General features: G+C 56.8%; 11 protein-coding genes across 11 annotated transcripts; all 11 read right to left on the bottom strand.

Annotated features, from left to right (window-relative positions):
• Positions 1 to 3533: 3533 nt before the first annotated feature.
• On the bottom strand, positions 3534 to 4358 carry LMXM_34_2440 (conserved hypothetical protein; the record flags this gene model as incomplete). The annotated part of the gene is made up of 1 exon (XM_003879192.1): positions 3534 to 4358. One exon carries the CDS (start codon positions 4356 to 4358, stop codon positions 3534 to 3536), a length of 825 nt encoding a protein of 274 aa, XP_003879241.1.
• Positions 4359 to 6647: 2289 nt separating this feature from the next.
• LMXM_34_2430 (conserved hypothetical protein) lies at positions 6648 to 8189 on the bottom strand (the record flags this gene model as incomplete). The annotated part of the gene is made up of 1 exon (XM_003879191.1): positions 6648 to 8189. The coding sequence occupies one exon, from the start codon at positions 8187 to 8189 to the stop codon at positions 6648 to 6650; it is 1542 nt and encodes a 513-aa protein (XP_003879240.1).
• A 10644-nt stretch (positions 8190 to 18833) lies between these two features.
• On the bottom strand, positions 18834 to 20090 carry LMXM_34_2420 (putative phosphoinositide-binding protein; the record flags this gene model as incomplete). The annotated part of the gene is made up of 1 exon (XM_003879190.1): positions 18834 to 20090. One exon carries the CDS (start codon positions 20088 to 20090, stop codon positions 18834 to 18836), a length of 1257 nt encoding a protein of 418 aa, XP_003879239.1.
• Positions 20091 to 23271: 3181 nt separating this feature from the next.
• On the bottom strand, positions 23272 to 26040 carry LMXM_34_2410 (putative ubiquitin hydrolase, putative,cysteine peptidase,Clan CA, family C19; the record flags this gene model as incomplete). Its single annotated transcript, XM_003879189.1, has 1 exon — positions 23272 to 26040. One exon carries the CDS (start codon positions 26038 to 26040, stop codon positions 23272 to 23274), a length of 2769 nt encoding a protein of 922 aa, XP_003879238.1.
• Positions 26041 to 28567: 2527 nt separating this feature from the next.
• Positions 28568 to 33937, bottom strand: LMXM_34_2400 (conserved hypothetical protein; the record flags this gene model as incomplete). Its single annotated transcript, XM_003879188.1, has 1 exon — positions 28568 to 33937. The coding sequence occupies one exon, from the start codon at positions 33935 to 33937 to the stop codon at positions 28568 to 28570; it is 5370 nt and encodes a 1789-aa protein (XP_003879237.1).
• A 1342-nt stretch (positions 33938 to 35279) lies between these two features.
• Positions 35280 to 35738, bottom strand: LMXM_34_2390 (conserved hypothetical protein; the record flags this gene model as incomplete). Its single annotated transcript, XM_003879187.1, has 1 exon — positions 35280 to 35738. The coding sequence occupies one exon, from the start codon at positions 35736 to 35738 to the stop codon at positions 35280 to 35282; it is 459 nt and encodes a 152-aa protein (XP_003879236.1).
• Positions 35739 to 42472: 6734 nt separating this feature from the next.
• On the bottom strand, positions 42473 to 46639 carry LMXM_34_2380 (hypothetical protein, unknown function; the record flags this gene model as incomplete). Its single annotated transcript, XM_003879186.1, has 1 exon — positions 42473 to 46639. The coding sequence occupies one exon, from the start codon at positions 46637 to 46639 to the stop codon at positions 42473 to 42475; it is 4167 nt and encodes a 1388-aa protein (XP_003879235.1).
• A 2233-nt stretch (positions 46640 to 48872) lies between these two features.
• LMXM_34_2370 (conserved hypothetical protein) lies at positions 48873 to 51341 on the bottom strand (the record flags this gene model as incomplete). The annotated part of the gene is made up of 1 exon (XM_003879185.1): positions 48873 to 51341. The coding sequence occupies one exon, from the start codon at positions 51339 to 51341 to the stop codon at positions 48873 to 48875; it is 2469 nt and encodes an 822-aa protein (XP_003879234.1).
• A 1179-nt stretch (positions 51342 to 52520) lies between these two features.
• LMXM_34_2360 (conserved hypothetical protein) lies at positions 52521 to 53120 on the bottom strand (the record flags this gene model as incomplete). The annotated part of the gene is made up of 1 exon (XM_003879184.1): positions 52521 to 53120. The coding sequence occupies one exon, from the start codon at positions 53118 to 53120 to the stop codon at positions 52521 to 52523; it is 600 nt and encodes a 199-aa protein (XP_003879233.1).
• A 1827-nt stretch (positions 53121 to 54947) lies between these two features.
• Positions 54948 to 56402, bottom strand: LMXM_34_2350 (putative aminopeptidase P; the record flags this gene model as incomplete). Its single annotated transcript, XM_003879183.1, has 1 exon — positions 54948 to 56402. The coding sequence occupies one exon, from the start codon at positions 56400 to 56402 to the stop codon at positions 54948 to 54950; it is 1455 nt and encodes a 484-aa protein (XP_003879232.1).
• A 1181-nt stretch (positions 56403 to 57583) lies between these two features.
• On the bottom strand, positions 57584 to 59617 carry LMXM_34_2340 (putative ribonuclease; the record flags this gene model as incomplete). The annotated part of the gene is made up of 1 exon (XM_003879182.1): positions 57584 to 59617. One exon carries the CDS (start codon positions 59615 to 59617, stop codon positions 57584 to 57586), a length of 2034 nt encoding a protein of 677 aa, XP_003879231.1.
• Between the last annotated feature and the right edge of the window lie 1331 nt (positions 59618 to 60948).

Genomic DNA, 60948 nt, shown 5'->3' with positions numbered 1-60948 from the left:
TATTTATATAACCTCGCTGTTACGTCACCAACGCTTTCGGAGAAAAGAAAAAGGAGATGAGAAATGGGGCCAACCACGAAGGCAGCACAAACGGGAAACACACACACACACACACACAAGAAAGTGAAGGGGAAAAAAGGGAAAGGAAAAGGCGCTCCCCCACGCGTCCACAAGACAGAGACGGAAGAGAGAAGAGGCTGATGGAGAGATTCTGGGTGCAGAGAAAAGCGAAACAAAAAACGAAAAAGTGTTGAGCAGGTGGGCTGTGAAGAAAACGAAAAAGAAAAAAATATATATATATAGAGAGAGAGGACTCTGTTGTGGAAAGACAAGGCAGATTACGAAAGATAGGCTACGAGAGATGGTGGAAAGGGCTCCAAGACGCACAGCCCCATATGCGTACGTGGACAGAAAAAGTGGCTGTATTTGCGTGCTTTAGTGGACTGAGCTAACTGTGTTTTCTGTTGTTTTTGTTGTTTTGAGGGAGGAGGGGTGCGCAGTCAAGTCTTCAGGGTTGCTAGGATGCGCGGGCAACGAATAATTCTTTTTCTTGTTTATTTCCGCCGTGCTCTGAGCTTGCACGAGGCACCGGTTTGAGACGAATGATACGTGCGTGCGCGTGCGCGCGTGTGTGTGTGTGTGCGTGCGGGTGCGAACACTTCCGCTCTTTCGCCAGCGTGAGAGAGAGGAGGAGAGAGAAGAGGAGTGAGCGCGTTGCACCGAGGCCAGTCAGCGACTCAGCACATTCGTCTCCAGCGATCCGACTGCCGGGCTGGTGTGTGGAATTATGCCGCTTACACCGAGGGCCATAGCGGCAGGAACAGAGCGCGTCGATACGCGTATAGGCCCGTGCCTGTGCACAGGCAACATTTCGGGGCCACCCGTCCTTCCAGCGTCCTGTCGTGCACGGGTGAAAACATCAAGGAGCTCACATGGGCGAGACCTACTCTGGAGGCGCAGACAGTGCAAAGAACGAGAAAGACGGGGCTGCAAGGTCACTGGGGGCCTTTCTCAAACAAAAGGGAGACCAGAAGCAACGCTGGCGCACCCGGAGCAAAGATATCGCCTCCACTCGGCACCGTACCCTCAATCGCCCTCCACCCCCACCCTCGATCGCGTCGCACCGTCATGCCCAGAGAACAGCGCACAAAGGCAGCTAGAAACAGCAAAGAGCAGAACGCATCCTCTTTTCTTTTGGTCCGCGGCGACTCGCACACACTCGCCTGCCGGCGTAGGAAGGGGGTGAGGAAGAAGCGAGAGCGAGAGCTAGTCGTCAGTAGTGATAATTATCCAAGGCGCGTCTTGTGCCAAAGTGTATGTGAGAAAGGTGCGCGTTCCTTTTTCGTCATGCTTCCTTTCTTCGTTGTCTTTTGTGTGCCTGCATGAGCGCGGGCTGCTTCCTGTCGCTAACTTAGCTGTGTGTGTGTGTGTCAGCTAATTGTGCGATGACGGTGGGTTCAAGACGAGGGTGTCAGTCCACCGCGAACGGCGTGTCTTCCGTATCCTGCTGCCTTTCCGTCACCATTCGTTATCGTCTACCCGCCTGTTTTGAGTCGTCTCACAAGAGACGTGCGTCCTTCATTGCTATTATGTGTGTTGGTGTGTCAGGGGTGTAAGCGTGTGAGGGCCGAAGCAGGAGTTGTGCATCAAAGAGCAAAACAGAAAAGATGCGCAGTTGAAAGTAACGTAGGTGGAACAGGATTAGCAGTATTAGCGTGGTTAGTGCACAGAATCTCTCGATTACATTGCCTCATATCCGTCCTGCGTTCACCCCCCCCTTCTCACAATGCACACACACACATATATATATGCGCATGCACGTGCCATCAACTCTGCGCCTCGTGTAAGACTCGTCTGCGCCGGTTGAGGTGCGAAACAAAGCATACATCCCAGAGAGCTGTCAACGAAGAAAACGGCAAGCAAAGAGCATCGTTAGTGAGCGAGTGTGGACGTTGAATGGAGTCATGTGCCGTACGCATCCCTATTCACTGGATAGTGCCACACTGCATGTGCGGTCAATGCTTCCCGGTCCATTGTACGATGGCTTTCTTTGGTGTTTTTGTTTTCAGTTTCGGTGATATTCTGCCCTTGCCCTACATGCTCTCTCGCTTCCAAAGGCGTCGCCTTGTGTTGCTCGCACATAAGCCCATTCGTGCAGCAGTGTCTTTTCAGAAGGTCGCCGCGGCGCTAGACACATAATGCTATTTTTTTGAGGGGGAGGCTTTCAGGAAGGCGTGAAATAGTCGCCAAAGAGCGGGGGCACACGTGCACCAAGACACTCACGCCAATACTGCGTCGGAAGAGCGAGAAACATCAACAACGAGAAGGGTCCGACGGCACGAGAAAGAAAACAAGGGAAACAGACAGAAAAGCTCTGTCGCCGTCTGATAAATCGAAACCACAGAAAGAGGGAGTAGCACGGGGGAAGGGAGAACAAGATGTGTGCGTAGGGGCCCCGTGCACGTATATAGAGGCTTAGAGAAGCGCGGGTTCACCATTGGCGTGTTGTTTTTTCCCGTATTCTATACGGTGAGAATGTGACGGTGATGGAGCTATCAGAGTGCCGATGATGCGTACTACGACGACAACCTTCAGCAGACGACGCGAAAACAAGAGTGTGGGGCTGAAACAGTCGGGGGAGGGGGGAACAACTGGAGGAAAGGACCATGTTCCTGCGACGACTTTGTGACGACACGGATGAGGTGACTCAGATATATTGAAGTTTGCACGGAAGGGCTAAGAGAATGTCCGGGTGAGGGAGGCGAAGTGGGAGGCCCAGCCGGTGTTTGCTTTCTTCTTCGACTACGTCGGTCATCTTCCACGGACTCCGGTGTTCTCTCCCTCTCCGTTAGTGGCTGCATCTCTGGCGGATGAAAGAGACCAGTACGACGCTCTCCATGTGCCCCTTGTCACCCGCCTGAGCAGGAAACCCACACTACTACAGCAGTGAACGCGTGTTGTCTCTCTCTCACGCAACCACGCTGCCCTCCCGCTCGCCACAGACTCCCCTCTCCCCCCTCTCCTTGGTTGCGCGATTCACACCCAAGCGGCGGCGGCAGGCGTAGACTGACGAGCAGAGAGGAGCAGTTCTCAGCAAAGAAGAATGGCAAGGAAATTTGAGGAGACAGGTGATTACGTAAGGGATACTGGACGTGGATGACGTGGACGGCGCGGTGGTGAGTGGTGAGTGGGGGGAGGGGGAGGGGGGGGGGGTAGTTTTATTCGTTTTGTCGAAAAGCGAACCAAGGGGGCAAGCCAAAGCAATCATCGCTAGCACGACGGCGAATGGAACCCGAACGCACAAAATACAAGAGAGAGTGCAACCGCAAGGAGGAGCTGCTTCACTGCAGATGAGGACGATGCGCATGAACGGCGCAGCAGGAAGGCAAAACGACAAGCGTGGCAGCCGCATGCGCAACTACGCACGGCGGAGACCGTCGGAGGAGGCGTGACCGGTAGCATCCAGGCTCACAACGCACGCATACCAACCAGCGATCAACAACCCCCCACCACCACCACCACCACCTTCTCATCTACATAACGTTCACCCTGAGCGTACCAAGTCCCTGGATGCCGGCCTCCATCACATCACCGCGACGGACAGCACCGACACCGGATGGGGTACCGGTGAAGAGCAAATCGCCAGGCTGCAGTGTGACGTACTTCGTCAGTTGCGCAATCAGTTCCGCGATGGACGACACCATGCAGTCGAGGTCACTTCGCTGGCGCTCATTCTGGTTCACTTGGAGGAAAATACTTCCACAGCTCACCACATTCGTCTCGTCCTTATCGGGTGTCATGAACATCTCCGGGTGCGCCTCCTTCAGGTCCTCCGAAAGGACGAGGGGGGCGACGACGGCGGAGCCGTCGGCGCCCTTGGAAAGATCCCAGGGCTTGCCGTTTCTCTTGGCCACCAGCTGCAGATCTCTGCGTGTCATGTCCAGCCCCACGCCATAGGCGTAGATGATGTCGTGCACTTCCTCGACCTTCATGTTCGCATAGTGGGCGTCGCCGGCCCCCTGCGCGGATTCCGCGAGCGTTGTCTTTTTGCTAGTCGGGTAGCCCAGTGCGACTACCAGCTCCACCTCGTGATGGTAGCACTCCGTGACCGGTGGGTAGCGTATGTTAACGGTTGCGTTGGGGGTTGTGTGATTGCCAAGGTCCGTTGCAATGCTGTCTGTCGGCTTCAAGAAAAAGAACGGCTCCATGCGGTTAATGGCGCCGCCCATCTCCCGTGCGTGGCTGTCATAGTTATGCCCGACGCAGTAGATGCGGCGAACTGGAAAGTTGAGCGGTTTAGCACCTCTTGTCACCACCGGCACCACCGTTTGACGAAGCGTAAAGGCCAACGACGACATCGGTCGACGAGCAACAGAAAAAAAGGTGAGCGGACAGGGTAAGCAGTAACCGAGGACACGAAGCAAGGCCAACCTTCTCAGTCACGCGAAACACGCGAGAACGAAAAGAGCGAGAAGGAAGCAAGCTTCACAACTTCCGCGTGTGAGCGAAGGTAGGGGTGAGACGAGCGTCCAATGAAAACACTAGTGGCCTTCCCCCGGCTAGTAGAGTGAGAGATAGTATCCAAGAGGATGCAGTGACGTGAGTGTCCTTCCAGCTGATTGAATGCGGCTTCCGTGCTTCCCTAGAATTAAGCGTACGGCTGGTGGCGCTCTGTGTCGTCTGTGGAGAGGGGCTTTTTGTGTGCGTGGAGTTACCCGAAGGAAGGCAGGAGTGGCTCATGAAAGACTCGACAGAGAAGAGGACCCTCCGCCTCCACCGAGACAATGCACATGTGCGTACGGAGTTGTAGCCATGTCAGGGATGCGGTGCAGCGAGCCGTCCACGCGAGCAGTTATTGGAAGCACGAGGGACGCCAAAGCGCGTCACCCGTGTTTATGAAACAATGGTGGCACCGACATAGAACAAGGAAAGATGATAGAGAGGGGAGAGGGGTAAATAGCGATGGTACGGGAACCGGCAGAGGGAGTTCCGTTACAGGTTGTAACGATTGCAGCGCTCTGTGACAATGCCGCATCGACAATAAGGAGTGACAGAACTCACATCGATAGTTGGCCCTTCACAGTCTGCGGGCCGATGCAAGAAGCGCCGCGCATGGCGGCTGCTACTGCTACCGTCGGTGAGGCGTTAGAGCGCAACGATGGGCGTCCTGGGACTACCGGGATAGTGGTGGGAAGGCACAGGAATGACGCTCAGCAGTGCCACAGGCAAGGCAGCAAAGGAAAAGCTAGATACCAGTGTGAAGCGCTGCCGGTGCTAGTGCCCATCGCCTCCACCTCCACATCTTCCCCCCCCCGCCGAATGCAACATGCCACGGCACAGACTTCCATTGTCACCCAGAGCCGTCCATTGGTTTCCTAGCTATGGTGGCCGTTGCCTCTTGTGCAGTTGACGTCCAGAGAAAGAAACATCGAAAAAAAGGATACTGTTCATCGAATGGCGACAGCTTCGCCTACGACATGCGTCGTGACGTACGTCCACGTCGGCTCACAATTGTCCCGCTTCCCATTTTCTTTTCCTTTCCGTCGTCTCCCTTGTCCCCTCTCCCCTCCCCACTCGCAGAAGAGTGAGAGGGTGTCTGGGAAAAAGATGTCACAAAAAAAAGAACGAAAAAGCGACACAGATGGCCCACAAAGGCGGCAAACGGCACACGCATCGAACACACGGGGGAGGGGGGGGGGACAGGAGTCCGAGGCGATGCGTGGAGAGCAAAGAGAGAGAGGGGAGGGGGGGGGCGAGCTAAAAAAAAAAGACAAGAAGAAACGCCGCGCACATATACAGGGGAAGAGAAAGGGAGGGAGGCACGCAAAGGAAAGGAAACGGAAGCTAAGAAAGAGTAAAAGAACGATGGCATGGAGCAAACAACATCACCGACATCCGAGGCAAAACACCAGCACTGACGTATACGACACACACGAAGCAGGCGTAAACACACAGACACACGCGCTGCAGCCCCCTCCCCCAACGACGAAACAAAAAAAGGCATCGAGCACCAACGCATCCTAGGCGACTCGTGCAAGGTCCCGCATTGTTCCTTCAACCTGCCATACATCAAAAAGAAAACAGCAACCGCAAGCCCCGCAACACTCCAAACCCTCCTCCTAACACCCCTCAGCAGCTACGAGACCACCAACACGGAAAGAAAAACAAAGAGGACAAAGGAGGGGTGGGTAAGGGGGGGCAGGCTGAACGAGTGAGGTGGGGGAGGGGGGAGGTGGCGGCGAGGAGGGCGCGAACACAGACAGATGGGGGATGGTGAAGAGGAGAGGTCTCAATAAAGCAATGGAAGAAACCTACACACGAAAGAAAAATTCAAAAGGGCAAATAAAAGAAAAAGATTCGCCCCCCCCCCGGAGCCATGCAGACAAGGCGAGAAAAAGAAAAGGGAGAAATGCACACACGCGTCGTCTCGCGCCGGGAGAGGGCGGCGGTCAACTAGAGCATCTCACTCCAACGCTCGACGACACACAGACACCGAGAGAAAGAGAGAGGAAAAAAATAGATAATGAAAGTGCAGAGGCGCACACAGAGTGCGCGCGCTTACATCTCATATGCAGTTCGGCCCTTCATCATCGTCGTACTCGCGCACCTCACGTGGTTAGCATATGGACATGCCTTTTCTTCAATACCTACTCTATTTCGTCCGTACCGTCAATGAGCGGAAACAACCATTTCTTGCTCTTCAGCAGCAGCGTCCGCTCCTCGACGGAAAGGCTCAGTGATGGTCGTGGAACATAGACATGTGGCCAAGCACACTGCCCAGGAGAGCCCTCGCCGTTTTTGCCCAGAAGCATTTCAGCATCACCGGCCGTACGAGGGTACACGGTAATGGGAGGCGATGCTGGTGGTTGAGGGTTGGTGACGGTCACGAGCGGCGTCTTGGGCTCGAGGTTCAAGGAGACGTTAGCGTCGCTACAGTGTGCCACTGTCGCCGCCAATGGTGTGCCCGCCATCTCTTGTTCAGACTCCACAGTGGGCGTGAGGGCACTAGATGTGATCAAGCTCGAGCCACGGAAGACGCGAGAGTCGTTGCCGGTCGTGTTGCTTCGAGCGCTGTCCACCTCGTCGGCAAGCATCAGATCGTCGATATCGTCCTCGAGTGCGTTGGTGCCGGGGCTATGTTGAAAATTGAGCAATGACGAACCCGGTAGCGACAACGTTGAAGGGGCCGTCACAACAGCCGCCGCGGCGAGAGGAGGTGTCTTACGAGGGACAAGGACTGGCTGCCATGGCTCACAGTACCTCTCTGACCTGCTTTTTCTCAGTGACTTCGACGGTTTAGCGGCCGGCAAGTGCTGCAGCTGTGGGTTAGGGACGCAGATCCGGCTAAGAGCCGCGCCGTCCATCTCCTCCTCCACCAACCTCTTCTCTACCATGTCGGGCCCGTCACTGAGCGCGTCCGTGACTGGCAGTGCCGCTTTTATCGGGTTAGTGACAGGCATATATAAGGCTGCGTTGGGCACAGGGGATGGCGCAGCCGTGCTTTCATGCGCAGACGGTGGCGCAAAATACTCCGCCTCGCTCATGTACGACCCCACTGTGGTACAGAGGGCTTCGCTAGAGGGCTGGGTAGGCGGGAAGCAGCCTCTGTCAAACGGATCGTCAGCGATGCTCCGGTCGGCGTGATGTGCCATTCCCGTGTCGAAGATAGCGGTGGCAACGTGCGGAAGTGCGGCGTGCGCACAGAGAGTGTCGTCGAAGGCGCCTGCGCCGAACACACACTCACTCGATGCTGAGCCGTGACGCGATAACTCGGCCGTATTTGCCGGTGGCGGAGGCGTGTGCGACGAGGACTCACCGCTCACATCGGACGCTGTCGAGCGAGTCATGGCAGCGAGACCGCTGCAGGGCTCCTGACTGTCACTGGCATTGTTCTCACAATCACCGGTAAGCAGTTGGTCTTCGGGGTCAAAGGAGCTGTTGAAGTGGATCAGGTGTGTCAGCATGTCGCCTCTAATGTAGAGGGGAGCCCGGCATTCGTCCGCCGCGGCGCCGCGGAGCGCGGGATACTCGACTTCCGCGTGCGCTTCACCGCCGCGGTCGATCTCGCACGAGCAGCGCCGATCGCACGTACTGCTTTCACAACTGCTCACACCTCTGTGAACGCCAGGGTCATCGCCGCTGTCGGAGGAGTCGGTGATAGCGGTAGCGAGGCACAGCACTTCCTGCATGTGCGACATTGAAGCGGAAGCGCGTGGCGAGGCCGACGCCGTGCGATCAGCCTTCCGTGATCGATTCAACGAATATTTTCGACTGTCAGTCGTCCTCTCGTCAGCGTCCACTGCAATCGACTTCGTGCGCCCTCGCTCGCCAGTCGAGCCTGTTGCCTGCGTCGACATGTAAAAGAGCCCGACTGGTGCCTGCGGCCTCACTCCCCACAAGCGCGCTCCCGGCAGGATCCGGCTGTCAGCGTGAAAGGAAGTACCAAGAGCGCGGCCGCTTTCTGCCGCACGGTACCCTGCCCCCTCATTGTCCGGAACGTCCTGCGAGTCGAGCCGGTGGCCTGAGAGGAGCCCATGGCGAGACACCACTGCATCTCCATGTCTCACTGCACTGTCGTTTTCCACGTCGGACGCATCATTGGCAAAGCGCCGCCACCTGTTCAGCCAACGCATGCAGCAGCGCCACCACCGCGTGAGACACCACGAGCATATTGCCAGAAGAAGAAGCCCGACACAAGCACTGAGCGTGGCATACGTGAGGAAGCAGCGACCATGTGCACGGTCACCACACAGATCCTGCCACCACGAGTGGGCAGGCCCTGTAGCGTCACTGCTACCCGCTGCAGAGCTGCTGGCCGACAGCGGTGTGCTTTTCGAGACTGAAGCGATAGAATCTGGGTAGTCCTGCTGGGGAGAAGACAAAGTGTTGCCGTTTGCGCCCTCGTGAGCGCGGCTCTCCACAGACACCGTATCCACTAGAATTGGTACGCCGCTCAGTAGCACCGCCGCTACAAAGGAAGACACGACAAGCATGCTTTTTCTTTGTTTTTTTTCGTTTTTCCGCCTGTCCCCTCGTGCGTGACGTGGGCCACGTTCGGATGCGGAGGGCAGAAAACACCCAATCGCTACAGAAAAAGAAACGGAAGCGAGAAGCGCAACAGGTAGACCTACAGAAACGCGTTGATGCCTCTCACTAGGTACGCGACCTGTAGGACCCCCCCCTCCTGTCTCCTGTGATCCACGCGCGTCTCTATATGTGTGCTCGAACTGCCCTTTAAGTGCAATGAGCAGCGCTGGTTGTTGACCTCGTGCTTCTGCGCACGACGGAGCACAGAACCCACCAGTCAACACCAGCTGATACAGAACAGGAAAGAAAACGGGCCAGAAACGTGACTAAGAGAGGGAAGCGAAAGACCAACTGCAAAATTCTGGGCACCTCGTCCGCCGCGCCAGAACACAAAGTCAACGTAGCTGCGGCACACGATGAATGAAAAAGACGAGGCAATAATAAAAGAGCCAGAGCGTCGGCGGCACACGAGCAAGCAAGCAACAAGACCACAAAAAAAAGCACCCTCTCTTCCGAACACCGCGCGTTGGGAGGACCGACCCTGCAAACGAGGCAACACCACGTGAGGGATTTAACACAACGAGAGAGGAAGCAATAAGGGATATCAAGACAAGCTCCGCTTCACGCACGCTCTGTAGACCGAGGGCCCTGGTTCCTTCTTCCGTTGCCTCGTTTGTGCCCCCTCCGTTGTAAATAGCACCTTCGCCGACGCACCAAAATCAGATGAGCGTGTTTGTTGGACTTTCTGCGGACACACCTGCGCGCTGCTTTGTCGCTGAGGCTTTCCGTCGCTCGTTCTCCTCCTCGACCTACTGGAGGATGCCTGTCTCACTCAACACAGAACTCTAGAAGAATAACAGAAGGAGCGAAGACGAGCCAACAAACACGAAGAAATTAACGAAGAGGACGAAACACCCACGCGCACCGGCACGACACGAACGACTTTGAAGATGGCGAAGGCAGTAAAAAAAAAACTCGAGTACAGGTACAATGCGGGAGAGTCTCAAGCACGGAGAGGAGACATGCGCACAAGCACTCGCACACAGACTAGGAAGATAGGGAGGGAGGAGAACCACAGTTACAGCGTTCTTATGCCGTGTCGATCGACTGCAATTTCAGAACGGCACGCCAGTTGAAACAACGCGGAGAATTCGTAATAAATAATAATAATAAATAATAATAAAAGGAGAGACCGAGAAATAAAAAAAGCGAGTCGTGAATACGAAATCGAGTCCTCCAAAATGACCAGTGCACGTTTGTCTGCCGGAAATTTCGATCCTGTGCGTTTACCTTAGTTTGTGTGTGTCTCTCTCTCTGCTGCAGTCGCTGCTGCTCTGACGCCGCGGCAGCTGTTATTATGTGTTCTTCCTTGTGTGGGGGTGGGGGTCTCTGTCCAGATAACGCCGACTACGCTTCGGGGAGAACAGAGCAAGCGAAGGCTTACACGCACACAACGATGTACACAAGCTAAATTTCTTTAAGTACTGGAAGTAAGGATAACAGAAAGGGGGTGCGTAAGAAGATACCTGAGAAGACGAAACAAAACCAAAAAAATAGAAAGAGGTTGCGAAGGGGGCGGAGGATGCTTGAGCTGAGACGAAGCGGTGAATAATAATAATAAAAGACAGGACAATCTGAAACAAACGAGGAGAGATGTCGATACTTCACGGAGCAGCCTAAAAAAAAGTGCGAGGAGGAGAAAGGAGAGCACAACAGACGGGAGACGTAGAGCTGCGCCACGAAGAAGAAAAAAGAACGTTTCTTTAAGAACAAAAACAAAGCATTCACCACGCAAAAAAAAAATGAAGGTGAACAGCGATGAAGAAAAAGATGCAGTCGCCAAGTGGGCGTCGTAGTCGTGGTAGGGATCAGCGATCAAGCAAAGAGAGGATAAAATCACGTGAAACCGTACCGCCAAACGCACAACAAACAACGAAAAAAAGGGGAAAACAACAACAAGATAGAGAGAAAAAGAGGTGAGCAAAGGAAACGGTGCCAAATATATAAAACAAAAGTGGTACGGTGCACACACACACACACCGGTTGGGTACGCCGATGCGGAGAGGTAAAACAAACAAAACAATTTCTGTGGGGCACACACGTAATGGTAACAAGTCGGAGGCAGCCGTCGAATATGCTGAAAAAAGGAAAAGGAAAGAAAAAAACAAGTAAACGATCGAAAAAGAGAGAACGACGAAGATAAAGAGGAGGGGAGGGGGGTTGCGTGATGTGCGTATGGTGCACACGGAAACAGCTCGCAGTAAACGACGAAATCGAGCACCGTGGTATGCTTTTTTTTCTTTGCAGGGCGTGGTTTTCTTTTTCTGCCTTTTTTTCTCGTAAAGATGCGTCGGTAAACTCCACTGCTACTCGTCCTCTCGATCTCTCCGCCCGAACGCACGCGCGCGTGTGTCCGTGCGTTTCTTTTCCTTTCTTCTTGTCCGTTTGTATTGAAAGGGCACGGCACCACGCCGAGGCAAGGGGGCAGAGAGGCGGCAACCAAAAAAAAAGAACACAAGGAGAACGGGAAAAGCGAAGCGCTCGTCACGTTTCCAGTAAGCGGAGGTACAAACGGAGAAGAGGCGGAACACAAAGAAAAAGGTAAACGCATACAAAAGACTCAGAGCACAAGAACACCACAAAGAGCACGCACACACATACACACGCCGAGGAGGCGGCCGTAAAAAAAAGAGTGCAAGATAAAGGGAGAACGGAGAGGAGGCAAAGTGGAGAGGGACAACACGGAGGGAAACAGACGAGAAGAAGCGGAGGCGGGAAGTTGACTCTCTGAGTTTTCCACCCACAAGCGCCGGTCCTCACTTGTGTTTTTTTTGTTCTCCTCCCTCTACGTCTCTCTGCTTTGCCGGTGCTGGCTTGAGGGTATGCTTCGTTTTTCTGTCACGCCTCTCACCTTCGAATGCGCCTTGCTCACCAATGCACACCAGATGGCCCTGCTTCACTCCGCAAGAAGACTAGAATCAGAGGGAAGTGGAAAACCGCGCAAAAGAAGCTGCACTTACCCTCTCGTTGTTCCTTCCCTTCGGACGTGCTATCTTCAATCAACTCTGAAGGACAACGTAGAGCTGACGCGAAGCAGCCTGTAAAGAGAGAAGGTCAAGGGGGCTTTGACAAGAAAACGCAAACGGCGATGGTGGCGACGCACGCATACACCACCTGATAGCACGTGTCGAGAAGACGACAACGACTACTTGACGACAACGCACAGGACGGAGGTGACGGCCACCGTCTGCCGCTCACACTAAAACTTCGGTTTCTCTCCGCAGTTTTTTTTTTGTTTTGTTGGAAGAGTCTCTTCACGATGTGGAACACACCCACACACACTGGAGACGGCAAAGACACGGGAAGAGGAGGGTGACGCGTAAAGCAGGAGACACAAAGTGGTTGCAATGAAGCAGACGTCTCGACTATCTGTCAATCAGCCCAACCAACGAAAGAGGAGCCGAGAAAAAAAAAAGACTGGAGAGAGAGAGGGATGCACGATGTGCTCGTATCTGTATTTTGTACACCTCTCGACACAAGAAAGTGTACAAAATAGGTAGAACGAGCGAGAGACGCACACACCCCACCCGCTCACGCATCCATAAAAAAAGGAAGAAAAGAACCAACAACAACACGAACAAAAACCGTTTCCTGCTACCTGTGTGTGTATGTGTGCGTGTGTGTGTATCCAGTAGGCCTTGTCGAAAAGAAAAAAACAGGTGGGCACTGCTTGCCACGAACAACAACACCGGAAAAAATAAAAAAACAAAAAGATACGCGAAGAAAAAACACCGGAAAAAAAGGAAAACGAGCAAACAAAAAAAAAAAAACAACGAAGAGAGATAGAGAGGGGGATGAAGAGGAGAAAGACAGAACAACAACCGACAAAAAAAGGGAAGGCGGTGTGGGGAGGGGCACACAGACACACACACCACACACGCGCCTTTCACAAGCAAAGAAAAAAAAAACAGAACAATATCGGCACGGTCGAAACAAAAAAAAAATGGGGGAGGAATGCGGTAATCGAGAACACGAACAATCAGATCAGAATCGAGAGGAGGAAAAGATGTATAGACACATACAAACGAAGCAGAGCCAGCACAGGCGGCAGTGAGAAGAGCGCCGAAACAAACAAAAAAAAACGAAAAGAAAACGGGTGAACCAGACCGAGCAGAACACCCCCTCAGAAAACGTGTACACGATGGGCCACAGACACGAAACACAGGGCTGAAAAAGACTGCGCCTGGCGACTACCCACCCACGCATACACAGAGAAAGAGACCGAGAAAGCGTCCAAGGGTGACAACAATAAAAGAGGGACACAAGAACAAAAAAAAGATCCGACGGCCAAGGGAGACACGCGACAAGGTGAAGAGTGAAGATAGATGGGAAAACGATGTGGAAGGGGCGCTGAAAAGAAACTGAACAAACCCATAAGAAGCGTCGTCAGGGGGGGGGGGCAATGAACAAACACCGTCTCCTCAAGGGAAAGAAAAAGGGGCAGTGAAGGCGGGGATGTGCGGTTGGGAGGGGGAGAGGTGCACACAGAACAGGAAAAACAAAAACAGAGCGAAGGAAGGTAAAAGAGAAAAAATTTACAAAAAAAGATAGTTCTTCCGCACACGCGCAGAGACAGCGACAAATAACGAAAGACAAGGGGAGAGAGGGGGAGAAAAGGTATACAGTGACTGTGCGTTCGAGTGAGTCACACTTCTTGCGCTGACTCCTTCACACAAGCCGACAGGGAGGGGAGGGGAACAGGAAAAGTAACCACAGCAATATGTTTGCACGCTGCAAAGGAATGCCTTTAGCTTGCTCCTGTTCCTTGCTTGAAATACCAATCGCGAACACGTAGAAGTGGGGAGGCAACGCAACACGTAAAAAAAAGCAGTCACGTGCACAAACGGGTACAGAATATAATATATATATATATTATATGAAGGACTCAATATGTAAAGTACAAGTCCTACTGAATCTTCTACGAAAAAAAATGATCACAAAAATGAACACAGACACGGAGGCAGAAAAAAAAATAGGAAGAGAAACAAAACGAAGGAGAGCGCACAGCGAGCAAGAGCAGAGTTGGTCAAAGTCCGCGCACACGTACAAAAAGAGAGAAAAGACAAGGTGCTGACACAATAAAATAGAACAAAAAATATGTGAGCAATGCAAAGGAAAAACAGAAGGGCGATACGAGAGATACAACGGCCGCGGAAACAACCGTCACAAACAACAACAACAATCGAAAAAAATTACGGAGAGAATTGCGGACGAAAGAGCTGACTTTGGTGCTTCGCGGCCGATCGACCCGTTTGAACCGGTGGGCCGATTCCTTATTGTTTTCCGATGTGTGACGCGATGTATGAGCAAACTTGCCAAAGGCACGTCTTGTGTGGCAGAACCGCATGCGACTTCGACGGACAAAGAAGATGCCAACAGATCGGGTAAAAAAGTACCCACTCAATGACGTGCAAGGATAACGTTGTGAAAGAAATATGTAGAGAGAGACTCCTCCCAATTCAACCAAGCTCTGTATATGTCTGTGCCGCGATGTTCTTTTCGCTCTTCCTCTCTTGCGTAATCCTGTTCAAAAAGGCTTCGATGGGTCGGCCCCACGCGCTGCACGCGCCAAGGCACGAAAAAAAGAGAGGGAGAGAGAACCAAACGAAAAGTAATCAGCTGCGACACAAAGAAGGCACACACGCCGTAGAGAACGCGAGACACGGGGCACACACAGGCAAGAAAAATGTATATATCGATAACAAAAACAAAAGCCACGACCAGGCACAGGCACACAGGCTCAAAAGGAGGTAAAACGACGGAAAAGAGCAGCAGGTCGAGACGAGCGGGAAAAAAGGGAAACTACATTAATCCGTGAATGGGGCGCGTCTGTGCTATACGCTGTCGTGTGATGCTGTGCTTACCTGACAGGAGGGGGAGGGGGGTTGTAATGACAGGAAATTCGTTGAAAACCAAAGGGAGCACGTATAACCGAGCGGGTATCACTGAATGCACAACCGCACAGACACTCTCAAACAGAACGACGAAACATGAAAACACACACAGACACACACGCCAGAGCAAGAAACACAAGACGTACAAGACGGCAAGAACCAAGAAGCAAAAAAAAGGGACGAAGAGGAAGATTGGTATGCTGCCTTCCGCTTTCGGTTTCAGAGGAGGACAATACAAAAAAGAGGAGTACGGAGGCAGAACGAAAGAGGAACAGAAAATTGTTTTGCAACAACCACAACAACGGGAAAAAAAGGATGGCGCACCTTTCGCTACTTCTTCAGCGGAGCAATTCTAATGGGGAAAAGAGAGAGGGAGTGGGAGTGGGAGGGACGAAGCGACTTCGTGCGGTGCGCGTGGACACTATGTCTGTGCGCACCAATGTGTACTCGGCGTCTTCGTATTACGACTCTCCCGACACAAGGAAAGCACACCACAGCCTTCGTCTCTTTCTCCCAAGCTCGCCGAAAGAAGAGCAGGGCAACAAAGATTAAAACGAGAACAGATAGATGGTTGGTTTTGCAGTAAAGCACTTCGTCTGGCTCACGCGAAGGAAGGGATGGAGGTGGGGGAGGGGGGCTTGTATAGGCAGCACTGTTCCCTGTTTTCGTGACTGTTGTCTGTTTTCTTTTTTTTGCCCAGCGCCCTTCTCGCCCTCTACCTCTCTCTTGCCTTTTTCTCTGAACGCTTCGTCTTCTTGTTTTTTGGTTGTCTGCGGCTCTATCGGCCTCACAAGTGAACGGGTGACTTCTCTTTGGTCGTTTGCCGTCGAGTGGGGTTTATTCCGACCGGGTCTGGTGTGGCTGCTCAATATCGGCACGCGCAGATAAGAGCGCAAGACGAAGCCAGAGAGGCGGTGTGCGGGTGTGTGCTTACCAGGCAGGAGGCACCTGCGCGTTTGTTGGCGAGAGCGACGGGGACGAAATAGGGAGCGGCGGGTCGAGGACGAGAGGGAGCGCGCGTATGCGTATATATATATATATATATATATATGTGTGTGTGTGTGTGTCCGTATGACGATGTGAGACGCAAAATGCCGTGCAGGGAAAAGAGAGGGGACAGGGCAGAAATGCACAGGAGAGAAAGAGGGAGAAAACGGAAGGCCGGTACAAAGTATACAAAAGGAAAAGGGACGGAATGGACAGGCGCACGAGAATCGACGGAGCGGCAGGATCGAGACAGGGAAAGGATCGGGTGCGCCGCACTCGCTTCCTCTCTTCCAATTCATGGGCCTATTATTTCCCTTTCATCTTTGCCCCGCTTGAGGTTTCACCGAATCAGCGACCCGGTAGCTCTCAAGGCAACCAAGGAAACAAGCAAAAAGGCAGCGAGCCTCGCATACGAATGTATGCCAGGCAACACACGTGAAATGCTCACAAAATAGGTGAGCCGTGGTGTGTTCAGGGTGCCAACATTGGTCCGCGCTACGCGTTGTCCGGCGCGTGAGAAGTAAAATGAGGAGTTCGCTGGCTCCCGCACGACAATGCAGCGCAACGCCATCCAAATCCGCGTTGGCAGTCATTTTCTTTTTTTTCATTCCGAAATGAAAAAAAAAGTCGATACGAAGAGAAATTTGAACGTGAAAGCGGGTGGACGAACGCTACTTATGATGGTGAAGGAGGAGGGCAGCCCGGTGCGCGTTCACCTGTCGTTAGCGTGTGGCATGCTCGGGGGGGGGGGGGCAAGTGCATGAGCACACATACCAAGAGAAAGGGGATGAGAACAAAACGGCGTGGCAAAGGAGCAAAAAAAACGCTGAACCTTCCATGTCTTGCATTCATAGAGGGGAGTGGGCCTGCCGAGTGCAGGAAAGCTACACGTGATGACGAGGTCTGTGTGAAAGGATGTAGTGAGAGTCCCGCGTGGGCACGGCCTCATGCACTACACAAGTGAGTGCCTTCAAAGGGGGAGCGTGTATTGCGTCATACAATGCCGCGAGTTCCGTAGAGAGCCTACAAGAAGGCGTCGTAGAGGATATGGCAAGGTACAGAAAGCACTGCTTGGACCTCGATAGGGTGTGTCTGTGCGTGCACGTGCGGCGCTACTACGCTGATCCGTCTTTGATTCAGACCTCGCGCATGAACTCGGCGGTGCCTCAAAGAGGCAGGGGGCAGAGGCAGAGAGAGGCCATGCGCCGCACTGTCCACCCCGCCAACGATAAAAAAGGGAGACGAGAGACGATGAGTGCGCCAGCGTGTAGAGAAGGAAAGGGGTCCAGCTCGCCAAGTAACCTTTTTTTGACATGGGAAGTGCTCCTCATCTCCTCCAGTTGCATATCCGAAACCTTTGGACCTCCTGTCGTTCCTTTGAGATGATACGACAGATTCTGCACACAGAGGCAAGTGTCTAGGCGGAGTAAGCTGGCCGCAGAACACACGTATGCCCTCACGCACGTGATGCAGGCGACTGCGCGGATCACCTCAATAGCGTCGCGACACGTTTTTTTTTTCGTGTGGCGGGAGGGGTGGGGGAAGGGGCAGCTTGTTTTTTTGTTCGCTTTATCGTTGTCTTTTTTTTTCGTCTTGTCACTTCTTCGTTTCTTGTGCCGTCGGTGGGTGCCCCGTTTTCTCTCTCCGGATATCAGAGAGCGTCAGAGGGGCACGCACCACACATACACAACATGAGCACGAGCACGAACGTCACCGAGGGTAACCGCGCACGAGACAGACAACCACGCGAGCCCACAAGAGCAACAACACCCAGCAGCACCACACACACACACACGTGTGACGACGCAACACCACAAGACAGTCAAACGTATCGCAGACGCAGGGGCAAGGGAGAGCAAAGGCAGGCACCATAAGAAGAAAGAGGCAGGCGCGCGCCGCTAGAGTGCCGCCACATCTTCGGCAGATGCAATCACATCGAGCAGGGATCCGGGAAGGCGCGAGATGGAGAGGGGAAGGCAAAAAAAAAGCGGGAAAAACAAGCGCAAACAGACACGAGAAAAAAAAGAAAACACACATGTACGCAAGACGAAGACACGAGAGGAAGCACCGAACGGTGCTACAGGACAGGTGTGGGGGCGATCTTACCGCTGATCAGAATTCAAAACGAGAATCGGCAACGCGGAGAGCTTTCAGGCAGGGAAAAGAAATAGAAGCAGCACCATAGCAAGGAGAGAGAAAGTCCATGTCAACCCCGAACCCCTCCACCTCTTACCATCACGCATCCATGCCCACCCCAGCCTCACCACCAATATCCTCATTCGGGTAACACTACACTCACTCGCATGCCTGGCAACCATGCGCGGCGACTTTTTTTCCCATTGCTGTCGTCGTCGCAAGAGAGCAAGAGGCAGCGACCAAGAGTGCGGCAGAGGACGAAAGAAGAAACAATACAAGCACGGTGGGGAGGGGCTCCAGCGTAACCGAAGATGGATGCTGCCACCAGTGTTAGAGAGGACACCGGACCATGACCAACGCCTCCAGAAAAAAAATACAACACAGCAAAGGCAAATTCAAAGCGAGAGAGGAAGAGAAACATGCACCATAAGCTAGTGCGCCGCACTGCCACCAAAGAATCACGGCAAACCGTGACAGCACCCCAAAACGGAACGAAAAAAAACGGTCGACATGCGCGGGCGAGGAGAACGGGCGGAAAGAAGGTAAGAAGCGCCGTCCCCATCACCCCTCCCTTCATGACGCTAGGAGTGCAGCGAAGAGGAGAGATGCGTGCACGACCACGGCTCCATAGCGACCATGTTGACTGGAGAGACGTGAATGATAATGAAAAATATTTTAGGAGCAGAAGGATAGGAGGGGTCTCCGCCGGCTCTCCTTTTCTCGTCAGATCTATGCGCCAAGGGACTCCAACATTGGCCTCAGGGCGTCCCACTCCTGCTTCATTGACTCGGAGAAGCTGAGCTCCAGCATGCCAAACTTCTTCAGCATATCCTTGGCGTCGTACTGCTTGTTTTCGTGGAAAAGAACAAACTCTTCACTGAAGGTCTTCTCGGCGCCCATGAGGTCTTCCTCGAGGTGGGCCCGCTGCTCATTCACAAAGTGCAGCTCGTTCTGCACCTGCACCTGGTTGGCTGGCTGTGCCCGCATCGCCGACGCCTGCAGTTCCTGGCCCTTCTTCTGCAAGTTGCGCAGATACTGGCGGGCGCTGAACATGTGATTCAGAGTCTCCCGCACTGCAGCACACATACCCACGTAAAAGCTTAGCGTGCTGACAAGCCGCGTCGACTCGTTATCGGCGTGTTTGCTGTAGACGTCTGCCACCTTGCGACCGCAGTCGCGCACCCCTTCGATGGCGCCGCGCAGCTCGGCGTCCTCCTCCCCTTCCGCAAGCAGCCCAAAAGAGGCGGCGAAGTTGCTCACGGCGGAGGCTGCGCGCCGGTGGCGGTCCACGAGTGACTCCAGCAGGTTGCGCATACTCTTGAGGTTAGACTCCAGCTCACCAATGTACTCGCTTGTGGCCTTCCACGTCGCTTCATCCACTGGCTCTTGAGACAGTGCCAACTGATACGCAGCTCCGGTTTGGCTAACACCGCTACCACCCCCGGCAGCGCCACCGCTACCTTGAGCACCAGCGCCAGACGCACTGCTTGACGGAACCCATGACCTGGCGATCTCTTCCAGCGGCGACGACACGATAAAACGAGGCGGCTTCACCGGGTCGCGAGTGCACTGGCGCCACTCGTTATCGTTCGTGAATTTCTGTAGAAGGTCGGACTTGCCCAGAATGGGGTGGTAGGCAAGCCGCTGCAGGAAGCGCCGCAGGCTGATACGACGGTACTCGAGCAGGTCACCCTCGGAGGCGGTCGTCTCCTTCGCCGACGCCACCATGCGCGGCAGCTTCCCCAGCTTATCCTGCACCGACTCCTTCTCGGGAATGGGTGGCACAATGCAGTACCAGTAGGTCGCACACAATTGGCCGCGCAGAGTCTCAAAGTCGGTGTACCGCCGGTTGAACCTAGCATCGCTCATAAAGCCAGGCAAGCGCATCGTGATGGGGTAGATATAGTACGACATCTCCAGCGTGCCCTGGCCCTTCACCTGGGACGGCACATCCACCTTTACAGAGATGGAGTTTCCGGCGGCCATTCCGAAGCGTCAGCTGTCGCCAGCCTACCACGTAGCAGAAATCCGAAGATCAATCAAAAAAGCGTCGAAAGTACCGCGCTGGAGGGGGAAGAAGTGCGCCCGTCGAAGCACAGTCCGTGCGAGAAACAGCGATTATGAGTTCCAGTAAAAAAAAACGAAAAGATCACCTCTTTGTCGCAGATTGTGGAAGCACAGGAGCACAATGTCCTTGTGTGGGAGAGAGCCTGTGCGACGGTGGTCGTTTCGGAAGCAAAGTCGCTATGCGAGTGTGCTTGTTGACTGGTTGAAGTTGAAGCGGAGAATAAGGATGCCAGCCAGCGATGGTAAGCACACTCGCGCTGAGGTCTAGCAAAGCAAAAGGAAGAGCGATTGACGAGAATCACCGAGATCGAGTGAGTGATGACGCCGGCAAGGGGGGAAGCGCCGACACGGGCACAGAGGTAGAACTGAATATGTGATATCTATCTAGAAGGCGCGTTCTTCCATGGAATACAACGAACAGGTGAGCTCGGCAGAAGAGAGAGGGAGAGAGAGGGATGACGTTGCGGAACAGTAGAGAGGCACGACACAAACACACACATACACACATCGAGGGGAAAACCTTCTCAAGTGTTCCGTCCAAAGAGGCATGAAGACCCACGATGTGCAGGACAACAACAAAAGATGAATCGTTACATGGCGAGAGCTTCGGATGCAGCGCTGTGCAGCCCCTTTCAATCTCTCCTCCGGTACCCATAGACACATCTCCTGTGTTGATGGGGGAAGGGAGGGGGGAAGACGCGGAACGGGGCACAGGCGCGCGAGGTGTTACAGTGCATAGACGCTCGAGGCTGTGCGAATCGAGACGATTCAAAACAGCTTACAGTCGTGCGCGCACAAGAGCATGTCGTTTGTCATTGATTGTTCATGTGTACTGCACTGTCCACCCACAAGCACATCCCCACGCGCATGTATCTATGGGCCAGGAAATCCGCCTGCGAGACTGCCGGCTGTAAGCAGACGTCTGTGCCGCTGTTTCGGAATACGTTAGTCACCCTCTCGCCTTGTACCGTCCATGACTACAATAAGAAACACACGCAAGCACACCCTTGCAAAGACAGAGGATACTCAGCGCAGACTCCACAGGAATTCGACCCGCATGAGCGGGAGGAGAAAGAGACCCGCCCGCAGAGACGTGTCTTCAAGGAGGGTCCCAGAGGTACGTGCAGAGGAAAAAAGGCTGGGTTGGCACAGAAACCATATCCCTGTCAAAGCACACAAGACACGGAAGCAACAAACAGAAAACAAGCAAAAAAGGGAGGATGCGTGGAAGGGCCCAGAAAGACGCGTACGCGCGCATCGTGAGGAGGAGGCGAACAAGGAGCACACGCACGCGCAAGGAGCAAGCGGGACGACGGACACAAACATCAGCAGCAGCAACAACGACAAAAACAAAGAACCCAACAACCTGGAAAGGCACATGCGAGAGCACAAACAAGGAAAATATAACGAGAATTAGGAGCAATGCCAGCCGCCAACTACAGCCAACATCGCGACGGCCCGCGGCATTATGAGCTGTGCGGTGGCCACCGTCTTTGCTTAGTCGCGCTATCCCTTTCTCCAGCAACGCCATCGTCTTCCACCCGTCTCTTGTCGCGTTGGTGCACCAGAGGTGCGGCGCTTCATGAGGGTGCAGCGATGTGCAGACAAACAAAGGACAGAAGAAGGGGAGCGATGCCCGTCAAAGATTTACAAAGACGGCACACAAACAATACACAAAAAGCAGAACATTCCTTTGATCATCTCCCTTCTGCCGTAAAATGTCACCTGAGCGCCACCTCTACTACCCCCAGCCCTGCCACAGCGGCCCCTCTCATCGTGCAAAGCAGCGGCACAGGCGCGTTACAGTTAATGCGCCGGCCCAGTCATCTGGGCACGGTCCCTGCTCTGAGCTCTGCCTACCCACTCGCCTCGCAAGTCGCCTCGCAGCCGCTCCCATCATGCCGGTCGCCACCTGATGCATCCCTCTCGGGGGAGGGGGGACTCAGTCTCCACATACCAGCAGGGCAGTGTGAGGGCCGAGGGTAGAATGTGTTCGAGTTCCGTTGGAACTTCGCCTATCATCTAAATGATACAAGCGTGTCTGATGTCGCCGCCCGCTCCCGCAGAACACCATCCTTGACCTGGCCGCCGACATCAGTGGCGGTGAGTCACTTTGACTTCTCTCTGTGTTGTGGGCAGCTGGTCCTGTCATCAGCTAGAGGTGGTTTGCCATTGGCAGGGACAGAGAGGGGGGAGGGGACTGCTTCTCGGCTTCCTCCCACAAAGAGTGGGGGAAGGGGGGGTTGCACTGGGCCCTGCGGCGCCACACGCACGGGAGTGGCCTCTTCCATCAGAGACAGGAAACACACCGAAGCAGAGGGGCTAGCAAGAAAGGGAGCAAAACGCAAAAGGCAGCAGAGATTACGCTGGAAGAAAGCAAGGCAGAGAAGGAACAAGAAAAAATGAAAACAGTGATGCGGTGCCTCTCACAACCAGGAGACGGAAAAGACCCCAACCCACGCACACCTTTGAGGGGGGCACATTCAACGAACTGTGGCAAACGTCGCCTGAGCGCAGGCCGCCCCGTTCTCCCTATGCACCCTGAATCGCGACAGCAACGATGACGAAAAAGGAAAAAAATACCTGAAGTTATTTCCAGCTCTCCCACACGAGAGCGAAACAAGTCCCATGCGCATTTTTCTTTGGGTTTCGGAAGAGCACGAAAACGTAAACACACGCGCGGAGAGAGCGAGTACAAGAGCGGGAAGGTTGGTTTCCCTGCCGGTTGGCTCTTCAATAGACACACACAGAGGATGGTCACACAGCTTCTCATACAAGGTGCGGCAAGAATGCAGCGGGAAAGGGCTCGCAGTTGGAGACAAGGATGTGCGCCACAGACTGGAGCAGCATGCGTCCCTGCTATTCGCGCATGAGAAACTGCACGTCTTACGCACAAAGTCAGGCCTAGACGGCTGCGGAACGAGCATCAGCAGCGAAGGGGAAAAGGCAATGGTGTGCGCGAAAGAGGGCGAGGCACCATCGACACGGCGAAAAGCACCCCTCACGGATTTACACCTCCTGAAACGCTGGAGAACAGAGACAAGAGATGAAAGACAAGGGGACCGCGGTGACATCCTACCCGTGCAGAGGCCCCCATCGGTCAGATGATCGTCACATCCTCATCATCAACGCGCCGGTAAAAAAGGATGTATGCCTCCTTCGTCATCGACAGCACGTCCGGCGCCGTCACCTCGGTGATGTTTTTGTCGTTGCACAGATACCATTTGCCAGCCTTCGCCGTCTTCCCTGCCGAACGCGCCTGATCTTTTCCATCAGCCCTTCCGTTTCCCTTTTGGCTGAATGTATCACTACCAGCCCGAACCATACTGCCGCCGTTTCGTACGCTGACGCCGTTGGACCAGGCGAAGATACCGGTGTCACCTCCGCCCAGAAGTGTCAGGGGGCTGACGATGCGGTCGCATCGCGCACCTTTCAGCGCGGACTGGTAGGAATTGGAGACAGCCGCAACAGCGAGGGCTTTTTTGCGCACTACGGCTTTCTTGTCCTCCTCCTCCACGTAGGTGTACGCCGTATAGTGCCCGGAGGAGGAAGTGCCGCGGTGGCAGCAGACGCCGTACAGCTGATACTTGACATACCGGTGCGGGTGAAACGTGTACGGAAACACTACCGCCGCCTCATTCTTGACGCCCGCGTTGTTGAAGCGCTTCAAATGAAGCACCAGGATCGGCGACCAGTACTCCATCGAATACCATAGACTCTTGTCCCGCCGCTGCTTGCAACGGTCGCACCTCAATTGCATCGGACCATTCAGGGACTCCCCACGCTTGCTAAAGAACATCTCGCGCAGCAGCTCGTCAACGGCAGCAACCTGTTTAGGCTCCTCCTGGTCGTCGAGCCCTCTATTGGACAACTGGATGGCGGTTCTGCCGCCCTGAGAGCGGGAACGGTAAGATATGGGCAAGGAGATGTGCAGCAGCACTTCAAAGCGGTAGGAGGTCAGTTCACAGCTAGAGCACTTGACGGTGCAGCCGGTGATTCCGCCAAAAACGTCGTACACGGTCGAGTTGCTCTCCTGCTGCATCCAGCTCACCCATCGCGCGTACGCATCACTCTTTTTCTCATCTTCGAAGTCTTTGAAGGTTTCCTGGCTGTCTGACTTGCTGCGGCTAACCTCTTTGTCGATCACCCCCAACAGTGTGATGAGAAACTCATGCGCGTCTTTCTGCCCATTAGACGAAAACTCCTTGTTACACTCCGCACAAGCCGCCTTGAGGCTGAGAAGAAGCTGCGGAACCGGGATGTGGTGCACGGGGTGTGCGGTCCCCAAATCAATCAGCGAAGACGTCGCCGGGGCCTTGCGCTCAGCACAGCTGCGCCGTTGGGCGTCGTCTGACTTTCGCTTCCCCTCGGAGCGGTAGCTCCTCTCCCATTCGCGCACGATCCGTTTACGGTCATTGTTCAGCGTGTGCAGCAGGTCAGGTGTACATAGCAGGCACTGCACGACCGCGTTCAGATAGCACGTCGCGCCGAAATTGCGCAGTGGAATCGGCGCGGCGTGCAGTCGAGAGATGGAGAGCGCTGACACCGCCTTCGCACTGACAAATGAAAAGCTACGGTTTGACGTCGACAACGACGACTTGTTGGCCTCTGCAGATTCTGACGGTTGCACTGGCGGAGCTTGAGGCTTGAGGCCCAGTGTGCGTGAGGCCAAAGATCCTTTGTCGGAAAAGGAGTCGATGCTATCCGTGTTGTTCCTCTCTCCCATAGCCGTCACGCCCGCCCGTGACTGCAGGGGAGGGGGCCCGTCAACGTGCGAGAGGCTTTGATGAGGTGGGCTAGACCCGTTTCTGGGAGACAGCTCCGGCACCACCAACAACACTCTTGCCGCACCTGCCTCATCCCGCCCTTGCACGGCCTGTCCCGCACTGGCGATGGATGTTGCATCGTCAGCAGATCCTTTACTGAGGCTGTGAGAAGCAGATAGTGGACGAGAGACAAGCACATTGCTTGAGTCGGCATTCTCGATCATCGCTGTGGGTTTGATGGTGCCGTCCAAATTCTCTGAGACATTCGGGGGAGAGATCCCTTCCGCTGTGGAGGGGCTAGAAGGGCAGATGTCTTTTGAAGGTTGGTTCAGACGCGCACGTGGGGGCGACGTCGTTTTCTGCGTCGCGGCATTGGATGAGCAAAGGCGAAGGGACCCGTCTCCGGCTCTGTGCTTTGTAGTGTCAGCATTTTTGAATGCACCACCGCCGGTTTGGCTACAGAGTGACTCCTCTGCAGCTGCCGTGTCGGATTCAGGAGACCCGTTCTCAGCAGCTCGACTTGGCCTCCTCAACGGCTGCAGAGCGTCCGTGTTGACCACATTGGCTCCCTCATTCGCACCAGACGACAGCGCTTCGCACGAAGTACTCACTGAAGCGCCCGTCAGCGGTTCTTTTATCGATGCGCTGTCCTGGCACCCATGTGAGTCCTCGTGAGGACTGGAAGCCTGTGCAGCAGACGGCGAGTCGGTGCCTAAGACGCATGGCAACTCGGCACTTCTGTTGATCGCGGTCAGAGATTTGCGCTCTAGAGACGTGGTAAAATTCTGCAGATCGCCGGGTGACGCTTCCAGAGGCCTGTGGTCGTCGCCGTGACCACCATTTTCGTTGGGCGCGGTGTTGCCGTCCGCGTCCCTTGCAGTCGTTTTTGTCGTCTTGTACTTCCGAAACGCCAAAACGGGGGGTGCCGGTGCGGCGGTGGAGGCGGCAGCAGTTGCACCGGTGGCGCTTGACTTCGGAGAGCGTCGCTTCACAGGCGAGAACGCAGTGGACGACTTGGTGCCCATGCTACGCCTTCGCTTCACCACTGCTTTGCTTCCTTGCAGTTGACTGAGCAAGGAAGGGTCGCCGGTAGTGTCCGACATGAGGCGCGTCTGTGGGAGCGATGAAAATTCTTTCGATTGCGAGCGTGGCTAACTTTCGCTGACAATGAAGCCTGAAGCCTGCTGTCTTATGGATTCTACAAGAGAGCTGTTGCTGATGATCCCACGGCATGCAACCTTGGTGCGTGTTTCTGTGCGTGTGCGTGTGTGTGGGCACGAGCTTTTTTTCTCTTTCGCGGGGTCACCCTCAATAGGCACTGAAGAATTTTTCTTGGATTGGTCTTTTGTTTCTGCTCCTTGTTGTGGCTCACACGGAGGAGCGCAGGAAAGATGGTCGAGCAGCGAAGATGAGTGCGTGAGAGAAGGGGGGAGGCAGCAAAGGCACGCACCCGTTGGCGCGTAGAGAAAAAGGACTGCCAAACGAATGCGCCTGCACCCACTCCTCCCTGACGCTGTTCCGAACTACTGGGGAAACGACCACCGCGACGCAGGCACACATGCACACGCAGAGACACAGGCAAGCAAGACGCAGGCGAAACGTGTAACCGCACTTTATCCTCTTTGCCTCTACGAGTAACAATATATATATATAACCAACTCGCCCAATGCAGATGACGTCGTATAATGATGAAAGGCAGGCATCAAAGCGGGGAAAAAAGGGGGTGAAGCAGGTGGAGCGGATCTTGCTGAAAAATACAACACAGTCTCTCACGCACGCACGCATACACACACACACACACAACGCGCGTGCGTCTCTCTGTGCGCTGGAAGAGAGAACGCCAGTGAACGAAGAAGGGAGGGAAAAATATCTTCGAGAAACAAAAGAAAGCGTAAGCAATGCGCGGGCACAAGCAGCACCACGCTCGCGGTAAGCGAACAGGACCGTAGCGTATCCGCCACGCTGCATGTAAGAAAGGTGTTCGCTTCACGTTCCTCGGCTTCGCTTCGTGACGGTGTATGTGTGGTGTGTGTGTGTGTTTGTCGTGCTATTGCCGTCGCCGTGGATGTGAAGGTGTATTTAAGTATGCAGAAGGCGCAAGAAGCAGCCCACTCAAACGAGCCCGTACGCTTCCGGGTGCCGTGGCGGATGTTTGGGCGCGTGTTCACGGAGAACGGGCAACGCCAATGATACTTGGGAGAGAGAGGGGGCAGACGGCGAAGCATAAGAGAGTTGATGCAATGGTGTGCGCTGATGTGCGCGCGCGAGGGATGAAGCAAAGAGAGCGCTGCGGAAAGGGTGATTGATCACTCCACTGATCACCCCTGCCTCACTGTCTCTCTTCCCTCCCCCTCCCCCTCTTCACACCCCCAGCCTTCTACCATCGGTTCTTGTCCAAAAAAAAGCAAGACAACAGTGCTGAGGTAAGCTGCGCGTCTCTCCCGTAGCCCCGGTGTTGCGCGCCGTCTACAGCGCGTTCGCAGAGCCATGTGCTCAGTTATGCCCCCCCCCCGTGAGGCCTGAGCGGATGTCTGTGAATGTCGGTCTCTGGCCTCGAGGAGCTGCACGCGCCGGTAGATCACTTTTTCTTGGCAATTTGATCCCATCCCTTCCGTTTTCTTGTGTCGCGTTCTTTGTTACACACAAACACACACACACAGACACACACACACACGGCGAGCTCGCATCGTGGAAGGTAAAAAGAAAAACAAAAGAGGAGATACGTGAAGGATACATGATGGAAGGGTGCAAGCGACACTGGGAGACGGATTCAAGCACCTCGATCTACAAGCAAAACGCGCCATTGCACGTTGCCCTCCCCCTCCCTCTCCCCCCAACATACCACCCCAGCACCCACGCACACGCATACAGATGTGGCGGTGTGGCACCTGTGTCACATGCACTCTGCATACAAAATCCGTATGGAATTCCAAACAAAAGACACGTCATAATAATAATCATAATAAAAACGCCCGCTGCTACTGTACATCGTACCCCCTTTCGACCCCGAAAGAAGAGGGAGAGGCGCAGGTTTTCCTCGTCGAGTCTGTGGTATCGATAAGGCATAACCGACAAGGGGGAGGGAGTGGGGGTATGAGTGGGCGGTTTTGGACAACTCGCTGAGACCGGGCGCAAGTCTGCTCGCTTCGTCGCTCGTTCACATTGTCAGCTCCCTTTTCGCCTTCCTGGTGCCGCCTCGCTCGGTTTCGGGTGAGGAGGGGGGAGTCAAGTGGAAAGTTGAAGAAGGACAACGTTGGGACGTCAGAATGGGGACACGCACACAGAGAGACAGGCAGTCGCGCGCGTGTCAAATGAGAAGGAAAAGGGAGGAGCGCGAAGGTGGTACCACGGAAACGAGATGCGGGAAAACAACAAAAGTGAGCCGGAAAAAAAAAACGAAGACGACGGAGCCGCAGATAAACGTTTGCGGCGTCGACAGAAAGAGAGAGCCCTTATCACGCATCCAAGCACACCCAACAAAGCATACACATAGGGCCACACAACGAGAGAGAGAAAGTAACACGTGTTCACTACACCGCTCGCAATCACATCCTCTTACCCGACGTGGTGTCGGCTGGCACGCCATCACTTCTTTACCCCGCTTCAAAGCGCTTTTTTCAATTTCTCTCTCTAGATGAGCTGCCGCCACAACGTGAGTAGAGTCACGCGGCCGGCCTCATCGCCGACGGCCACTTCAGCGACGTTTCTAGGCAGCTCCGCGTCGCTCTTGCATGGTGTCGGTGGCGGCAGCACGGCAAGGCATGTCGGTGTGTGTGAACACAAGTACTGGCCATCAGCGGTGCTGCGCACGACCTCCGCTGCGTTGGCCCGGCGCGGCACAGAGGCGGCGTCGGGCAGGCGCCAGCAGACAAGGCAATTGCCAAGTGCAAACAAAAAATGGCCATCGCGGTGAAACATAAGAGAGCGCAGCGGAGTTGCCGACATACCTGGTGTCGGCATCAGACTCGTGTAGACGCACGTCGGCCTGCAAACCAGGGCTTCCCCCGTCTGCTGCTGTTGCCACGCGTGATATGCGGCGCCGATGCAGAAGAGGCTCACAGCGCCGCCAATCAACCCGGCGGCGACCCATCGACCGTCCGGCGACGTGCACATCACGGAGACTTCCTGTGCCGCTGGAGCCGCGCCTGAGTTGCTGCACGAAGATACGGCAAGCGGGAACCGAACCACCAGCCGTGGAGTGCCACTGGTGTATTCCAGCGTGAATAGCTGCACCTCGGGTTCGGCGTGTGGCACCGCCAGAATACACATGTCGGGCGACTGCACGTTAGCTGACTCCCATAGCTTCATGAGTTTATACCCTAACGGCCCATCCGAGGCACTTGCCGGCGCCTTGCTAAGAGAGCAGCTCATTGTCATCTCATACGCAATGAGGGTTGTGCTCTGGTGTGCTGGTCGGCTGTCTTCCCCTGCCGTCGGTACTGGCTCATCCCACGGACGAAGACGCCACTGTCGCAGCTCCGTTGCCACGACCGTCGTGCACACCTCGTCGTCCTCGGCGTCTACGAGCACGTGCAGATAGTGGCGGCGATGGCGCCACTCACCAGAGACGAGGGGCATCCCCTCCTCTGCCGCGGTAACCCCGGCACCCACCAGCTGCATCGCCTCCCCGTTCGACGCTGACTCATCGACACGCACCTGCAGCAGCTTCGACAGGCTCATCGAGCACCGCAGCTGGCCAGACTCGCAGGCAAAGCAGCGCACGCGCGCGTCCGTTGTCACGACCCAGAGATAGCGACCCCTAGCCGAGAATGTGAGGGACGCGATGGGGGCATCAAACCACTTGCTTCCGCGGCACTGCGAAACGAGAGTGCCCTGCAGGCCGTCGTACACCCACACCGTGCGATCCTCCGACACGGCAGCAACGTAAGCGCTGGTGCGGCACACCGTGAGCGACTCCACCGCTGCCGTCGGTTGCCGGGCATACCACGCCACCTTTCCGCTCTCTGGATTCACCCACGCCAACGAGCGATCGCTGCTAGCCGTCACCACGAAGAGTCGATTCGGCAGGAAGGCGGCGCACGTGATGGGGCGCAGATGAGTCGGCTGCTTCCCTTCTGTTTTAGCCTCCGCGGCCGTCATGGCGAAGAAGACACGCGACAGAGATGCCCTGCTCTCCACAAATCCGCCGTTGTCCTGCAGCTGACGGCAGAGGTACGTGACGGCATCACGATGGACAGCGTTGAGGAGGCTCGCCGGGATCTGCAACGCGACTTGCGCCACGAGGGTTGGATGCAGGGAAAGAAGCAGGCCGTACTGGTGGGCGAAGCAGATATAGTCGCGCATGCGAATCAGCACTGCAGGAAGGGCGTAGAGGCTCGACTCCGCCGACCTGGGAGTGCCGCTCGCCTGTGCATCGTCTGCTGCCATTGCGGTGATCTCACCTCCGCCGTTTTCACGGGCGAGCTGATGCTTCTGCCACGATGGCTCCCCGATGTCCTCGCCAAGGAGGTGGCGCTGGTAGCGCTCGTTGAAGGCCGCTGTTAGGTCGCGCAGGTATGCGTAGCCCAGCTCGGACTCGTACACCTGCTCCATGAAAGGCACAGACAAGATCGTCACATCCATCCTCGACCAGAAGTCGCCGCTCTGCGTCATGTGGTAAATCACCTCCTTCATGGCGCGTCGATGCAGCGCCTGCGTTTCAGGGCGAACGTACGCCTCAGCAGCCGACGCGTCGTTCACGCGACGCACCTTGGTGGGGGCCGCATCCACCGCTGTGCCAGGTTGCAGCCATCGATACACGATAGAGAGATAGTACTGTGCCAGTTGCGTATGCCAGACGCGCTGATCATTCTCGGCCTGCACCTCATCCGAAACTTGCTGAAGGGACTCTCGCTGCACCACCTCGAGGAACGACGGGGCAGTTAGGCGTACAGCACCAAGCAGCACGTTGCCGCTGCCAACGCCCATCATCTCCGCTGCCGCACCCGGTGCCTCCTGCTCGAGGGCGGGCCGCAGCAACCGCAGCAGCTCCTGCAGTCGGCACATGGACAAACTAGGCAAGAGGTCGCGCAGCTCTGGCAGCAACAGGCCCCACCGGGACGCCATCAGCAACCCCAGAACATGGCGGGTGAGGGGGAGGCCAAACGTGTGCACGAGGCGATCGTACACGCCCTGCGCGGCCTCCTGGAGGGTCTCCGGGAACGTCTGAATCACTTGTATCTGCGTCAGAAAACCAGGTGCCTCATGCACGCTGCGTGCGGCATCTAGCAGGTAGTTCATGTACTCCCCCATCGGGGCATCGCGCTTGCTGCGAGCGCACTCGTATTCGTCATCTGACAAGACAAGGCCGACGCGCGCGAGGGAAGCCGGGGACAGGTACTGCTCCACCTCGTTCGTCGACACCGCCCCGAAGCTAAGCATGTCCGCACTATCCCGACCAAGGTGAGAAAAAGATGAAAAGGCAGCGCTTTTCGACGCACAGCTGGCGATGAGGCGGACGTAGCGAGCCAGGGCACGAGGCAGCAGCCAGTCGATTGGCGTTCTCCGTGGCTTCGGCTGAGTCTTCGACGTCACACTTGACGGGGCCGCCGAAAAAGGCATCTGAGCGGTCCTCTCTGTCGACCAGCTGGATGGCTCGGCACCGCCGCCATCAGCAATGTTGCCGCTGCTCCGTGGCGGGTGCACAAGGGCACCACATGGCTGCACCGGCATCGCCAAATCTTCCAAGCCGTCCAGCAGGACGACAAAGGCGTGGGTGGAGGCCGTGTTGCCAGCGCTGGCTTCCTCGTCGGTACTCAAGGTGTACTGGGCCACGTACCCTGGCAGTCCTGCCTCGCCCATGGCCGTGGCAGCTGCTGTCTTCGCACCGTTGGCATGCGCCGGCCTGCCGACGTTGTTACTAGGCACAGAGCCAGATATGACCTGCAGGAAGAACGCGCTCAAGCGCTCTATGTCGACCTCTGCATTCACGTAGCGCAGCACCGCCGCATCCTTCGTCAGTTGAGACACAACGTGGGTCACAACGCTGCGAAGCTCTGTCGGCTCCTCATGCAAAAGAGCTGAGCGTACCGTGTAGACGGCCAACGTGTACACGTGCTGAAGCGTCTGCAGCCGGGCGGCGCCGCGCGCCATGAGACTCTCGAGCGAGGCGGCGTCGGTGCCGTGCAAAACCAGCATGTTGCGGCTAGGCGGGTTCGCAGCGTAGAGTATCATGCGGTTCATGAGGTTCTTCTTCGCCGCGCCGCTACTGGTAGCGGCCAGGGCCTGTAAGTACGTTGTGTCCCACGCCCGTTGCGTTCCGATGTTCCGCAGCAGTCGGCTCAGTGACTTTGACCCTGCATCCAACTCGGTTGCCTCCCTGGCTTCACGCTTACTCGCCTCAGCGGCGACGCAGGCCTCCAAAACGGTGCGGAGTCGAGCATACACGGCCATCTGGAACCCGTCGAGGTGCTTCAGTCGCACGCCACCCTGTGCGTCTATACAGTCAAAGGTAGCCGTGTACTGTGGAATGACGAGCTCCGCCACTGGCGCCGTGGCCACAACATGCTCCCGCCAGTCCACATGTCGCCTCCACTGGTATTCTTCCGTTGCGTAGTCCCACTCGAGCGAGGTGGGAATGGCAGCGGATGCCGATGTTGCCCCGATTCTGCTGCCTTCACCTACCTTCACTGGCCCCACAACACTCGGGGACGGGGTCTCGTCGCCGATGAAAATTGCGCGCACGATGCTCCGGTGTCGGTCTGGGTGTGCGATGATCGGGTCGGCGGTGAGCAGCGGTGCTAGCGCGGCAGGCACCTTAAGCGTCCGCGTGTCGCGCCGCGTCGCCACGAGGAGCCATCGAGTGTAGCGCAGCGCGGCTTCGTGCGCTTCGTACAGCACCGGCTGAAGCGGTGCGGCGGCCTCCTCAGGCTCTTCGTCGTCATGGCTTTCTACGCGTTGGGGGGCAGACTGCGGGATCCCCTGCAACCTCAGCATAGCACTCGCCACGAGTTGCGCGTAGTCGCCGGGGAGGTCGCCTACGAGCTCGATCGTCACAAACCGGCCGCGCTCAACGATGGAGGTAACGTCACTGGCTGGGCGGAAGTGTAGCGCACGGTTGTACGCCCCGGCTGTGCGGTGAGGCCGCAGGCACACCGCGCTATCACTGGCCTTGTCATCATCTTTGACGGCCCCTGCACCGCCGCCGACAACGACAGGGCAGAGAATAAGACGGTGCGAGGCGAACTCCTGGTTGAGTCGCGGGAACACCTCGTTGCACAACAGACGCACTTCGTTGTCGAACAGCAGCGGGGGTGCCAGAATGGGCACATCGAGAACACGCCAGCCTGTTTGCGGGGATGCTGGCGGAATTAGATAGCCCTCCTCCAGTGCCACCTCCACGCGTGCGCGAAGAGTCTGCAGTGTCTGTGCCTCGTCAGACATCCCCACAGCAGCGCTTGATGGCGACGTCGACGATGAGGCAACCACAGCTGCGGTCGGCAGTGCGGCGACAACGCTGGGCGAGGTGGTGCCGTGGTGCGACGCATTGTAATCGAGAGCGCGCGTCAACTTATCGAGCACCGCTGCAAGTACATGTGTGCCGTTCAACTTCACCACACGCAGGGACGGTGTCTGCTGTGCCAAGTTCACAAGGGCAAGCCCGCCAGCCAACGAAACGTCCGGGTTGTCGGACAAGTCCAACGCGAACAGCTGCTGGTGCCCTCGCATAGCGCGACAGAAGAGCACGACTGCGTCGTTCGTGAGGCCGTTGCGCGGTGCCCGTACCTCGGTTACATTTGGGTTGTGCTGAAGAATGACCGCGATCGCTTGCAACCCGGCGGCGCCAACGTAGTTGTGTGACAGGTCCACAACGGTGCCATTCTGTAGCACTGGGAGTTGCTCCACAACAGCCTTATTGACTTTCTGACTGAGGGCGCGGCAGCACGCTTCGAACTCGCTTACCGTTGAAGGATCAACGACGGAGGACGCCGCGGCGCCGCGCGCTACCGCGGAGTTGACCGCGGCAACATGAGACGCAGCTGCCGCAGGAAAGCTTTGCATTCTCTTCCTCCTCGTGCCGCAGCACCGCTATGTCCTTATCGATGGAGAGTACAGAAGACCACAATACACGAGCAGAACAGGCCGGGGTACAGCAGTTCACACGCTGCCAGCTATTGGGGAGAATGGCGTGCGACGTACTCCCGTCCACTAGCCCACTTGCCGCTACTGGGAGGAGGGCTTCGCTCGTTTGCAATCCGATATCGCCACGGATCCTCTCGGAACAGAGGGTATCTTTGCGAGCTAGTCCAACAGAACAACGCCGGTGTGTGGGGGGAGGAGGGGAGGGGAGGAGAACGAGCGGCAGCCTGTCTGATGCAGCGCCATCCGACGATGTGCGCAAAAGGAGACGGAGAGAGAGAGTCAAAGTGATCGACAAAGCGTGAGTGTACCCGTATGTAGGTGTGCCACGCACCCTCGGCAGCACCATCAGCACCACCCCAACACACACACACAGAAATCAAACGTTCCACCCCGGTGCGGGTGATCAACAGAGGGAGAACGTGTAAACGAGTGAGGGAGAAGACGTTATAGAGAGAGGGCTGGCGTGACAGCGGGTGCGATCAGCCTCATTCGTCAGCAGAGACGAGCGCAGCAAAACAGGCGAAGAAACGCAAACAAAGCCGTCGCCGGAAGGGGCAACGCAGCCGCACCATCCAAAGCACGCACGCATCCGCTTCGCTGATCAAAGCAGAGATGCCGTCTTTGCCGTACCCCCACCCACCCACCTCCCTTCCTCCTCCTTCGTTCACTATCCCAGTCTAACGTGAATGGAAAAGGAAACGAGAAAGGCGGAGAAGCGACTCTCAAACGTCCATTCGATCATGTCACGCTGCCGCTCGTTGTTGCCTACGCGTACGGATCATGGCGTGCGATGGCCGTTTCAACTCGCCTTCTTATTTTCTTTTCGTGGTCCACGAAGAGGGTTAGGCAAACAAGGCGTGCGCACCCACGCACACATTCAACAACACAAACGGGAGAAGCCCAGCGCACCGAAGGGTAGCGGAGACACCAACACAGCTGCATAGAGATGTTCCAACACAACTACTGAAACGCAGACGCATACGCCACCTGCGCACCGCGGTCATCACACAACAGGACAGCACGCAAACAGGAGTGGGATGCAGGGGGGGGGGGCAAAACACAAGCCACCTCTGTACGCAGCGGGTCTCAGCGCCTTTCCCAAGAAAGGCGCACAGCAACTGCCCAGGCGGAGCCACACAGAATCCTCAGCTGCATGGATGGCTGTCTTTGTGCAACAAGCCAGAATCGGCACAACGGCGAGCTGCAACGAGGCTCAGCAGACTTGTTTTCTTTTTGCAGGCGACAAGGGGGGGCGTAGGCTTTACTCTGGAGCCTCTGCAGCGAGCTCGTTCACGGGCTCGGCAGTGCCGCCCTCTCTATCCAGCAAGGCTGCCCCTTCCTCCTCGTCCGCGCCCCTCACGTAGGGCTCCATCTCATCCTCCTCGTCCTCCACCTCATCGTCAGACAGCGTCTCGGCGAAGATGCCGTTCGTCGCCTCGCGGCTCTTCATGATTAGACGCGCGACCCACGACTGCCCTGGCGCAATCAGGCCGATAAAGTTGTGAAAGTGTGGGGTTGCAAAGTCGAGGAGACTGTCGCGGTCCGGGACGCCCATCGTTGCGCTGCACTCCACGCAACCCGTCGCGTACCACTGCACCTCTGACAAGATGCGACGGCACCGGCGGCAGGCGTAGCAGCGCCCATCCGACAGTGGCAGCTGCGGCGGGGCCTCCACCTCTGCCTCCGCTGGCGCTGTGTGAAGGGACTGCGATGTCTGCATCGCTTCCGTCCTAGAATTAAGCGCCAGGTTGGCGCTGGGGCTTCACGCTGTGTTTTAGTGGTGAAGGGGGAGAACAGGGGAGATTGCACCACCTTTGCCTTCTCAAGAACCCCGCTACAGCACCAGCAGCAGGAATAGGAGTACAAGATGAGAAGAACAACTGATGATGAGGTCGGCGTCGCCTCAGCACGTGGATTGCTCTGGAGACCACAAGTGCGTCTTTGAAGGCAAGGTTACCGATGTGTGCGTACCTGCCCAAGAATAAGTTCCTGTGCATTCAGATGCGGGTGTTGTTGTGTGCGTGTGTGTGTGTGCGTGCACGGAGGTGAGGAGGTGGACGTGCAAAGCCATGCAGTGACCAGCGCGCGTGCGTCGATGTTAGGGAAGAAAGGGAAGGGGGGGGGGGCAGAAACAAACAGGACGATCAGCGAAGAGGGAAACAAAGAGTTCATTTGTGTGATTGCAAAGAGTACGACAGAGGAAGGTGACACCAATGCGGAAGAGAAGGTGGCTGCTGTTAGTCGCCCTGAAACCCAGATCTCTGCACGCTCGACATCTGTAAGCACACACACATACACACACACACACACACAATAAAGCACGAGGAGACCGACAGTGTCGAGCTCGCCATTTGTCGTCTCCTTTTTTTTCTTTTGTTTTTTTTTTATTATTTGTGGCCATCTCGTTTGCATTCCGTGGGCCATTTTCGTCTGACTCGTCTGTACGGCGCCATCGCCATAGTGTTGTGCGACAAATAAATAAAATAAGAAAGACGGAGACGGAGACGGAGAGAGACAACAGACACCCAAACGCACGCCTAAGAGAAACAACAAAACGGAAAAAAAAAGGAACGAAGAGGAGGAAGAAAAAAAAAGAAGAAGCAAACGGTGGTAGAGCTGAGCAAAACGTGGTAATGGAGCGGTGGAGGCAGGCGAGATGACGGATGCTGCCAAAAGGAGAGGAGCCGCAAATAGCGAGAAGAAGGAGAAGGAAAAGAAAGGGAAGGGAGGAGGGCGACAAGGGGCCTTAAAAAAAAAAGAAGAAAGGAAGGAATGACACACACACGCACACGCACACGCATACGCATACGCACACACACGCACGCCGTGACACGCGGAAAGGAAGCGAAAGACAGACAAAGATGCAACAGAGGGCCGGCAAGAGATGATGAGCGCAGCACACCAATACGAAGAAAAGGAACGACAACATCAACACAGAAGACCTACAAAGAAAGCAGCCGCGTAGGAGGAGAGGGCTGGGCGGGAGCGGGGAGAAGAGGCGTTCCGTGCACCGAGAGAGAGAGACAGACAGAGAAACTGAGTCAGTTGGAATGCAAAGCATGAACAGCAAACGAAATGAAGAAACAACATCCTGCAGCACACACATACACGCACAGGGAGGGAGACAAAATGAGGACAGATACACAGTGGAAAAGGGAATAATTATGCTTCTTGTACGTCCTGCATAAAATACACCATTACCGAGAAGTGGTGGCATACACGGAGACATGCAGACCGAGGGGGGAGAGAGAGGCGAAAAACCTGCGCACCCAGGAAGGCAATGCTATTCTACCGGAATATTAACTACTCCACTTTCCAGGCTCCAATGTGCAAGAAAGCGAACCACCAAATGCACAAAACAAAACACTTCTGATAATAATAATAATAACGAACGCGTTGTCGCTGTTTCTCACCCATTTGTTTTTTTTTCACATCTGCACCGACATCACTTCCTGACGGAGAGCACCACACCAGTGTGTGGTGTCTCAGAGTCCAGCGCTCACTCTCTGTGTGGGGGAGCTCAGCGACCCCTCTCTCCCTTCCAGTGCGGTACCACTGTTGGTCGTGACAGGGTCGAGCACCTAAGACGTGGGAAGGTCAGAGCTATGCATCGCTACGGATGTTGGCCGTCAGCCCCTAGATGGCGTTGCGTCGGAGCGACCCAACGACATAGGACACACTTGAGCCATCGATAAGATAGACAACGCAGGAAGCCGCGAAAAGGGTATGCACCACAAAAAAATAATAAAAGAAGCTTATAGCAGAGCAAACTGCGACTACTATACATTAGCAGACATAACATCCATATCGCGGCGCACACCTACTTCATGTACAAACTGGCACAGGAGCATTCCTCAGAAGAGAGCTCCTCGAGATTCTCCACATATTCGCTGCTCCTACAGCGCGCGCGAAGACGAGGGGAAGGGGTGACACACACAGCTATGCAAACCGCTACAAGAAAAAAAAGTTTTCATGCAATCGTCCTTCCACCAACAGACATGGCAACAAGCCCCCGCATACGCAACCACGCCTCACCTGTCGCTGCTGCACAACAGCTGCATCCTCGTCGGCTGGAACGCGCCGTCGGCCTTCAAGTCGGAGCGATGCATCTAGTAGCATCCGCGTGTCCTTCCCCGTGCACCTCTTTCGCATACGTGCTATGCGCCTCGGGCTCCAGACGAACGGCGCCGGGGCGCATGCCTCGATCCAAGCAGGTCGTGTACAGCGTCCTGCACTCCAGGGCACGCGCGATGGCGTCTCTGTCGCGCGCGAAGCGGGCGGCGGTGGCCTAGGTGCATGCCGCCCGAGCTCGAGGCGGAAGTGGGCCAGCCTCAGGGCAGGGCCCTCAGAGACCCGGCCTGCGCGCCGTGCTCCGCCCCCTGGGCCGCTGCACGCCGCGCTATTCCATAACGTGGTGCGACGACTCGTCGAATGGGAGTCTGCGGGACCCGGTGTTTCTCTCGTCATGCTTCCCGCATCTCCGCCGCATCAGCCCACCCCGTCGGGATGTAGCGGGGCTGCTGCATGTTTCGCAGGCATGCTCGTCGGGGGTGATCGGCATGGGCCGCTTCGCGCCTCTCCCGCCCCCCCCCCTCGCGCTCCGCGTACCGCCGGGTGCTTTGCCTCGCTGGGGTGCACCATGCTAGCTGTGCTTCACACCGCCTGCGCACAGTGCTCGCATTGGGGGCCTCCTGTGGCCTGCCTCAAGACGGCGCTCTTGCCTGAAGGACGGGGACTCGATGCCTTCACCGTCCATTTCCGCCCGTGCCACCGTGGGGGGAGGGGGGAGGGCGTCCCTGGATGGCTTGCCCGCATGCGCCGCGACCGCCAGCAAACTGCCGTGAGGCTGTAGCAGCGGGAGGCACTCCGCCCTCTTCTCCACCCGCGCGCCTATGGCAGGCGTGGCCGTGTCAGTCGAAGGGGTCCCGCAGATACGCGTGTGCGTGCACCGGAGAGCTGCCGCTGGTTGCGGTGCAGCGCACTGGCGAGTGCGTGCCTTGCTTTGGAGGTTCCCCCCACCCCCACCCCCGCCGCATGATGTGCGTCAGTGTTCAGCGCGCCACCTTCCTGAGGGCGAATTGTAATGTGGCCGGCATGGCATCCGTGTCCGCGGAGGATGTGAGGAGTGTGGTGTGATGAGCACAGAAGGCGTGGTGCAGTGCTGGCGTCCTGTTGCGCTGCACACGCAGGGAAGGGAGTCCGCCGCCATGATGAGGCGAAGAGGGCCCTGGGCGGAGGATGGTTGTGCGACTCGGCGTGCAAGCTTGGCCATCTTCGACTTTCTCTTGTGGGAGCGAACACTAGCGGGGCGATGATCTGGGAGAGGCATGATGCGGCGAGTGTGGTGCGGGCTGCGGCCGGGCCTCTGAGGCGCCGTGATGTAGGGAGCCCAGCGTGCGGGCGCAGGGTCGACAAACGCCGCAGCTGTCTTTGTACCTTGCTGGCGCGGCACTGCCTTGTTGGGGGAGCAGGCCCAGTGGGTCTACCGCAGAGCGGGGTGCGGACGGAGGCTGTACGGGTGCGGCTGAAGGCCTGTCTCGCTGAACGGCGGCGCAGTCGTCGCGAGGCGGTCCGCTGGAAGGGCTTTTGCACCGGGTGCTGGTCAGCGTGATAGGGCGGGGCGGAGTGAAGACGCAGCAGGGCTGCGTCCATCCCTCGAGGCTGGCTCTTTGATAAGCATGTCCCAGAGAGGGGGAGGCGCGAGCGAAACGGAGGCTGCCTTCTCGAAAGCTGCTTCGAATCGCCTCAGCTTTGGCGTCAGAACCGTCTACACGAGTATTCATCAGATAGGACAGTGCTCCTGGTGGCCTGAGATACCGCTCTAGACATGAGGCTTCCCTTTATCCCTGAGTGAAATTGTGCAGTGGTGCGTGTGTCGTTGTGGTGCTTGTGGTGGCCGGGGTCAGCGCGGCACTCTGAAGCTCGCGCGTCTTCGCTTCTCTCCCGCAGTGGTGGGCATTCAGTCCTTGCGGATCGATTTGGTCATCACGGCGCGGCACAGTTTTCAGCCCCCCTTCTCGAAGGGGTATCATGAGGCGTCTGTCACGACTGGTGGCATCATGTCATATCCCTCGTCATGGTGGCCAGCGAGCTGGATCGCGCAGTCATCGCTCCGTGCCGTGGTGAGGCCCCCACTCATAGACGAAGCGATCAAGCGCCAAGGCGACACCGAGCGACGTCCCAGTGACCTCGTTTGTGGACGCGAAAGGCAGTAAAAAGTTTTTAGAAAATCCATGGAAGTGTAATGAGGAAGGAGACATAAAAAGAAGTACAGAGGGACGGCAGCAACGCTGCCGCGACGCGATGAGCCCACGTCCAAGTTGAAGGAGCGAAGGAGAAAAGTAAGCGACACATGAGGGGCGGGGAGACAAGGGGAGGCGCACCCATGTGAAAAGAAGGATATGTCGATGCGCGCCAGTCACCATCTTCGCCGGAGACGAGCACACACATATATATATATGCACACCATACACCATACATGACCATGAAAGCGAAACGAAAAAAAGGAAAGTAAAGAGGCGTCACACATCACAAAGAAACCAACACACAGGGCGCGTGTGATGCACCACCGTATTGGGTGACCACATAAAACGGGTAAGGTGAGAAAAAGCGGGAGAAACCGCAACCAGGAAGAGAGACGTAATCGCTCACAGGCAGCGAGAGAAAGTCAGACGCCATGTGAGTGCAAAAAAAAGAAAGGGAGCAAGAGTCGACCACACGAACAAATGCACAAGATAGGGAGAGGGAAGATGGGCGGAGCACAGAAGGATTGATATCCATGTCTGAGAGCGACTAGAAACGAGCAGCATATCAGAATGCACGGTCATAAGCGTCACCACCTTCGCAAGGATACTAAAGGACGACAACGCAGCCGTGTCCCCCCCCCTTCCTCACCCTCTTTATACGCGCGTGAATTTATGCGTGCTGGCCCGATCGCTCATTGTCCCCAGTCGTGCCTCATTATGCATGAGAGCGCGTACTCAGTGTGCGTTCTCTTGCATCTCCGTCTTCGCGCATGTGCGTTGCTTCGTCTTCTTTCGCTTCCGCATGTTCACCTTGACGGATTCGCCCTCACAGCTGCTGTTTAGCTTCCCCCCTTCCCCCCCCGCCGCCGCCACCTTTTACATGGCGAAGCGGTATCAGAAGAGAGCTCCCTCTCCCCTGAAAAGAAAGGGAAGCGTGGGACGCGGGTCTCGTTACTGCGTCGACATCGATGACGTTGAAAAGCCAAAGTGAAGAAACAACAATAAAAGGCACAGCGCACTTTGAAACGGGAAAGGGCACGCACACGCACGAGCACACGCAGACGGAAGGGGTAGAGAGAGCGAGAGCCCCATGGCAATAAACAAGAGAGGGGCGTAAAACAACAACCGAGTAAAACGAGGGGGAGAAGTGCAGTGCTGTTTTCGTGTTTCTTGTGGTGCCGTCACTGTGTGTGTGTGTGTTGGATTTCCTCGAACCTCCCTCCCTCCCTCCCCATCGCCTCGCGAAGCGGACGAAGGAGAAGCGCTGATGCACGCAGTCGAGTGAGAGGGGGGAAGGGGGGAAGGGGGCAGACAGACTGACAGAGGAAAGAAAACGCAAAACAGACGCGTGAGTAGGAACAAGATAGGGAGAAGATGCCGAAAAAAGAAGAGAAAACGCCCAACAACGTCTTCCGAAGACAAACCAAAGAGAAGAGACTAAGTTACGAAGGGGCGTGGGGGTGGGGGTGGGGAGGAATGGCAGAGAGAAGAGAAGGAAGGCGGGATGGAGGGGAGGGGGAGGAGGAGAGCTAGAGTGCAGCGCAGAGGCACAAACGTAAACACCAGTGCCGATGTGCCCTTTTCCACAGCCATACATAACAACAACACAAAAAAAAGAGAGAGCACAAGATGGGCCTGAGGAACTCCCTCGCGGGCCACGAGTACTTGCTCCGTTTCTCCGCTTTTTTTTTCATCTTGGACATTTGTATACACATGTGCGCATCCATGTAGGGAGAAGGTGAGATGACTGTAATCCCTGCATGTCGAATGCGCCGCCTGGTCAGAGAGCGCGCACGGCAACAGAGAGAATGGAGCAAAGAGGCCGAAAAAAAAGGGAAGAAACAACAAATGGAAACGTACACAACGAAGAATCGAATGGCGACGCTGGGACGAAACGGAGGGAAGGAGAGCAGCAGGAAAGATATGAGGAGGAAAAGAGGGAGCATGGTGGATGTGTGAGACCCGACATGAGGTGGAGAGCGCTGCGGCCACACCTCAGGTGACACCTGCGAGAGAAGATGCTTCGCTCGGCACACAGAGACGAAGGGAAAGGAAACGAGACAGTGTCAAGGGTTGCTATATATACACTCGAGAAACACGAAAGCAGGGGAGTACCCGCGACACCAGACTTTAGTAAGTGTGCGTGCGCACCTGTCAAACCGCTCTGTGAACAGCACAAAAAAGGGGGCAGGGTCCCCAAAGGCCCATCTCACGAGCGCTTCCCACCAGTTGAAAGGGGTTTGATCTTGGGAAGAACTACGTTGTCATTGGAGGGTAGTGCCGTCCCATTGGCGTGTTCGACACCCTGCGGCACGGAACTTTGTCCACTTCTGCTCAACAGTACCTCCTCCGGAGAGGGGGGCGTGTGCTTTGCCGTGGCGTTTGGCATGCTCCGACTCTTGCTACCTTGCTCTCCAGAAGCCGCGGCGTTGGTGCGCGAGGGGTTTTCGAGGACGCTCGCGAAGTTACGAGGGCGCACCGGCGGCTTCTCCTCCTTCGGCGCGGTCGGCCGCAGCACCGTGTCGGTTTTACGGGCGTTGGGCCCAACTGTGCTGGAGGGGCTGGCCTGAGCAAGCGGCCCGTCGTCATTCACGGAAGAGTCATTGTGCTGAGTGGCAATTGCATTGAGCAAATCACCCGCTGGGGCGCGGGCGCTGCCTGCGCTGCCGCCGCTGCTGTTACTACCGCTACCTGGGCGGCTGATGCTGATCGTCAACGGCGAGCTCTTGCGGTTCGCTGGCGAGGATGAGGAAGAAGCCCGCCCACCATGGTCATCCGCCAAGCCGAAGGAAGTCACAGAACGCACTTGCGATGGTAAGACCATAACAAGGTTAGTCGCTGCATTCCATTGCTCCATCGACGAGCGACCGTTGCGCCTACGCTGCTTTTCTTCCGCGTTCGCCATGCTCACCATAATGGCAGGGTTCACGACACTGCTGGGCACCACCGTGCCATCCACGCCGCCTGATACTGCATCCACCTCGTCGACAAAGCGAAGCTTGCTAGAGCAGCGAGTCAGCTCACTGCCTGTAGTGCTGCTCAGCACAGAGACGCTGTCGTTTGGCGAGTGCGTTGCCTCCTGGCCAAGGCGCACCGTCACTTCGCTCAGGAGCGCTTCTCGGTAACGGCAGGCGAACACCTCCGGAAGTCGTGTGAAATGCTTGAAGAAGAAGTAGTCGCGAACGTCGCGTAGGTTGTTCGTGGTGCTGTCCTCCGGCTCGTGCGCGGAGTGCTTGCCTATAATGTCGAGCACCGATAGTAGGCTTGAGTGGAAGACGGAATTGCGACGTCGCCCACCGAGCGCGTTGTAGGCTTTGAGGAGGTAGCCAAAGGTGTCCCTCTCCACAGTGAGTTGGCGGCAAATTGTGGTGACGAGTTGTGGCGACAACGGCTCACGTGAAGACGCGTACGTCGACATCGGATTCTCATCTACCTCTGCCGTCGTCACCGTCATCTGCATCACGACGACCTTGAGAAAGCGCACGCAGCCGCACAGCACATCTAATCCGACCTGGCACCGTCCACCGGCCCCGTTTGCGCCGCACAAGATGTCGCACACGCCCTCGACAAAGTGCCAAATGTGGGATTTGTAGTGGAAGACAGTCTTCAGAATCAACTCGCGATTGGCGTTGTTAGTGAGGTTCACCATGTACTCGAGGACCCGGACGAGCGCGGGGGTGATTCCCTGCGGCAGCGGTAACACCGGCGAAGCCGCACCGCTGCCGCCGCAGGCGCCGCCTCCGCCAGCTGCTGGGCAAGTGTTCGGCACCACAACCGTCGTGTTGCCGGTGCTGCTGCCGTTGGCCTCCTGATGCACGGGCCTAGCGCCGCCGTTCTGGGACGCGTTGGCGTTGTTAAACTGTACGATGGGCATGTTGCGGGCAGAGCCAACGACGCCGCCGAGGGAGGGGGGCAGCGGCACCGGTGTCATGACCCCACGCGTGGCGTGGGCAATGTACTTTGTGATGATGAAGTTGTGAAACTGATTGCGGATGCCCGTGCTCTCGAAGTCCAGCTTGCGCTCCGTCGCGGCAGATCCCTCGTCATCGTGAAGTCCCAGGACGTGAAAGAGCGCAAATGGGTTGGTGGAGGACATGCTGTCTCGAAGGATACGCTTTGGTGGCGGGAAGATGGACAAGGAGGGGCGAGTCGAACTTGTGCCAGTGCCGCTGGTCGCGAATGTTGGCCCGATAGGGCCCCCCATGATTAACTGGCGCAGCATGAATGTGACGATGCCGTTGTATCTAAGGGGGTCCGCCAAAATCGGCGACCGCACGTGCTCGTTCATCAGCTGCTCCTCCTGCCGCTCGTTCAGCCGCACAAGCGTGACGTCCAGCACTGCCGCCAGCTCCTGCTCCACCGCGAGCGAGTAGTAGTTGGCAGTACTGCTTGTGCCACCAGCGGCGGCGCTGTTCGAGTTGGAGGTCGAACCGCCACCGCCGCCGCGCCGGGAATCGTTGAGTGCGCCCCCGCTACCATCCATAATGTGTTTGGCGAACGCCGCCGCCGTCCCGCTCGGCATCGCAAACCGCTCCGCCACGAGGGAGAGCGGCTCCAGCAGGCCACTCTGATAAATCTTGCCTACAATCGGCCCGACCATCTCACGTCCGAGCTCGGCAATGCTAAGGGTGACGAGTTCGTGGAAGAAGCGTAGGTGCGCGAGGACTTGCAGCTCCGCCTTTTGCGCCGGAGGCACGGTGTCGAGCGCCGGTGGTGTGGACATGGGCGACGGTGCGCCGTTACCTACTGCACTCATGCTACAACGGCCCTCAGAGCTGAGAGAGGTCGCGCTCAACGAAGCTTCAACAGACAGGCCGCGGTTGCGCGCACTCGTCCCACCGCTCATCGTTGCCGGCGTCACCTGAGGCACGACCCGGAGCGCCTCGCAGGCCTCCGAGAACATGCTGTCACAGGTGAGCAACGTGCACACAATGTCATTGCGAATTCGCCGACTCATAGTTGCGTACTTAGCGATCAGCTCAGTAACCGAGTCTGCGGGGCCGCAACTCGGAAGCACTGTGTTCTGCAGAAAGCCGATCCAGCGGTCCTTCCGGATAAGCGTGATGACTTCGTCAGGTATCTGCAGCAGCCGCAGCGGCTCCTGCACCGACCAGCTCCACGGTGTGGCCGTGCACTGCAGCCCCGAGAGAAGCAGAGGGAACGTGTCCTCTGATATGAGGTAGTCCAGAAGGTCAGCGTTCGCCATGTTCAGCATTTTCAGTACCGTTTCCTTGTCCGCGTAGAGGGCCGGGTTCGTCGCGTGATGGTGCTCGATGATGGAGAGTGACAAGGCGTGATGCTCGATGAAGCCGAGTGGGGGGTCGTACTTGGTGTGGATGAAGTACGAGTACGGGAGCACCACCTCCTCTGTTTTGTCGGTCGCCGCCGTGGATGGGCTGACGGAGGACGTACTATCACCCGGTGCCAGCGCCGTCCGCTCGCTGACTGGCCGGCATCGTCCTAAGAGGTCAAAGCGAAACGGCGGATAGCTCTTATCTTGCAGCGCCACGAGCGCGCTCCATGACGCGGAGTAGCCCTCCTCCGAGGCATACATGAGGCACAGAGAGAGCTGTTTCTCAAAGCTGTTCCATACAATGCAGCAGTTCTCCCCGACAAACGGGGTGTCGTTGTTGATGGTGTCTTCCAGAATGATCGACTCGTCGGCCGTGTCGTCCTCTTCGAACTCTGAGACCGTGTTCGACAGTGCCGACACATCCGAGGTGGCCACGCCCTTCCGTGGCGCCGCCCCTACGTCGCCGTTTCCGTTTGCCGTAGCTGCATCAGCGGCGCCAGAGGAAGTCAGCCCGGCTGCCTTCTCCTTCTGCTCTTCATCCTTTCCGACGCCAGACGCGATGACACGGATGGTGAAGTCACTAAACACAACACGGCCATCGCCCTGCTCGGCCCATTGGTTCTCCGCGCCGAGTGCTTGCGTCAGCACCTTCACCTCGAGGTTCACCAGCGACGTGGCGAAGGCCTGCGACGACTTGCGCGCTCGACCCGGGGTTTCCGCCGGTGAATGGAGCGTCATGACGCTCTCTGCTGACATCGCACCGATCGTCTCTGTCGGGGTCGGTGGCGATTTCGACGGACTGCTGCCTGCCGTGGCGGCAGTCAAGCTCGCCACGCTGCCTCCATCTGATGTAGGGGTGGGGCTGATCGAAGTGCGTGCGGGATAGCCGCTTCTGTCACCGCACGTCTCAGACGTCATCGCAGCAGATGCTGCAGACCCTTTTGGCTTCTTTCCTGCGCTGATCGAGCTGTTCTTCGTGTTGTTGCCACTGTTCCTCGCTGAAGTAGATGTTTTACAGTTCGTGTTGGTGCTGCTGGAGAGCCCTGCGGCGCTGCCGCTACCTGTTCCTTCACTTCCGCTCATGACAGACACGGCACCCGCGTGTATGCCAATCGGTGACTGGGATTTTTCCGTCTCCTGCCGAGATGAGGGCCGCCCGCGACGTCGGCGAAAAACTGGCGAGAGGAGGAAAAAACAAAAGAACCAAAGCGAAGCAAGCAAAAAAAAGGGAAGGGCAGCAGACTCAACAACAACAAGAATTGGGACTCGAAAGCTAACGCGTCGACGCACAAAGGAAGAGAACGCCAGCCTAGTACACACACCGACAGCGAGAGAGTGCGAGAGTGAATGACAGGTACACCTTGGCACGTCTCGACACACCTGTTCACATGAACGGCAGCAGTCGAGCAGGTCAAGGGCGTCTGGTTTTTTTTCTTTTCCTAGTTACAAAGACGCAAAACGCTAAAGGCAAGAGGAGAGGAGGCGCGCGCGCAGTGCGGTGAAATGGCGGGCAACGAACAAAAACCCGCAGTCGACACACACACACGAGAAAAAGAAAGATGAAAAACCAGGATAACCAATGTATAAGGCAACTGAGTTGAAGTAGGTGGGGGAGATGAACGAAAACCGCCAAACGGGACGGAAACCCAAGACACAGCTGACAGGCGAGGAGGCCCAGCACAGAAAAAAAAAGGCTACAACAGACACGGAAGTGAGGACACGAACACAAATGATATTGACAGCACTGCTTCAACCCCTGCAACGTTTCTTCTTGTCGCAGCAGCCTCAGTCCACGGACGCAGAGAGCGTCCGTGAAAAGGCTGGAAGTACTCACCCTTCACTGAGCGCGTTTCGCTCGCCTCACGCTCTCGGCCTCGTTGCCTCTCGCTCGCTCGCCCCTTCACCCCCCCCCCTCTGTTGCCGCGACAACGTGTCTCCCTCTTCCCTCTTCCCTCTTCCTCGTCCGCTCTCGCTCTCGCTCTGTGAGGGAAGGAAAACAATCCGCTGTGCCTTCCCTTCTTGCCTGCGCTCACCCTTTTCTCGCTGCCTCCCTCACCAAAGGCCAAGCGATAAGGAAGACGAGCACGGCAAATAAAAAAAAAATGGCGAAGACACAAAGCCGTGCGCTGCGGAGAGCAACGAAAAAGCGGTGCGACAGGCCAAAAAAAAAGGAAGGTGAACAAGGGGAGTTCGGCGCGTCCACCTGGGGCGGGGGCGAGAGGGATCCGGTCAGCCCTGCAGGGTGAGGAGGTGTCTTGGTGGTGAGTGACGGAGAGAAGCAGGGGAAGGTGAGAGAGAGATACCCGCTAAGGCGAGCGGGGCGAAACAGAAGAAGAGGACGCAAAAGAATGGCACCGATCCACGCGTATACCACGGCAACACGGACAGCAACAGATATTCGAAAGAAGGAAAGAACAAGGCACTCGACACTATGCACCGACACACCGCCTGAAAATTATGGCGGCAGAGAGACACAGGCGCGCACTCCTATGGAGACTTGATGAGGGGAAGAGAGGGAGGAAGGCCGCGAGTGTTCATGGAGATGGGAAAGTAGGGACGTGCCGAGATACCGATTCGCCATACACGCGAAATGAGAGGAGAGGCGGCGAGCAGCACACACATAGACGTGTGTGCGCGCGCCAGTGGAGTTTGGGTGATGCTGAGCCCCGAAACAAAGGAGAATTCAAGGGCAGTGTGGGTATGCAAGCTACAGCGATGATAGGAAGGAGGGAGAGCGGAGGGAAAGGAAGACGTATAGAAGTATCATGAATGGCAGCGGCATGCGCGCGGGACTGATGCATGAACGTCCCCATCGCTTCGCAGGTCAGCTGAAGTCCGTGCACGTGAGTGTGAGGGAGGGTATGGAGTATCGCGCATTGTTCTCTTTGCGTGCTTCAATGCCTCCGCTTAAAACTTTCCACGGCCCCTCGCACCAGCAGAGAGCATCGTGCACAAGTGAGCTGTGTACCCCACTGCCACTGTAGCGGAGAAGAGGCAATCGTGCGTGTTTTGTTCTTTCGTCCAAGGGGTATCGAGGGCGACATGCTTACACGTGTCGAATCCCTTTCAGCCCGTGGCGTGCCGCAGCCGCTTCTGGCAGAGAAGCCCTGCCGCTCCAGAGTAGCATAGCACTCCCAGCCACACACAGTAGCCCTCGGCTGTCGCGGCATCACGAAGAGGGCCAAGACGGCCGCTCAAGAGGATACGCTGGGTGAGGCAAAACAACAAAGAAAAAATGGCGCCGAGAATAAGAGAACGGAAAACACATCGCGGAGACCGCCTACGCTTGTGTAGACGCCTGTCTCTATGACAACTGCTACTGCGCACGCGCCAGAAGGGGCTCAAAGGCGCCGATGGGCTTGATCGCCACTGCACACGCGAAGGGGCTGCCAAGAGTGTCCAACGTGAGCACGAGGGCCACGTTGCAGGACTCGAGCGCATCATCCACCTCGTCCTCATACCCAGCACTATCGCTGGCAGAGTCGCTTACCTCTGTCCCTATCAGTGGCGCCCTATCCTCCTCCTGCGTAACCTCCAGCACGAGGCAGGGGCAGTACATGAACTCGTTTGTCACAACAAGGGAAAGGCGATCGAGGCGCTCACAGAAGGTCTGCAACGTTGCGTCCTCCGCTGTGTCGCCCTGCGAATCTCCTGAGCGTGCCAAGCAAGCCCTGCCGCCACAACGGTGGCGCAGTCGTGGCGGGAGAAAGAAGCGAAGAGGGATCTCGAGGCAGGAGTTCGACACGCGGCATCGGGAGTCACCGCGCCGCCGCACAAGGCCACCAACGTAGCTGACGACGTCACCTGGATGAAACGCTTTGCCAGTGAAAAGTCTGCGCGTCATGCACTGCAAACGCCGGCGGACAAGGGCCATCTGCGGCGAATACGACGTCCCAGCAACCGGCGACGGCCCACTGGCAGCGGCACGGTGCAGAACGACAAGCCGGTCCACTTCCTGCGTCGTGGACAAGAGGTAAGAGAGTGGGGGCCGGGTCAACATGCCTGCAACGGAGTCACTTGTCTCGTGCGAAGGAACCGCAGTGAGACTTCCCATCTGCGCGAGGCCCAAGTGCTCGCCTGTGGAAGTACCACCCTCTCCGCTCGCCGATGTTGTCCACTCAAGAAAAGGCAGCTTCGTCGGCGAGGCGGCAGAGGCTAGAGCATGCGCCGGCGAGTAGGCGGAGACGGAAGATGAGAGCAAGGGCAGCGTTGCAATACCGGGGGTGAGAAGTGCGAGCTCCTCCGAGTCCAAATCGCCTTGTCGTTCCCACAGCGCGTTGCGCTTCGAGCGGCCACTGCTGTGGCCGGCGCTGCCGCCGCCGGTCCGGTTCTCTTCGGTGACAATAGGGTGTTCGTCACGAACTCGCAGCCCCGCTAGCGAGGCGTCATCTGCGTTACGCGAATGAAGCTGGAACCGGGCCACCGTTGAGGAACGGGTTTCCTGCGATGGCTCCGCGTCGGGGGTCCCTGGCGGCATGTGCGCAGTCACTGAGGACCCACTCCCGTGGACATCACGCACACTGCGGCCGCGCTTCTCTCGGCCCAGCCCGGTGTCGACCGTGTACACGAATATGTGTCCCTGGGTCTCGAAGCGCGAGTGCTTCGCCAGCACCGTCAGTGGCACGGCCGCATCCCAGACCTGCCACGGTAGAAACGGCACGTTCATGGGCCAGTCGGTGTGCTCAGAGCTGAAGCTAGTAGAGGAGGTAAGCGACGCAGCGGAGACCTGAGTTGGCGGCGGCGTGGAGGTACTTGCTGCAGAGGGCCCTTGAGCGTCAAGCCCCGCTTCTGCTAGCAACATCGCTTGTGTGATGGCTGGACTGCTGAGCAGACTCACTAGCCGTGCGCCACTCAGTTTTGGGGTGGCGCAAGCAGCGCAGGGCAGCGGCGCATCCGCCGTGGATGCCTCACAGATCGACCACATACCGCACTGCGTGCACTCCCAAAGAAGATCGTTAGCGACGTCAGGTAAGAATCTCGACAGCGCCACCGGCTGCTTCGTGTCTGGCGCGTTCAAGGTGGCCCCCGCGGGATCGATGGCCGGCGCTGATGCGCCATCAACCTCGGATAATGAGGCGGAACCACCTGTCGCAGAGGCGCTGACGGCAGCGACGCCTGACCCCTCAGCTGCACAGCCGTCCTCGGTCTTGGCGCCGTCGGCAGACCTTTGCGACAACGATGTGGCGAGCGCAGGGGACGCAGAGGTCGAATCAGTGACAGCGGAGACAGATTCAGTGCGGAAAGACGGGAACGGTACGATACCGCCGAGGCGCGGTCGCATGATGGGCTCTCCCTGGACGTTCATCCATGGTGTCGCGCTCAGTCGATGTGCCTTGCCATAGGACATGAGTATCTCCTCCCCCGCGTTGATCTGTCGCCGCGACACGAGTGCTGTGAAAGACTCCCCGCGACTGTTAAAGCGGTTTTCAGCGGAGAGGTTCGCCTGCAGAGTGCCGACGCCACGCGGGTCGTTCGCGAAGCGCCCATAGTTGCCGACAAACTCCGCGTCGAGCGCATAGTCGTCTCCGACGGCACCAAACCCCATTGTGTACGTGCGGGAGTTGCACGACGTGGCGAAGACCTCAATGAAACCCGAGTAAGGCGTGACGATTGTGTTGGACGGGATCGTGCTCTTGGCAAAGAGGCCAGCCTGCCCGTAGGCGGGGTGGCGCGGGTCAGTGATGACGCGCACCTCTAGAAGCTCCTCCGGAGCGTACGTGGCGAATTGGAAGTCGGGCAGCACGCGCCGATCGACCAGTTGCTGGCGGAACACAAACAGCTCCATAAACAAGAAGAGCCGCTCGTCGCGGCTGATTGCCGTGTCGAAGGCGAGAAACTGCCGCGCATGCCAGGTGGCGGAAAACTTCAGCGAGCGACGGGACGGCGTGCACTGCAGTCCTCCCAGCACATTCAGGCGAGGACGTCGCGTTGCTGTTCGTGATGGTGGCGGAAAAGGCGAAGGGTCATCACGAGCCGCAACCCTCACCGCAGCAGCCGACGAGGCAGAGGCCATTGTAGACGTCGCAGCGCTTACCTGCGTGGGAGCACCTCTGCTTCGACCGATCGCTTTGCCTGAGAAGGGGCGTAGCAGGGGACGGAGCAGAAGACGAGCGCTCGACTCAGCGGTGCTGCCCCCTCCTCACCGCGTGTCTACAAATCTATTCCACCGCTCTCTCGAATGCTTGTGCTCTGTCGATGAGTGCTGTTTCCGTAACAGCTCCGCGCCTGCAGCGAGTGGCTTATCCTCCGCGGATGGGAGACTGCGCGCAACGGGAGCGGAGGCAGAGACGCGTGCGGGTGTGGGCCAGAAAGTGACAGGGAAGGCTCGTATCCCACATCGCGCAGGACCAAACGCAGCACTGTCGTCCTTCTCGCAGGAGCGTGGTAGTGCTGAGTCCTCTGCGGGTAGAGCGTAGGGACGAGTAGATTCTCTCGCCCTGTTCGCGCCTGAGTCGGTGCGTGGCAGATGAGTCACGAGGGTGAGTGAGTCTGAGAAGGAACAAAGCATGCGCGAGAGGGAGGCCGTAGAAGATCGCGCACCCCCCGCCAAAAAAAATGTAAAACAAGGAAACGAACAAACGAGTGAGGACGACGGTTGCATGAGCGCAAATGGAGCTGCCAGCATCGCCGGAGGAAAAAGGAAGCCACATTGAGCGGCGGCAGGCGGGCCTTCAGATGCGCCGGCATTCACAGCGGCACATCTCATTCCTCTGCACAGCAGGAGACTACGGATCAAGCTTCGTTGTGTCGGTTTTATTTTGCTCATATCGCTGAAGTGAGCATCTTTACCCAGACTGATCACCGCACCAGACGCGCGGCGCTTGATGCACGTTTCTCCCTGTAGCTGCAGCGGCATCCAAGAGAGAAATATTCGAGTGCAGCCACAGCACACGCGATTTCTTTCTCGTCGGCTGTGCAGCCTCTCCCTCACACACACTCCCACCCAAGCCTTCCGGTTGGCAGATCAGAAGCAGCAGTCGCAGTCGAACGGGCAATTGGGAGTGGTGCCAGCCCTGGAGTTATGCGAAAGCATCTTGGAAAGCTCGTCCATGGACACGATGCGATCCACCCCCTCCCTGCGCAGCAACTCCTCGGACGCCTCGGGAGACTCTGTGCTTGGGACAGCAGAGGTGGCGACGGCAGTGGTCGCGGCTGTGCGGTCTTCCTTCAGCCAAGTGCCGCTGAAGAACTGGTTGTCACTCATCTGCACCGACTTCTCTGGGGCGCGGTAGAGTCCATCGCGAACAGGTTTCGCCTGAGCCCCCGGCGAGGACGACAGACGAGGCGCTCCAGCGTCAGCTGACGAGCGTTTAATATTATGCACCTTCATCGATGCTCCCCCAGCCCCCCTCTGCAGGGATGAGAGCTGGGCGGCAGAGGCATTGCCGTGCTTCTGCACTTTGGTCTGCTTGATGGTGTTGAACAGAGATGCTACTTCGTCCAAGTCGGAAGTGGAGGGGGAGGCGGTGGACGTGGTGATTACCTTGGTGGTCGTGCCGCCATTCATCTTGGAAACCGATGTTGTCTGCTTGGCAGAGGCGCGAGGCGCCTGCTTCGACTTCATCTTGAAGTTTTATTACTCTTGCTACGCCGCTCTCAAGTCTCGAAAACGACGCATGGGTCCTGTTGTGAACTGTACACAAACAGCCAGGAAGAGGAGGGGGGCTGGTGAATAGACGCAGCACTCCGTGGTCGTGGGAAAAAGGGGGCGGCTGCGTGTCGCTCTGACGACTGTGGGAGCCCAAAGGAGAGCGAAAGAGGAAAAACATGGAGGTAAAGAGTACGAAGAACAAAGCCATATCTATACAGCGATACAGCGGAGGAAATGAGCGAGGAACGGGACCCTGCATGAGAAGGGTGTGGAAGCAAGTGAAGGAGGCGCACGCGCGCACTCGCGCGCCCATCAACCGCCTCGCATGTGTGTCCAGTTCACCCTTCCAATCCATGCAAGAGGACAGAGTACGCGCATCCCCCCCCCCTGCGCAGGACACCCCACTCCCAAAGCCCACAACCATGGTTAATCATGCTGCCATCGCGGGTGTCGTGGAAAACAGAAAGTTTTGACGAGTGTGAAGCGCCGCCTTCGCTCCGTTTTCAGCAGGGCCCTCCGCCTCACGAGCACTGCTGACACTCGCTCTGTCAATGTTTATTTATTTTGTTGCTTTGCAACTGCCCTGATTCTTCGTTTGGTGAACTTTGAAAGGATTTTCTTATCCTGCTTGTTTCTATCTTTTTTTTTTTGACCCGTTCCCGATCAACGGAGAGTAGCGCCGCATCCCCGAGGCCTGCGTTCCCCCCTCCCCCGATCACCCACTCCCCGACCACCACCATTTCGGGCAAAACAAGCGCCAGAGCACACTCGATTTCCGTGGGAAGGCGGGTGAGGGGCGGGCCCTAGCGAACCGCGCGAGAGGACGAGAATTCAAAAAGAGATCGATGCGAGGGAAGGGGTAAGGATCTACACAAGGCACGCCCTCACATACTTTCAATGGCGATGACGGAGAGAGCCGAGTCGAAGAGCAGAGCAACATGAAGGGAGCTAAAAAAGGGAAAGGGAAGGCCGCGAGGAGAACTGCACGCCGAGCGAGAAAAGACGGTTGAGGAGAATGGGTCGCCTATAAAAGCTTTTATCAATCGTGCTCGAGTCCTTCATCACGCACGGCGTGCAGCTACCCCAACCGTCTCTTCTGGGTTGCTCTCGTCTAGTCTTCTCGTGCACATTCACAGCAACCCGTGCACCAGCGCAACGCGAGCGCCGACTACTTCCTCCGTTCTTGCTGCCCTTCTCGCTCGCATTCCGACAGTTGCGGCCTTAGCAGCCGCTCTCCTTTTGATCGAGCTCCCCACTCTCTCCCTCTCACCTCCGCCCGCGTCCCACACCGGAGAGACACGCCCCCGAACCGCAACGATCAGAGCGAAAACACAACAACAAAGAAGAAGCGAGTTACTGCTCGAGACTCATCCAAGACACGCACCGACGTAGAAAGAAAAACATATATAGATATATAAGATAACACTCAAGCATTCTGCACACGCACCAGAAGGCGAACAAGAACAACACAGAAGGCGTAGATGTATGTGTGTGAGTGTGTGTGCCTGGTCTTTTCCTATGATCATATATATATAGAGAGAAGTACACCGTCACGATGGGATTTGGTGGAGCCCATCCCACTGTCTTTGTCAGCACAGGTGAATGCGCGCGTGCACGTGTGCAAGTCTCCATCTGTCTTGGCCGTATTATCCGGGTCTGTTTTCCTTGTCTGCTCTACGGACGGCTCACGCCACAGGCGGGTGTCGGCGCGCCTATCAGGTATTTAGACACCATTGGAGCAAAAGACCCACCCGGGTAGCATCCTGAATGCCGCCCCTGTTGCTGTTATTACAGCCGGGTTCAGTTGTGGTACACCTCCACCTCCTTCGTGAAGGGCGCACCCGCCATCGTTCTCTCGATCTCTTCCACCGTGCGTGGCACTAGAGTGTAGTTCACCACGCCGTCCTTCGTGACCAGGACATCGCTCTCGATGCGCACGCCACCAAAGTTCGCGTACACCTCGAGCTTCTCCATGTTCAGGTGCTCCTGGATATCCGGGTTCGCCTTCGCCATCTCCAGCAGTGCCTTGTTAAAGTAGCAGCCAGGCTCGATGGTCATGTAAAGCCCCTCCTCGATCGGGCGCGCAGTGCGCAGACGGCAGCAGTCCTTCCTCGTCGGCCGCTCAGGGCAACCCTCCATGTAGCCGCCAACGTCGTGCACGTCTATACCGAGAAGGTGGCCGAGGCCGTGTGGTTGGAAGTACTGCATGATTTCCTTCGCCATGAGCGTTTCGATGTCGCCTTTGAGAATGCCCGCCTCGATCAGGTGCGTGCAAATTGTGCGGATGGCGAGCAGGTGCATGTCCATCCACTCAACACCCGGCTTCATCGTGCGCATCACCCTGTCGTGCGCGTCGAGCACCGCGTTGTAAATGATCTTCTGCGCCTCGGTGAACTTGCCGTTCACAGGGAAGCTGCAGGTAATATCGGCGGCGTAGCCGCGGTAGTTGCCGCCCATGTCCAGCAGCGCCATCGTGCCGTCCTCGATCACGCAGTTGTTGTCCGGGTAATGCAGCGTAGCACCGTGGGGGCCCGTGGCGCAGATGCAAGTGTAGCTTACACGACGGCAGCCGCCATTGTAGTACACGTCGTGGAGGAATGTAGACTCGAGATGGTGCTGCGACATGCCGGGCTTCGCAATCTGCATCACTTTGACGTGCGCGGCGCTCGACACCTGGCACACATACTTGAGCACATCCGCCTCAAGGGCCGTCTTGTAGCAGCGCTGCGAGCTCAGCGCGCGATAAAGGTAGTCGGTGGACGTTCTCAGCGCAGTCCCCTCTGGCAGCTTCGCCTGCAGCACCTCGAGACCGCTGTCCGTGTTCGTGCCTTTCAGCACCTCGGCGGTGTGTACCCCACAGCCCATCAGCACCTGCTCCATCTCGTCCACGTAGTGCACCTCTTCCACCTCCAGCTGCGCCTTCACACCATGCGGTGTCGGCAGCGGGCCCATCCACGTCGCAAAATCCACCGGCAGCCGCGGAATGAAGAAGATGGTTTTGCCGCCCGCGAGCACAGCGCCGTACGCGTCCGGAATCTCCGCGCCGAAGAGGTAGTTGAAGTAGCTCTCCTGCACGAAGAGGTAGTTGCAGTCCGTCGAGTTCACCGGCACCTCAGAGGCGGCCTGCAGCACCGCCGCGTGGCCACCCTCCGGGAACGCCTGCTGGAGCGACGCGCCCAGCCGCTCACACTGCTCTCGATACATCTTCATCGAGATGGGGAAGGGGTACGCCAAGCTCTTATCGTGGGCGGACATTGTCGAAACTATATCACAAGAAGTGAATAAGATAAATGTAATCAAGAAGAAGTGCTGCAAAGACGCCGACGTGCGACTTAATCTGCTCCAGTACGGGAGCAGGGAGGGGGGTTGAAGAATGTCGTCTGTGATGTACTTGACGTGCTCTCGTCAAGGCGATAGCGCAGCCACAGAAAAACGCCGTAGCGCTGCCTGGGAAAGGTGAGCAGAGGAAGAAGGACAAAGGAAAGGGGGAGGGCTGGTGGAGGGGTTGGGGAGCGGCAATGGGAGCACAAAAAAAAACGAGCAAAAGGAAGAATGGGGAACCGCAGAGCTCTGCTACACAACGCCAAAAAGAGAAGAAAAGAAAAAAACGGAAAGAGATGAAGGAGGACAAGCAGGTGGCATGTTGTCAAAGGGGGGCGGGGCTGGGGCACATGGGAGGAGGAGGAAGAGGAGCAGGGGGGCAGCGTGAAGAACCCGGTGCCCTTCAATGTCGCACTCGCTGCTACAACGAGAGAGAAAGAGACTGCGCTGTTTGCAGATGCAAAACAGAGCCCGCAAGAGAGAGGGAGAGTTTTGCCCCCCCCCCTTCCCCTTCCCTTCGCCTTTCTTGCGCTTCGCATCAACTTTGGTGCCGCTATCAGACAGTTTTTGTACTGTGGCTCTGTGTCTCTCCACGGCAAACACCTCCAACTCGCATTTTTGTGCTGCTGTTTCGCGTGGTGGACAGTGAAGACGCAGCCGCCTCCTACGTCTTGTCGTCTCCCGTGTCGCATGCTGCTCCAAGCTGCAGCACCTCCACAAGCAGGCCCAAAACGTGACGAAGAAAGAACGACACGGAAAAAAAAAGAGATAGCGAAAGAGAGAGAGACGGAGACGGAGGAGGGACGAGGCGGTGGTGCATGGCGAGCGGGTATGGCCAAGATGGCAACACCGCTGCACAGTCTTCAGCTCATGTTGAAGAGCGCCTCACTTTCTTTTTTCGCTCACTCTTGTTCGCCGATGCACATCATGCCTCCCTCAACTGCACTCTGTCACCCCGAAGCCCACGTAGCTATCATAGCACGGTCAACGTATGCGAACGTACACACACACGCAGTACTAGTGAGCGCCCTCAGCCCCGCCCTCTTTGTACCACCTGCACAACCGCGCTCTCTGCCACCACCACCACCCCCCTTCGCTTCTATCCATGAGTGCGCTCACAGTGAAATGTGATACAATTCGATTTGCGAGCGAGCCCTAGCGCACAGCGCCTCCTTCATCACCTGCATCAGATCCGGCATCTGACACGCAGCACCTACTGGTTGAATGGTATAACCGCTCCCTCGGTACATCACCATGGCTGTGATCCCACATCCCGCGAGTGCCTCACGTATCGTATCCGCCCGCAGCCCAGACGTGTTCGGCAGGTAGTACACCTTTACAGCCCCTTCCTGCAGCACACTGTCTACGCTGCCTTGCAGGTTGATCGACATCAACGTAGTATAGGTGGCCAAGAAGTTCTCATACAAGTTGACGCTGACGTTGGCATTTTCGAGTCCGTACTTGGCAAACGCAAACAGTTTGCCAGTAAGCAGGGCATCAAAGGCCGCGTTGTGGGCCACCAAGTGCTGCGTCGCGTCACGCCCACCAGAGACGAGCGGATCAAAGTTAAACGACACGTGTGGCCCGATAGAGTTCACTTTGCTCATCTCATCAACCACACTCGAGAGCTTCCCTGTGAAGTTCCCCAAGCCCTGAAGCGGCCCAGAGCAGCTGAGGATGCGCGTGTCGAACAGGGACGGGAAATGACGGCGCACCAGCGACTTAAAGGACGACAGGTCCGGCGGCATGTTCTGCGGCCCGTAAAGCGCGAGCAGCAGAAACATCACATCCGTGTAGCCGTTGTAGAAGACGATGGGCTTCCGTTGCACTTCGGTTGCATACAAGAGAGTCTCCAAGAGGGTGCTGCCATAACTATGAGAGACAAGACTGGAGCCGCACCCGCTGCCCCAGCTGCTGGTGATGGCTGCCCTCATAAATTTGCGGCTCATCTTCGTCATCCCAATGGCCGCCAGCGCGTCCATCTCGTCCTTGAAGAGTTTGTCTCTCGTGTAGATGGACTCTGGCAGCGCCGACTCTGGAACAATGCCGCGCGCGAAGGAAATAAGGGGACGAAGTGCTCCGACGTAGAACTGCTTCACCCTGGCTGCCGCCATATCACCGGACCCCGCGTCCGGGAGAGAGATGACAAATCTTACTAGCTGCAGCTCGCCTGGAGAGAGGGGAAGCAACTCGTCTAGTTTCCTGCCGATGCATTCCTTGTACCCTGGCAGCACGGTGTGCGGCTGCGCCAGCAGGTTCATTTGCTGCAACTTCGCCTCCGCTTCCTTGGCGAGTTGGGCAGCTGCCACCTTTATCGGCGCAAAGCGGAGCCCTTCCTTCACCCAGCGCGTGAGGTCCATGTCGTTCTTGACGAGAAACTCGGCGGTGTCGATGTTGAGCGTGACGTCCGCCGCGGAGTCGGTTGCAGCCGGGAACGTCAGTGCAGAGAACGTGTGCACCTTGTAGCGCGCCACCGGCGCCTCTAACGCCGCCGCGCCGATGGCGGTGATTTCTCTCCGATAGCTGGCAACAGCGCGACTGAGAGCCTCTAAGAAGCGGTAATGGTACCGCAGGCCAGGGAGCGACTGAATTTGCGGATGCTGCTCTGCCGTGGCACAAATACCGCTGGACGTTGCAACAACCTCCAGCGACTGCGCAACAGCCATCATTTGCTCAGTTATGTACTTGAACGCCGCGGTGAAGCCCGCGGCCGCGCCGTTCGCGCTCGTCAGCAATCCCTCCACCACGGCGGTGGTTTCCGCATAGGTAATGTGATTTTCGACGTTCGCCGCCAAAAACTCCGCCACCTCCTTTCTCAGGTGAGCCGCCGCCGAGGAGGGCAACGTCAAAGACGCTGCCCCGCTCGCGCTCGTGACTCCTTTGGCGTCACCGGACGCTAACTCCGTGAAGACGGAGATGCCGATCTGCACCATGCTGTACGGTTTGATAGCCTGCAACTTTGCCGGGTACAGGTCAGATGGCTTTCGCATGAGAGAGTGGAGAGCTTGCTCTGGTGTTTCCGCGTCAGCTTCGGTGCCTTCATGGTCGATGCCGGAAAACTCCAGGTCCACCGCAAAGAAGGAGCAGTCGCGCAAAAGTGTCCCAACGTAGGGCAACAGCGACACCGCGTTGCTGTTGGTAATTTCCATCGCTACCGGCTGCGCTTCAGAGTTCTATGCACACCGCAAGCAGCAGGCTGAAGTGGCGGGGAAGGGGAGGGGAGGGTGGGTTAGGCCGTCGTGGAGAAGTGAGAGTGCGAGACCCGAGGGAGATAAAAGAACGTGCAAGTGGGAGCAACAACAAGAGGCAACACGGCAACTCGGCAAACGCGTATAACTGTGATCGAGCGCACGACTGCGTGTTTATGTGTGTGCCCGGGTGCCTCTGTTAGCTTTGCGTGTGTGTGTGCGGATATGGTATCCACGCAAGAGAAAAAGGGGAAGAGATAAGTAAAGATTCAAGAAAGCGGTCACGGAGTGGTGTAGTGCGTGATGGTGTCCGTGCCACCTACATCACCTCGACCGATCACAGAGAGAGGAGGAACGGGGACGTCCTGGTCCGTCTCAACGTACACAAAAACGTTTACGTATAGCGCAGCGGAAAACAAAGTGATAAATCGCACGCCTCACAGAGATGGAATAAAGGGGGCGAGGTGAGCAGAGAGCGAACAGCAAAAGAAAATGGGCTTGCGGAGGGAAGAGGAGGTCTTCGGGATAATGGCGTGCGTGTGCGTGTGTGTGTGTGTACGAACACTTCCGCTCTTTCGCCAGCGTGAGAGAGAGGAGGAGAGAGAAGAGGTGTGAGCGCGTTGCACCGAGGCCAGTCAGCGACTCAGCACATTCGTCTCCAGCGATCCGACTGCCGGGCTGGTGTGTGGAATTATGCCGCTTACACCGAGGGCCATAGCGGCAGGAACAGAGCGCGTCGATACGCGTATAGGCCCGTGCCTGTGCACAGGCAACATTTCGGGGCCACCCGTCCTTCCAGCGTCCTGTCGTGCACGGGTGAAAACATCAAGGAGCTCACATGGGCGAGACCTACTCTGGAGGCGCAGACAGTGCAAAGAACGAGAAAGACGGGGCTGCAAGGTCACTGGGGGCCTTTCTCAAACAAAAGGGAGACCAGAAGCAACGCTGGCGCACCCGGAGCAAAGATATCGCCTCCACTCGGCACCGTACCCTCGATCGCCCTCCACCCCCACCCCCGATCGCGTCGCACCGTCATGCCCAGAGAACAGCGCACAAAGGCAGCTAGAAACAGCAAAGAGCAGAACGCATCCTCTTTTCTTTTGGTCCGCGGCGACTCGCACACACTCGCCTGCCGGCGTAGGAAGGGGGTGAGGAAGAAGCGAGAGCGAGAGCTAGTCGTCAGTAGTGATAATTATCCAAGGCGCGCCCACGTCATGGTATACGTGCGTAGGGGTGCACATATGTGTGCGTATGTATGTGTCTGTGAAATTTTGTGTGAAAGGCATGCCGCA

The sequence above is a fragment of the Leishmania mexicana genome, chromosome 34, assembly GCF_000234665.1.
Source record: "Leishmania mexicana MHOM/GT/2001/U1103 complete genome, chromosome 34".
In the NCBI taxonomy this organism is placed as follows: Eukaryota; Euglenozoa; class Kinetoplastea; order Trypanosomatida; family Trypanosomatidae; genus Leishmania; species Leishmania mexicana.
The sequence above is the reverse complement of the archived record's forward strand: the minus strand, read 5'-3'. Positions and strand labels throughout refer to the sequence as shown.